The sequence below is a fragment of the Prenolepis imparis genome, unplaced genomic scaffold, assembly GCF_030444845.1.
Source record: "Prenolepis imparis isolate NDT839.2.m4 unplaced genomic scaffold, iyPreImpa1.0 SCAF_6, whole genome shotgun sequence".
NCBI classification, from domain to species: Eukaryota; Metazoa; Arthropoda; class Insecta; order Hymenoptera; family Formicidae; genus Prenolepis; species Prenolepis imparis.
In genome coordinates, this window is record NW_028141164.1 from 19,056,251 (window position 1) to 19,128,339 (window position 72,089).

Genomic DNA, 72,089 nt, shown 5'->3' on the forward strand with positions numbered 1-72,089 from the left:
TCCTTCCTTCTCTTTCCACACTCCAATTTTCCATCCGCCAGTGCACCTCCACCATTCCATCCTCCTCTTCCACTTCGCGGCCACTTACTCCTCTACTCCCAAGCCGTCTCCTCCTCTCATTTTTTCCACCTCACTCACTCTATTCCGCCTCCACTTCTCACATAAACTCGGAGCACCGACCGTCACCTGCCACTACTCCGACGGCCATCTTCCTTCCCAAATACCTTGTATATATATACATAAATACGTATTATTTATGCATATGTGTATGTAAATGTAAGAAATGTATATGACGCATACAAATACATATATAACTGAATATTATAATGTAACGATCTAGTAAATTACAATCTAACAGTTCGTTTCTTTCAAATCGATATAATCGACGGTTATATACTATAACAATGTATTATTTAGATAAACATTATAAGTATATATATTTTTGATTGTATAAATAAATATTTATATATAATAGAAATTTATAAACGCAATACGTTCACACATATGAATAATTGTGTTCAAACATGTGCGTATAATAAAGGCAGACACACATATATAATATACTGTTATCTATGCGCTTCGATATTCTTTGATACGCGTGCGAAACGATAGAACAGTAGAAATGTATATGTATATGTGAACAGTAGTAATGGCAGAAGTAAAATTATCGACAATTATCGACAATTTTAATTCCGCTCAGATGAGGGCGCAAACCCGTCGGAGTTCGGCCAACCGTTTAGAATCCTCTTAAATGACGATATACATATGTACTTCATTTTGATTTCCTGTAGTTAAATAAACACAAAGCAAAATGAATCGATTTTATTATGTATTTCCTTTATATTGTATACTTTTATAGAATGTTTTCAAACTTACGGAGGGTACTGTACATCTATAAATATATATGCATATGTATGTACAAATGCAATTGTTTTTACATTTTTATATTATATTGTTGTATCCCCATATTTGTCGACTGCCGGATATATTGTCTGGCGGAAAGTTCGACAAAGTTAGAAGATCGTCTCCAAGAGTGTTATGAAAAGGTTGTTGTTAAACCGACGTGAGTTTGTTTTCTCGGTGCCATTGGAGTCGATTGATAACTCTCGAGCGGTGCGATTGTGTTTCACATGCGGAACTATTCTTATTAAGTTAATCTGTTTCATTAATTTACGTATTGCTGTTACTAAAAGTTTTACAATACATACACGAAAATTATTATTTCGTGCGCGAGTGAACCGAAAGGAGCTTGATGCAACTTCGAGATATATTGAAGTCGACTGTGCGAACGCAACATTTTTGAGAGCTCGTCCGGGATCTGGAAAAGGACGAGGAATTAAAGAATTATTTAAATGACAATGTTGCAGTCTCTAAAGATATACGTTCTCAGTTTCGAGCAACTTCAAGCGGAGAGACATCGGCTGAGGCGGACACGCTGCAAACTGCGATTCAAAAATTCAACAGTTGCGAGAGGAGCGATTCCAACAACAGACGCAGTTTGAAACGTTATTGCACCAGCGAGATGAAGAACTGCGTCATTTAGAGGAGAAAATTACAGCGCGAGAGAACCAGTTAAATCTTAGCCATAACTGAAATGTAAAAAATAATATAATAGAAAATTTCGCAAGAAATTAACTCGGCTATATTTATTAAAACCGGATAACTTTGACGGGAGTGTCTCTTTGCGAAAATTTTTAATGCAATACAATCTGATAGCGTGAACGAATAATTAGAGCGTTAAAATGAAAATTGGTGCTAGCGTCTTGTTTGTGAGATAAAACATATTCTGTGCTAGATGGAATTGTAGAAATTGAAGAATTTAAATTCGTGGATTTAATGTCGAAGTTAGAATTACATTTTGGAGACGGACATCTGTTTCAAACTGTTGGAAAAATCTCTACACCCCTAAGCGAACTCTCACATTCATTCTTGTTCCCACTCACCCGCTATCACTCGATCTCTCTCTCGCTCTGAACGGTACTGCCTTCTCACGCATTCTTTCTCCCCTTTCCCACGGCCGTGACCCACAAATCACGAGCTATCTCCCTGAGGTAACTAGGCCAATCAAGGAGCAACACATCAATATTCATCGTGCGCACATGTTGCCTCGAAAAGGATCTCGTTATCATCGGGCAGTACATCGTTTCCGGTTACAACGAGCAGTTCTCTCTAGGCAAAACGTGAAATTAAGAAAGCGAACGGGCAACAGGTGTGAAATCAGAAACTCTCAAATGGACTGTGTGCAACTCTAGGACTCTCTCTATCTCCAAGCAACAGTGATCGGCTCTCTCATTACAACTACGGACTACGACAAGTGCATCTCGTGGACAGATCAAGTGCGGCGTGATAACCTGTGCGGCCATTACCGGTCCTGTTAGTCGGCACGTGTCTCAATATCCCTCGGGCTTCTCAAATACAATTTTCTCGTTATTAAGACCAAAGACATTTTCTTTTCTGTCATTTATTATTTTTGTTGTTAATTGGCAGAAGGCCATTTTTTGCATTATCTTATAGTTAAAATAAATTAGAGTTTTTTTTTGTGTAGATTAAAACATCGCCTTTTAATTTTGTTGTCTCTGTACATCTTTCCGCCTCACTTCAACCACCAGAATCTCACCGGATTCTTATTCAAACACAAACTTTCATACCAAATCACCAATCAAAAGCAAAAATTTTCAGACGATAGCCTCTTTAGGAATGGACATTGAACGTTTGTCGCGACTGGCTTATCCAAAGTGCAATCATAATATTCGAAACAATTGTGTTTGCGCACAATTTATTGCCGCGCTGTCAGACAGGTTTGTCAAACAAACTTTACAGTTAGAAGGTATTGTTTCCTTAAAATTAGCCGTAGAAAGGGCAATGGCAGTGAAATCAATTCAGGAAAATTGTTTTATAAGAAATAAAAATGAACATATAAACTTCTAAACTTTTTTAAACTTAATAAATTTAATAATAAAGAAGAAGGGGATGAACAATTTAAGAAAAATACGGAAAAGCAAAAATAAAAGAATTAAAAAAAAGAAAAGTGAAACAATTTTTCGTATATAATAAAAATCAAAGTAATGAATGTTGGAAATGCGGGACGCTGAGACACTTTTGTTATGAAAGCCCATTTGAAACAATGGGAAACGCGGTTCATTGTTAGTCGAGCTTACCAGGGCAGGTTTCACAAAAGAAAACCGGGCTCCAGTTAAGAAAGAAAATATGTTTGAAATGAATAGAATTAAGCATGTTATTAATTTTTGTTATTATGGCACTGTTGATAATAAATCATGTTTTTAAGTTAGACACGGGCTCCGATATATCGATTTCGAATTTTAGAATGGTAAATTTGTTGAAAAGGCAGATTCCAGTAAATAGTTGTATATTGCAATATCCTACAGGAAACGAATTTATTGTAAAATTTAAAGTATTTGTTTGGATAGAAACTGGAAAATTTTAATCTTTAGTATTTCTGATGTTAGTCGCATTGTTTAGAGAATTTCGAAACGCGTGATTAAACGGATAGTAAGAGGAAGCGCGTGTTTGAATTAATGAGACTCGTTGAAACAAATCGTATTTTATTTTAAAGTAAACCACAGAAAGGAAGCGATAACAATTAGATCGCTCGCGATGAATAGAGAGAGTAATTATACTCGAGAAAGCGACAGGCGTGTAAGCTTGAACGGTCTGTAGCGAACTGACTTATTTTACCGAATATATGTGTGTCAAGGACTCGTCGCGAAACTGTTATTATAATAGCTGATGCGACAGCTTCGAGGCCTGGCGAGACGCGCGGTAAGATGCGCGAGGCGCGAAAAAAAGTAAACAGAGTTCGTCGAGAAACTGAGCCGATGCATGGCTTTCTCGAGAAATCGATAATCTCGAAAGACAGACAATAACAGAAACGCAGACAATAGAACAGACTAATCGGGTTTTACATCGAATTCATAATTAAATGGAAAATGTTTTAACACGCATATATAAATCATGATTGTCTGTTAGGAGTGCATTTCTTTAAAGTGTTAAATTTATAAGGGTTTTTTTATTATATTCTAGGAATTCAAAGGAGGAAAAATTTCAGATTTTTACTTGCTTACGTTTAGAAAAAGTCCCGCAAATCCTTAGAAAACTTTTTAGAGAGAATTCTAAAAATTTGAACTCTTTTCAGAAGGAAATTTTTGTTGATTTTCTTTTAGAGTTGCAGGATATCTTATCTGAGGATGTAGCAACAAGTTGTGAGTTGGTAGAGCATGAGATTAAGGAGAGTATCCATCTCAGGCAGTTTGGGGAGCACGCAGGGATCGCTGAGTTTATCGTTTTTTTTTCACTCAGTTTCACTTGCTAAATCCAAAAATTATAGTCAAATTAATTTTAATATTCGGGAAAAATTTTGAGATATTTTAAACAGAAGAAAGCAACGGTAGATTTTACTTTATCACATACATTTAGTATTATATATTGCGTGCGCGCGCGTATACACGTACACATTCACTCATTTAATCTTTATCAACATCGTCTTCATATTCAATTTCTCCAATAGGTATACTTGATGGAAAGTGATGATTTAAAAATTGCACGGGCGTGTGTATTTGCATCTCATATCTTCCTGTACTTAAATACCAAATAAGTGCAAGGACATGTGCGCAACAAGCGACAGTTCTGGCACCTGTTTTATACTGACAGTAATAATGCTTGACAGTTTCAAGCCCCTCTTCTTCAAGGTCTAGTAGAATATAAATATAGAATATGAGATATTGTTTACGAGCAACGTGACGAGACCTCATTCTGGCTCTTATGAATAAGGGTTTCCGGACAAATATATTAAAAACTCTATTATCCGGAAATTCTTCATTTATCTCGAATTCGTATATATATATAGTCATCAAACAAATGATCTCCTATATAGGATTTTGCTAATAAAAGTTGGTACGATCCACTTGAATTCCGGAGTTCTTCGTTGGAAAATCGAAGAAAAAGAAGAATATTTTCTTTTTTCAACTTTTCAAACTGGCGTTTTTGTCGATTTAAACCACATTTTCCTATTAATAATTGCAGAACATAAATTGATTTTAAATACAAATATATAAGTGATAGGCCTTTTTTTTTTTAAGAGCCGAACGCGGATGTTGATGCGTATTCCAACGAAATTTAATTTTTCCTTGGAATTAAATTAATTGTGCACAGGGCACGAATTTTACTACTTGGTATACTGCCAAGTCTTGTATGGAATGATCTCTTACTTGAGATTTTTATTCCATACATCCCCTCTAACCCCCCTAAAGAATTAGATGCGAGAGAAAAATATATAAATTGATTTTAATAAGCATTGTTTCAGCTACTCTACAATCATCATTATCAGACTATAAACGTGAGCCATACGCATTATGTAAAGCTATCTTGGTATCAGTTAATAAATGCGGGACGCATTGAATAGGTAGTTCAAGCAAGATTGTTGAGTAGAAATCATTTTACCCATCTATGTTCATAATACCAGAGAGAAACATGAGAGCGGCCACCGCGATTCAGCGGACGCGTGTACTAATGCGCCCCCTGAGAAAGTGTATATAAACTACGTCGTTACGCTTGGTAAAAAGCGTGGTAAATGGTTCGTATCCGTGATATGGTTCATATTATTCATATCCGAACTACTCAGATAAGAACCAAGTTGAGAACCGAACAGATGAGTCAGACAAGGACCAACAATCCATCGCTATGGCTTTGTCTCACCAACGATGAGCGTCTCGCGGACTCGTGCGTCGGCACCGCGTAGCATTCCGCGGAATTCGGAAAATACTGAATTTTATGACGTTAATAAATAAATAAATTAATTAATTAACCTGATCTATATATATTATATATATTATATAACATGTAGCTATTTATTGAATCTGTTTTTTAATAAAATGTTTTATTATTATTATCCAATTTAAGTCATTTAATTATTTTTATTATAATTAATTTAATTTGTTCTAAAGTTATTTTTATACGAGAAATACTACCACGTAGACGTTTTATATACAATTAATTAATATGATTTGTGTGAAAGTTTATTTTACTTTTAATTTTAATATTTATTTTATTAAATATTAACGCACATACACTGAATTGCGAATTATATATGGATGAGAAAAAAAATCCGGATAAACTTCCGAAAACCTGACACCTCCGATTTTTCTAGGGCTTGGTATAGTACTGTTTTTGGGTGCGCTGATCAGAAATATCAACATGAAAATCACCGACAAGGTCATCTTCAAGGCCAAACATCGAAAAAATTGTATATTTCCTAAAAAAGGTTTCAAACACAACTTAAATTAGTTTAAATGAAATATCGTACCTAATGGGGGGCTGCGCCCCCCAAACCCCCCCCTGAAAACTAACCTAACCTAACTCACCCAACATTGTGCTTAGTCCATGTTGTGCAAAATACGAAAATGTGCAGCTTTTGACTTTCGGGTTGCGTTATCATCGTTCGCCGCCACGTGGCCGCCAAAGGAACCAATGCGCTACATTAGCACGGCCGCGGCGCGCCGCGGCGCGGGCACGTCAAATATATCAGGCGATACATTTATGACGTTTTACTCAGAAAATAATTGTTCTACAAAAAAAATGTATAGAACATAAAAGATGTATTTTTTTAAGGGCTACAAGTTTGGTTTGAAGCATTTTTCTGTAAAATTGAGATTAACTGAAATAATGCAGAAAAATATAATTTTTTCGATGTTTGACCTTGAAGATGACCTTGTCGGTGATTTTCATATTGATATTTGTGATCAGCGCACCCAACAACAGTAGTATACCAAGCCCCATAAAAATCAGAGGTGTCAGGTTTTCGGAAGTACAGCCAAAAATCCTCATTATATGTGTGTAAGAGAGATTTCGGAAAATTTATTGATATATAATAACTCATCTCGCTCGCTCTCCGTTCGGCATGTCACAAACGATTCGAAAAGATAAGCAAGCTCGCGAATCATTTCCGATAAAATTTCGGAACTCTTTGATGCTAGATTATGTTGCTCGTATGTTCTTGCTCTCGACAATCAGGGAAAAAGAACTCGTAAAATATATATATCATATAAAAGTGCGTATAGTATATGATATCTGACACTCCGCTTGGCAGTTTATTCGAGACTGTGAAACAGTTCGCATCAGCCAGCAGAAGAGATTTTTGGTTATAGAAGATCGATTAATTAGAAATTGAGTAAGTAGTAATTAATTAATATTATATATTTCTATTTACATATACGTGTGTGTGTGTGTGTGTGTGTGTGTGTGTGTGTGTGTGTGTGTGTGTGTGTGTGTGTGTGTGTGTGTGTGTGTGTGTGTGTGTGTGTGTGTGTGTGTGTGTGTGTGTGTGTGTGTGTGTGTGTGTGTGTGTGTGTGTGTGTGTGTGTGTGTGTGTGAGAGAGAGAGAGAGAGAGAGAGAGAGAGAGAGAGAGAGAGAGAGAGAGAGAGAGAGAGAGAGAGAGAGAGAGAGAGAGAGAAAGCTTATATTTATTGAGAGCGACTACATCCCCTGAGAGGGACTACATCCCCTCAAGCGCACAAAAAACAGATTACAAGCAAAGTAGTATATAAGATTTCATACACCATGTGTCGCGTTACATGATTCGCTCTCACAGATACTCCAATATATAGACGAATGAGACAATGAATAAATGTGTGGCGTGTATGTCTCGCAACCTCGCATATGTATCTCTGTTTGTAGTGAAATAGTATATGGTTGTGATGGAAAGGTAAATACAATAAAAAATAAAAATTTGGGTGAAGTGTGCATTTGAGAGATGAAAGATGAAAGATGAAATGGTGAATATAGTGAAAATATAATTATAGTATACTTCAAGACGAGGTGAGGAAGCAAAAGTTACAAAAAAGTCGTACTGAACAAGTATTCATAGAGTTTGCTCTTGAAGTCATTTATAGTTCGTGCCCCCCGTATTTCAGACGGCAAGTCGTTCCATAGCCTGGATGCGCTGGATCTAAAAGAGCGTTTGTAGATTTCAGTTCTGCACAAGGGCAGGGTGAGTAAGTGCCCTGAAGCTCGCGTGGTTCTCAGTGCTGTTGCAAATTTGAAGGCCAGTTCGTTATATATATGACGTGGCTCCTGTGTGTATATTATATTGAAGAGCTGACATCCAATGAAGTACTTTCTTCTGGCTTCACTCTTGAGCAGGCGAAGTTCTCTATAATGCGGTGTTATATGCTCATCCCATCTTGCGTTAGACACGAATCTAATGCAGGCATTCATTGCTCTATAAAGCTGCATGTTCTGCTGATCCGTTATGTCAGTTAGCGCCGCACAGCAGTAGTCCAGGTGCGGAAGAACCAGTGAGATGATTAGGTGCAATCTGAGCTCAGTAGGTAACAGGTGTTTAGACAATTTAAGCTGATATAATTTCGTACGTACTCTTTTGACGACATTTTGAACATGTAGATTCCATGACAATGTGTTGGTGATAGTTACTCCGAGATACCTGATGCTGGATGAGAGCTTGATAGCCTGTTCATTGATATTGAACGCAGGCAGTGAGTCATATTCGATTGAATGTACGTATCTGGTACCAAAGATGATAGCTTGTGTCTTAGTCGAGTTGAGCGTGAGTCCATAGTTAGTGGCCCATTGAACAATGGAACCGATATCATTGTTTACCTTCAGAAGTCCGTTAGGTAGATCAGCTGGCTCACAATGGTAATAGATTTGTAGGTCGTCCGCGTAGAAGTTGTGCTTGCAATGTTGTAAGACCTTGCTGATATCTGCCACGTATAGGGTGAATAAGAGCGGTCCAAGCACGGAACCCTGAGGAACTCCTGCAGTCAGGTGTACCGGAGATTTGATAGTGCCGTCAAACCCGTCTCTCACTGCTTGCGTTCTGTCACTCAAGTAAGAAGCAACTCAATCCAGAGGGATGCAAGAGAGACCTAATGCTTTCAGCTTTTTAAAAAGGACTCCATGTTGGACTCTATCAAAAGCCTTGGAGAAGTCAAAGAAGATAGAGATGGTGACTCTTCTTCGATCGGCAGCTAGGCGAATATCATCAAGCATCCTTATAATACAGGTTTGAGTGGAGGAATTCCGTCTGTAAGCAAACTGGCATGGATCTAAGAGATCATTTCCTCTCAGATAATCCGTTAGCTGATCAAAAACTACTCTCTCCAAAACCTTCGAGAGAAACAGTAGGATGGAAATAGGCCTATAGTGCTGCACCAAGTTCGGATGGCCAATCTTGGGAATGGGCGTTATGACTGCCGACTTCCAAACCGCAGGTACCACTCCATACATGAGAGAATAGTTGAATATATGCTCGATGATTGGCATTATGTAAGGCAACACCATTTGAATGAGCTTGGATGAGATTCCGTCCATTCCCGCTCCACCCGACCTGTTGCGGAGTGACCTCCGTATCTCGTCAGGCTTGACGTACTTGAAATAAAATTTGTTTTCGTCAAAGTCCACGCATCCAAGATTACCTCCATCCGCCGCATCCTCAACAAGATCCCGAAAACCCATCCCAGCGTCCGCAAAGTACGAGTTCAGTTCTTCAACCGTATGTGCTGGTCTTCCGTTTAGATCTTAGGTTTTGATGAGACCCAGGTGTCTAAGTTTGCTCCAGATTACGGCAGGTTTGTCCTTCTGACGGAAAAGGGTCAGATAATAATTCTTCTTGGCTGTCCTAATAAGATTCTGTACGTAATTTCTTTTAACTTTGAAACATTCATGATTTGTGATATTTTTCGTCCTCCTCCACACCCTTCTCGCGACATCTCTTGCAAGCATTGCGCTACGAATTTCACCCGTAAGCCATGGGAAATGCCGGGAGGTTCTTGAAGCAGATTTGTCTCAGCGGCGCATGTCTATTTAAGCAGTTCAATAGTCTATCGTTAAAAATTAGCACCTTGCTCTCTATGTTCTCCAGTGACATCAGATCTGACCAGTCAAGCTCGCTCACCTCAAAAAGGAAGTCCTCTTCATTGAAACCTCTGTAGTTCCGACATAGGACCAGTGATGCAAGATTTCACGCGCGACAGCCACTTCGCGACAGCCATCTTGCAGTGGAGGGGGTAGGTCGGCAGCGCAGAGCGCACCGAAAAGATGAGAACCCTTGTCCTTCGAACATAGAAGAGGACAGATATATATCTTTTGTCCTCTATTTTCTTTTGATAGATATAGAGTTACGAATTTCGAGCGAATCCGGAATACTGGCGATAGCGAATAGGCGATGCGACCCAATATGCAAAAAGAAAATATAAAATATAAAAAATATATTTAATATTATAAAATAATATTAATAAAATTAATATATTTTAAACATAAATTAAGTAACTTATATTTAAAATTTTAATTAAAAATAATTATTAATTAATAATAATTATAATTAATAATTATAAGTATAGTTTATATATAAAAATCCACTCTTGGCTAATATATACGCCTTTCTTTTAAAAAAGATTTTTTATCTTTAAAGAAATAATTGTAATAAAATAATATTTTAATTTATAAATATTGTTTTTTTTTTTTTTTTTTTAGATATGTCTTTATTGATTCCCCAAAGGGGTTACAATTCATTGCCTCTCTTAGCGTACATTTATCTCTTATCCTACCTTATTCTACTTACTTATTCTATTTACACTCTACTTATATTAACTTATTCTACTCTTTTCTTAACCTGCCTATACACACACACGCTATAACCCTTCTCTATCTTAGCCTAGTTTGGACCTCCGCTTCCGGTTTTCCTTGTGCCTTTCCGTTTCTCTCCTTTTCTCAGCTCTTCCCCTCCTCTCACTCTCTCTCTCTCTCTCTCTCTCTCTCTTTCTCCCTCTCCTCTATCCCTCCCCCCTTCTTTTCAACACTTCTTTCATCCATTCTTCCCCTTTCCCTTCCTCTCCTAATATTCTTTCTACTGCCTCTTGCCAACTTTCTTCCTTCCCTTCATCTCCTCTCCCACATTCTTCCCATACATGTTCCCATGTCTCTCTCTCTCTACCGCATATTCTGCATTCCTTTTTCTCTTCACTTTCCCAATACCTGCTTTCTCTTATTTCATTGCCTAACCTGAATCTTGTCATCCTTCCCCCATCTCATCTCCGACCATCCCTTTTTCAGGTACTCTGGTATTCCCTCACTCCTTATTCTCTTATACCATTTATTAAATTTCGATTCTTCTATTTTTTCCCTCCTTTCCTCCCTCTGTCCCTCCTTCTCTTTCCTTTCTACTATTTCATACCCTATCATTCCTTCCTCTCCTTCCCTTTTCCACGCTAATTCTTCTAAACCTTTTCTTTTGAAAAATTCCCCCCAATTTACCTCCTTTTCCTTCCTCTAATTTCTTCTCAAAGTTCCATGCCCTTCTCGCTGCTCTACCTCTAAGTTTATCTCTCTTTAGTTCTTCCCTTACCATATATCCGGGTGTCCTCCTATCTACTCCTAGTATCCATTTTAAAAATCTTTCTTCTACTCTTACCATTTTTTCCCTTTCCTTCCATCCCCAAATCTCGGCTCCGTAACTTAACACCGTCCAGACCAGCGCATCAAACAACCATATCCTTTTTCTTACGTCTTTCCCAAATTTCCTTTTCCCTATGCTCCACACTTGTCCCATAATTCCCATTGCCTTTCTTACTCTGTCTTTTATCTTGTCTGCCATTCGATTGAAAAACATATCCTAAGTATTTTATCTCTTTAACCTCCTCTATCTCCTTCCCTTTCCACATCCACCTTATTCTTTTTCTCCTACCCCCTCCCTTTCTAAATACCATTATCTTCGTTTTCATCGCATTCACCTCCAGTCTCTTTTTATCAATATATCTTTCCATTCTTGCTAACATTGCCTTCATCTCATCTTCCTCTTCCGCCAACAGTACCATATTGTCCGCATATGCCATCGAGTATATCTTCCCCTCTCCCAGTTTAACCCCTCCCCATCTCCCCCTAACCATATCCTCTTCCAAGTCTGCAATCACAATATTAAATAACAACGGACTTAACGGACATCCCTGTCTTACTCCTCTCCCCGTCCAAAATTCTCCACCTACCTCTTCTCCTATCCTCACTCTACTCTTTATCTCCCTTAATATCTCCTCTATTCTCTCTACTAACCCCTCTCTAACCCCTCTCTCCCTTAGAGTTCTTATCAGTATCTCCCTGTCTACCGAATCAAAGGCTGCTTTTAAGTCTATAAATATGCTTATCATCTTCTTTTTCTCCCTGTAAATCTGCCTTTGCGCTAAATAATTCAATACATATGCGTTGTCCATTACCCCCTTTCCCTTTCTAAAACCTGTCTGATTTTCCGGTATTATCCCCTTTTCTTCTACTTCTTCCCTTAACCTTTCCGTCAGAATCGATGTGTATATCTTATACAGCGTCGACATGAGTGTAACTCTCCTGTAGTCCGTAACCTTATCTCCTTCCCCTTTTTTCACTATCGGCGCTATTATCCCTTCCTTCCATCCCTCTGGCCACCCCTCTCCCCTCCATACTCTATTACAAATCTCCCAAGCCCATTTTCTTATTTCTTCTCCTCCATAACTCCAGACCTCATTTGGTGTTCCGTCTAAGCCTACTGCCTTATTTAACTTTAATTTATTTATAACTTTGTTAACTTCCTCCCATTTTATGTCACTTTCCTGTCCTCTTCTATTTCCTCTCTCTTTTCCTTTCACAACTCTCTCCTCCACCCCTCCTAACAGTTCCATAAAATGTTCCTTCCATTCACTCATCTGTATCCCTTCTTCTATTCCTTTCGTTTTCCTCCTCTCCCTATTTACTATCTCCCATACCTTGCTTTCTGTTCTCGCTTCTCCTGCCTCCCTTATTAATCTTTCTCCCTCCTCCTTCTTTTTCCTTTCACACATCTCCCTATACTTTCTCTTTTCTTCTCTATAACTTCCCCCCCTTCTTCCCCTTTCCTCTCTCTTCTCAACTTCTGTCTCACTTTTTTCTTCTCCTCCTCACATTCCTTATCCCACCATCCCTCTCTTTTTCTCTTTCTTCTATCCTCTCCTTTCCCACACTCTTCTAAAGCTTTCTTTATTCTTTCATTCATTTTCTCTATTTCTTCTTCCACCCCCCTTTTGTTCTCTCCTATGTCTATCCCTCCTATTTCCCTCCTTAATTTCTCTCTCCCCTCCTCATTCCATATCCCCCTTTTGCCCTCTTGCCTCTTGCTCTTTCCCTTTTCCCATTTACCTTCTTCCCTTATCCAACAAATTACTGGGTGATGATCCGAGTCAATATCCTCTCCTATTTCTATTCTTTCTATTCTTTCCCGTAGTCCTTCCTTACCTAATATATAATCTATCACCGTATATCCTCTACTTCCCGTATACGTGTATTCTCCCTCTTCATCCCCCTTTACATTCCCGTTTAAAATACTCCATCCCGTTTCTTCTAGCACCTCCACTAACCTCCTCCCTTCCCTATTGCTTTTCTTGTCTTTAGAATTCCTAGTCTTTATCGTTCCTTCTTCCTCCCCCATATTTACCTTTCCCCCCATTTCTCCAGTCCTCGCATTAAAATCTCCTCCTATTATTATTCTCTTACCTTCCTCCTCTCTTTCTTCCATCCATTTCATTAATCTCTCTATTTTTTTCTCTAAATCTTCATTAACATATACCCCCACTATTCTCCATTCCTCCTTTCTCACTTTCCACTTTCCCGTCATCATCCCCTCTTCTCTTATTTCGATTTCTCCCACTTCTATTTCCCCCTTCCTTTTTATCCCCATTATCATCCCCCCCCCCATTGCTCTCCCTTTTTTGTTCTTCCTACTCGCATATTGTATTCCCCTTTTACCAACTTTTACCGAACTTTTTAAATAACAACGAACTTTTAACTTTCTTCCACCCTTTCTCCTCCACCCATGTTTCCATAAGCACTATAATATCCCATTCACCAATCCTATTCCAAAATCCTTTATCTTTGTTTCTCATACCTGCTATATTCCAGAACGCTATCTTTCATCTCTCTCCCTGTCTACCTATCCCACCTCTCTTTTCCTTCCTTTTCCCCTCCCTCACCCCTCCTCTGTTTCTTCTTTCATCCTTTCCTGTCCCTATTGTTAGCTCCCTCTCCACTTCCTTCTCCTTTAATCCCCCTGTTTATCCTTTCTCATCCCTAAATTCTTCACTTCTCCTCCCTCATTCTTCAAAACTTCCTCCCCCTCGCTCCATTTCCGCCATTTACCGTCTATTTGTAGTCCCCCCAAGCCTATCCGTACTCTCCTGCCCTCTCCTTCCTCTCTCCTAGCCATCTCTCTTAACTTCCATCTAATCTTTCTTTCCTCCCATGTTAAATCCTCATCTATCCTCATATACCATTCCTCTCTCCCCCTCAGCTTTTTCTTATTCTCCATCACTTGTCTTTTCTGCTCAATGCTCTCCAATGTCACTACCGCCATTCCCCTCTCTCCCTCCCTTGTTATCTCTACCTTCCTAACATTCTCTATTTTTATATCTACTCCTAATTTTTCTATTACCTTTTCTACCCCCCTTCTTACACCCCCTTTTTCCATTTCCACTCTCCTAATTACTATATTTTTCTTTCTATCTTCTCTTTCCTTCCACTCTATCTTCCTCTCTATTATCTTTATTCTTGATTCTGCCCCTCCTTCTCTCCCCTTTCCCATTTCGTTATTCCCCTCCTCTATTTCCCTCTCTTCACCCTCCTTCGTCAACTTTTCTAACTTTCTTTCCAGGTTTTTGATTGTTTCTCTCATCTCCCTTCTCTCTTCCTCCCATTTTTTCTTCCTCTTTCTAAACTCGTCCCTTATCTTTTTCATTTCCCCTAACATTCCTTCCCCCTGTCTTGTTATATTATCTTTTATTCCTTTTATATCCTCTCTTATCTCTTCTCCTAAAATTTTTATCCCTGTCGCTATGTCTTTTCTCACTTCCTCTCTTAGTTTCCTCTCCCATTCCTCCCCCTTTCCCTTCTCCATCTGCGGCGATCTCAGTATCATTTTGCTAGATCTGAAAACACTCTCCTCCCCGTTCCCACTTTCCTCTCTATCCCTCTTTTTCTTCAGATATTCTGTTATATCTCCTGCACTACCTTTCCTTTCCTTTGGCTGCTTTATCCCTCCTGTATCCATCCTACCTATCTCTCTATTACTTATTTCCCTTCTCTGACTTTTTATTCTATGACTTTATTTTCCCTTCTATCTATTTTCTTTGCTCCGTGCCTGTCGCTGCTGGCGCTGCTGTCGCTCCGCCTCGCGCTACCGCTCTATCTATTCTATGCCCCGTGCTCTATCTCTCTCAGCTGTCCCAACCTCTTATTATCTTTTTCATCCCTTCACCGTCCCTCTCTCGCTCCACCCTCACTCTCTCATACACTCCCTCACCTCCACTCTCACCCACACACACCTCTCTTCTTCCACTTCTCTAGATCTCTCCTCTTTCACCTTTAATCACCTCTTCCACACACACACGTGTCACGCTTAACAAACCGGAAACGGAAGTCTATAAATATTGTTTAAGATTTTATTCTTTTTATTCCCTATTTATTTTGTACTAATGTACGACGTACATATTCTTGCTCAACGGAAATCGCGAGAAGGTGGTGGTTTCTTCCGTCAAAAAATTTAAAATATTGTATATTGGGAAATGTCATTATTAAAAAAATATTAAAATTATAAAATAATAAAAATAAATAAATAAGTAATTAAAATAAAAAAAATTAATAAAAAAATTAATAAAATAAATAAAAAAGAAATAAAAAGAAATAAATTTACACACATCGAATGTTTTTAATAATCACGACAAAGTATTAGTTTTGTGAGGCATGAACAGACCTCTGAAAACAACACGCTTACACAGAACTGTCAGAGTAACATATAAGTATCAGCGGCTGAAGATGACATAAGTGAATGTTCGAAACGTCCCGCACCATTGGATTGTATGACGATTCAATAATAAATTAACATCTTAAACCTTTGCTCGAAAAAAGGCTCATTTAATTTACCCATTTTAATTATATATATTTTATTATTCGAGCCGATCTTTCTTTGTGAGAAATAAAAAGTCAAATATATATAATTAATTAATAAAAAGTGAATTGCATCCCAATATACTTCGTCATATAAATATGTTATATGTATGTGTGTGTGTGTGTATATATATATATATATATATATATATATTATATATTATATACATATCTGCATATAATTGTATACATATATATATATATTTATATATACAATTTTCTTACATGCTTATAAGCATGACGTCTTTTAAATAAAATGTATTATTAATAAGACGAGGGACCAGGTATGTCGGCAACATCAGCGTCTGCAGCATGTGGCTTTAAAATATTTTTATTTTTTTTACAGCAGTAGCATATAATTTGTCCGCCGACATAAGAAACAAATGTTTTTCATTAACTTGCATGTTTATAGCTGTTTCTCCCCTCGTCTTTAATGCAGATTTAAATACACAAGTAGCATTAACAGAAGCCGACGAAAATTTATTACGTTTTTTTGTTTTTACATTATTTAAAAGAGAAAACATTCTCTCCGGATCGGCATTAGAATTTGGAAGCGATCTAATAGTATTTATAACATTTTTTAAATTAGGATATTTAGCATTATTATTGGTGTCTCGACGTTGTAAAATTTCTTTCCAAGCATTATCAAAATTTAATTTAGTGAGGCTTTTTTTTCTTCCATTGTAAAATCTTATGCTAATGCAATCCATTCTTTTTTTAAAGAATCTTCATCAAAACCGCTAATAGTTTTAATGACGAAAGAAACGTTATTGAATGGTGTTTCTCTATTATAAAATAAGCTTACAAATGGTTGAAAAACTATTAATTGTGATAAAAATGTGTCATTTATTGGTAATCTTTTACGAATTTCTTCTGCAGCAGTCACATAAAATGTTAAACAATTTTCTCGAATAATTTTAACAATGTCTACGTGACCTTCGAGTAGTAATTCGTTAAGATATTCCTCACATTCTGAACCCAAAGTAACTTCATTAAGATCTTTTTGATTCTCCTTTAGAGAGAATGCAATATTTTCAGAAAATGGTTGTAAATGCTCTCTTTTTAAAAAATTTTTGCAGATTTGGAAAATAAATTTTTTGGATTTTGGTTGTAATAAATGAATTCTGGTTTCTAATGCTTGAAAAAATGCATTAAATGCATTAAAGAAATTTAAAGTGTATTTTAAAAAAAGAAAATAAGCTTTTAGTTCTACGTTGTTCATCATAGACAGTAGATATTCTCCAGAATTTTTTTTTCGCTCAACCATTTCGGTAAGAAAATATTTAATTGTATCCCAAGATTCAAGAAGTCGTTCGACACATAAATAATGAGACAGCCAGCGTGTATCACATAATTTTAATATTTTGCGATTTGTGTGTGTGTGTGTTTCTTGGAAACATTCACAAAATTCTCTGAAAATTGCTGTACGTTTTGGGCTGCTGTTCAAATAATTAGAAATTTTTTTTATAAATTCATTGCAATACGCAGGTATTTTATTACATGCAGTATGCGCTGCTAATGCAGCGGAGTGGCAAGGGCATGTTAAAGTTAGTAAACGTAGACATAGATCTTCCAACTGTTTTTTGAACGATAAATATTTCCCTGTCATAACAGATGTGTTATCGCACTACAAGGCAACAATATTTAGAAATGGTATCTGCAGTTTCCACATTTCACATTTAAATGCCTTTTTTTTCTATCGCTGTGGAAACCTCATGGTACCACTCACCCCCCGGGTAGAGGATGAGGGTTATGTGGGTACACTCCTTGTTCCCCTTGGCCTTGGCATGTGGGCACACTCCTTGTTCTCCTTGGCCGATCCACTAATGGATCAATCAGGGGGCCCAAGACCTACTGCACTAAAACCACAGCGGGTGTCCTACTCGGGCGTTAGGTGGGGTACGGCGAGGATGCTGGTATCCCACGCCGACTCGCCGCCCCCCCCCCCCGCCTTTATCTTTCTCGGGGAGAGCGCCGCCCCTGAAGGGGACGACACTCTCCCTCCACGCATCGTGTGGATTGTTCGCGGTTGCGGCGCAGGGCGACACCGACCCCACGCCACGCCCTCTCAAAAGGTTTGGGAGGCGGGGTCACGGCTCGAGTATCCCGCTCGAGCCGCCACCCCCCGCCTCCGGAGTGGTGCTCCCTCCCCCTCCCTAAGGGATAGGGGATTCGGCGTCCAGCCCCGGAGGCCCTCTCCAGGGGACCCCTCTCAGAAGGAGAAGGACCCTCTCTACGGCGTTTGCGCCCTCCCACCGGTGCCTTTCGGCTTCCGGTGAGAGGACGCTCCCGCCGCATCTACGTCAAAGAGGGGGGCGAGGCTGCGTCCCATGCGGCCGGGCAGTGCGCGACCACCACAGGCGCGCGACCCCTCCCCCCGGCCACCCCGGTTGCGGCTCCCTCCGCTCCCTTGGTAGTTAGGATTCGGTCGCAACCAGGGAGGTTGCCCATTTAGGGGCGCGACCACGCCGGCCCCGCCTAAGCGAGACCGACGCACCCGCGCCCCCATTTCTCGTGAGGTCTTAGGGGGGGGGAGCGCCGGGACTTAAGCGTCCCCCCCCCCGAAGACCTCATCCCGCGTCCAAATTGGACACGGGTATATTGGGGACGCACCCCCCCCCCCGATCCCCGTCACATTTAAATGCCAGGAACAACTTTTCTGCGCTTGAATCTTTGTCATCAATATCGATTAATTTTACTAATTGCGAGCGAACATCTAATGTCTCCGAATCAACGTATCGGACAAAATAAAGTCATCCATTTATTATTAGATATGTCTGATGTTTTGTCAATAAAAACTGAAAACTTTGTATTTTGAATTTTATTGACGACACGATCCGTCTCAATCGGACACAAAACGTTTGTAATAATGCTTTTACATTTCGTTCGACTCATGCTCATGCTTTTCAATACGTCAGGATCTTCTCCTATTTGTTGAAAAAAGGTAAGAATCTCTGTTGCATTTTGATAAGAAATGTTTTTATCAGCAATTAATGCTGCATATCTGATTTCCGCGGATTTTTTACGCTCATTAAATAGCAAAACAGATTTATTTTGCATATTTAAATCTTCTAAATTTGATTGATTTTTTTCTAGATATTTTTTATATATATTTATATGTGTTTTGGATTCTGCATGACGATGGATTTGCGATAAACTACTAGCGATAGATTTATCGCAAATCAAACAAAAAAAATAAACTTTCGTCATGTGGCACTTCACGCAACCAAAGTTTAAATTCTTCAATATCTAACCATTCTTTTTTAAATATTGATTTATGCGATTTTTTTATTGGTATTTCAACATCATCATTACTATTATTATCAGATGATAATGTATTCTTTTTAATATTATTTTGATGATACGCGGAGTCAGCATGTCGTAATATGTACGTATGTTGAATTGCACGAAAAAGTTTTATTGCATATACTGCAATAGAAAAAATAAAGACTACTATCAGATGATACTTTACGTACCCAAGATTTGTATCGATCGTCTATAAGCCAAGCTTCTGCAAAACTTCGCTTACGAGCTTTTCGGGGCTTCGTCAATTCAACACACATTTTTCGTTATTTTATACTATTTGTGTGTTAAAGCGAAATATATATCGGGTGTTAAAAAAGTGGCGGATACGCTGTATAGGGGTGAATTCCTGAGGTTATTTGGAGACGATTTTTCCTCAACGAAAATGTCGAGAGAAGTCATCATTTTTTGCAAGTTCCCAATTTTTGCCATCATATATCTTGGTAACTAAGCCTTAAATTAAAATTCTATTAAATTAAAGTCGACTTGAAATTAATTGAAGAATGTAGTTTTGTTAATATTTTAATTCCACAATACTTAGTTTACGAAAAGCCCTTTATTTTCAATTACTTATAACTCGAAAATTATTGGTGCCTCGACATTTTCACTGAGGAAAAATCGTCTCCAAATAACCTCAGGAATTCACCCCTATACAGCGTATCCGCCACTTTTTTAACACCCTGTATACTGATCAAGAGCCAATTGCTCGAAAACGAGAGATGTTTATAGTAAAACGGTCCACAGCTGACTCGACGAATTTCGAAGACATAAATGTCAAAAACCTGTCGCTAGATTGTTATTGTGTCAAACAGCTGATTCGAGAGCTGCTTGACAAGACGAGACGCGCGGTAAAACGATCGACACGCGCAAAAAAGACGAGCGACGGCTCGTCGGAAAGCCGAATATAATGATTGATACATTTCCCAATATACAATATTTTAAATTTTTTGACGGAAGAAACCACCACTTTCTCGCGGTTTCCGTTGAGCAACAATATGTACGTCGTACATTAGTACAAAATAAATAGAGAATAAAAAGAATAAAATCTTAAACAATATTTACAAATTAAAATATTATTTTATTACAATTATTTCTTTAAAGATAAAAAATCTTTTTTAAAAGAAAGGCGTATATATTAGCCAAGAGTGGATTTTTATATATAAACTATATTTATAATTATTAATTATAACTATTATTAATTAATAATTATTTTTAATTAAAATTTTAAATATAAGTTACTTAATTTATGTTTAAAATATATTAATTTTATTAATATTATTTTATAATATTAAATATATTTTTTATATTTTATATTTTCTTTTTGCATATTGGGTCGCATCGCCTACTCGCTATCGCCAGTATTCCGGATTCGCTCGAAATTCGTAGCTCTATATCTATCAAAAGAAAATAAAGGACAAAAGATATATATTTGTCCTCTTCTATGTTCGAAGGACAAGGGTTCTCATCTTTTCGGTGCGCTCTGCGCTGCCGACCTACCCCCTCCACTGCAAGATGGCTGTCGCGAAGTGGCTGTCGCGCGTGAAATCTTGCATCACTGCATAGGACACGCCTCTCCCCTCGTCTCTCAACATTTATGCCATAGATGATCTCAATGAGATCGTGCGCCGACAGGAAAGGCACAGCTGCTTTATCATAGTTGATAAGCTTATCAACATCATCAACCATGCACAGATCAAGGAAGGTGCTGGAGTTCATTAGGTGGTGGGTGATACCGTATGGCACTAGATACATCCCGGACGTTGCAACAAAATTCTCAATCTGAGTGCTGTCAAACGTGCTGGTGTTCATGTCCGCGTTGAAATCGCCAAAAATCGCAGCGTGTTGGTACTTGGTCACTAGATCCTGAAAGATGTCCATGAATTCATTGAGGTACCCGCAGTTCGGTGGTCGATAAACAACCGCGAGGAGTAATTTACACGCATTGCTGAAAATGATCCCCGCTGCGAGAAACTCTGGCTTACGATATTGCGCGTCGGACGCAGATCTGCCAGGACAACAGCACCAATGGAGTCCCTGATGTAGAAGGCCACTCCACCACCCCTCCTACCAACGCGATCATTCCTTATAAAATTATAACCAGGAATCTTTACCATGCTATCAGGAACCTTTTTGATCTCAGCCACGTTTCCGATAGACAGATGATATGGTATTTAGAGTCTCCAAAGTAGTGACTAAATTCGTCAAAGTGCGCCACCAAAGATTGACAGTTCGCATGACAGATTGACAGCCCATCGCATGCCTGTGTCCGTCTATCCATAGTTGATCATTTTAATCCTGTCAATTATTTTATCGCGAAGTATCGGGCAATTATCCGCGTCCAAGGCCGAATGAGATCTGTCGCTTAGAGATCCCTTCGATGTCCTCTTACAGTTGCCATAGCAAGGTGTTCGTTTTTCTTTATCGCAGTTCTTCATCTCGTGAGCTTCCGAACAGTGCCCACAGACCGCCGCTGACTTGCAGTCCCTTGCAATGTGCCCGAAGGCCATGCACCTGAAGCACTGAAGGACCCTTATATGGTCTCCAAAATTGCATGCCGATAAACCCAGGTATATCCGACCATTCTCAAGCAGCCGTTTTCGTATTCCAGGCATCACTTCGATAATTCAGTTTGTGAAGCTCTTGTTTGTTTTACTCTGATATCTGTGTACTAATTTGAATCCGTCATCACAGCACTCCCCGCCGAGATTCTGCGAAATCAACCCTTTTTGAATGTCCTCAGTGGTCATATAAGAGGGCACTCCACGTACGATTAGCCTCGGATTAATTTTTTCTCGCTCGATTACTTTGAAACCAGCACTCGTGAGATCTGGATGCGCTTTGATTTTCTCTAGATCCGGAGAGACGGCCTCGATCCGAATTCCATTATTCCTCAGGTCACTAATTCGGATCACCTTTAGAGCACATTCGGAGGATTTGAGGATTCCACACACAGTTTCCCTAATGGCCTGCGATGATGTGCACCCCGTCGACTCGTTTTTATCAGGTACAATGTCGAAGGACATTGTCATTGGCACCTCATAAGCGGCGCCACGTGAAACACGTACCATGGGGGCCTCGCTTTTTGTTGCTGATGCATAGGTCCTCGCAGAATCAGCATTTAAATACGTCGGTTGACATTCGCCGCCCCTCTCGCTGAGAACCTCCCTGAGAGCGCCCTTGATCGCCTCGATCTTTTCGGGCGAGCCCTCCTCCAAAAGGTTAGTGAGTGCCGAAGCTGCCTCAAAGAACGACTCCTTGCAGAGACGGAGAGTGGACTCAATTTGATTCTTCCTATCTGCAATTTCCTTGCTAGATAGGAGAATTCTCATTACGTTGTCGTACTGTTCGTTAATCGACGATTTCAGGGCATTAATTTTAGTGAGATCTAAGCTACCTCTCGAAGATACGCTCCTGTCCGACTTGCCAGACAAGGATAGTTGCGAAGGCCTTTTTGGTAATGTTTTCCTCTCGCTTGTTTTGTCAACAATAGGGTCAATGCCCTGCCGCGCGCCGCTTTGTTTTGACATCGCGACATGCGTCTGACGGTGACTCCAACTGTCTAATCTACTGTCGCTTAATCCTCTTTCTATGATTTAAGGAAAGATATAAGAGAAACTCTCACCCGTTGGATGCAGTGTGCAGGCAGAATTGAAGCAGCTCCCAACGAGACTGCTAGTTAATAGTGATAGTTGTGATTGCTTGATGTGTAAATGTGGTATAATGTACTTGAAAAAGACAGAAATACGAGAGAGCGATACGTGCCACGACCAATCGACACCGTGCTCGCAAGAGGAGAGAGAGAGGGGGTGAGAGGGGGAGAGAGGGGGAGGGAGAGGGAGGGAGGGAGGGAGAGAGAGTGAGAGAGAGAGAGAGAAATATCCATTAATTATCATTTTTTATTATTTTTTTACTTACCGACATCGAGAAATTAAAAAAATTAATTAAAAATAAATGGAACATGAACGACGATTTTCCTTCTCAGAATCTTATTTAGAGACCAAAATAAACAAAATATAAAAGTTACAACAAAAACGGAGAAGTTGCCGTTATAATATATGTTTTAATGAATATATTGTATCATATTCGTCTAATACATCTTGTATTTTTTTACTGAATTCAAGAAATGCTGGTTGATAGTACGTTTCCTGTAATGATTAAAGAGACTTTTATAAATTAGGTAGTTGTCTCTAGTTATAATTATAATTCATTGCATGAATTTTTCAATATATTGAGAAAGGATAATGAACCTCATCCTCACCGGTCATCGGTGAACCGTCAGTCCATTCGGAATTCTCTGCTAACGATTTCACCGCCTCGATAGGCAACACAAACGCGTCGTGCTCCAAGTATTTTAATACATCGTCAGGAATGTCGAGAATCGTAGCCTCCAAGGCATCTTTCTTGAATGTTGGATACCAGCAGGAAATAGAGCACTCCGGTTTAAAATCACTCACAATCTTTCCTCGAAAGTTTTTACATACACTTGTATCTTTATATACAAATACTTCAATCTCCTACTTTATTTTAGAACGTTTTACAAAGAGTTCTCGTAAAATGAGACAAATATACTTTTATTTTACATCAAAACTGAACCTATGTGTCAAAATATCAAAATATGTCAAAACTGATAACCTAAATAAATGACATTCATGGAGCGACATCAACGCTGTCTTGTAATGAATGCTCGAACTGGACATTTTCTGGTACATGCGCATTGAGAAGGTCGATGATGATGACGACCAAAACTTGAATCAATTTTTTAGAAAATCAAACTTTACATTATAATATCTCCGTTTTACAAAGCACATAGAGTAAAAGTAAAGACACTTTTATTATATAATTTAAACTCAATCTATCGATTGAGCGTAGTAAGAACTCGATCGCTTCAGCCGTTATTGCGTATCAGAAATATATGATACTCTCAACTGTCCGACTCGCGTATAATAACACGGCATGCCTCGCAGTCGCTACGCAAAGCTACGCTCAGTAGACTTGGCGCGAGACACTACCGTGTCTCTTGATATAATAAGTAATAAGCTTTTTTGTAAAATATATATATTAAAATATAATAAATGATAACTTAAATAATATTATAACAAAAAACATTTTAATTATTTCATAAAAGTATTAAAATTTAATAAAAATCTATTTTATTTTATATTATAATATTATATTTAAAAGACTGATTATTTTATTTTATTTTATTATTTTATTGCACTTCATATTATTATTTTATTTTAAATATGTATTGTAAAATGTTTTTTTAACCATATATTTTTAAACAAATATATAAAAATATGATTTTTTAAATTAAACAATTTGTTTTATATATAAATACATAAAACAAATTGCTTATTTTCTAAAATAACATTTTTCTATTTGTAGAAATAACATTGTACAATACATATTAAAATAAAATAATAATATAAAGATTATAAAGTGCAATAAAATAATAAAATAAAATAACTAAAATATAATAATGTGCCCAGACAACATGTCTAAAATTGACTCATAAGACGTCTTATGGACGTCTTACAGACAAATGATAAAATAATGTCTAAAAGACATCTTAATGATCTTTAGTATGTCTTAGGGCCATCGCACAAGCTTTTCCGTAACGCGTTACGTTGTGTTAAGTACTGATCGATAATTTTAAACTTTAGTCAACGCACAAAGAATATCGTGTACGTTAAGTATACGTATCACTAAAAAAAATGGTTTTGCAATTGTAGCAAACATTTTTTAGGTGCAAAAAATTAACTGAGGTAGACAAATGATTAGCACATATTGCAATATCGTATATATTTTGCACGTAATCAATCTAAATGACAGAGATAGAATTTATATCTGAATTGTTTATGAAATTTAGAAAGAAAGATTTCTATGGCACCTATCCTGACCAAACTATGTTAAGGTCAAACATACTTGTTATAAAGTTTGACTGTGGTACACAGAAAAGATTAGCAGCAAAACACAAATAAATATATAATCCGGACACTTATATAGTTTGTATAACGCACCTAATATGTGTAACTCGATTTAACAGTTTAACTGTCTCGCGTTCAACTGTCACGCGTGCAAGTCTGTGCCGGTTCAATAGACGACACGCAGTGACGCAGTATAACAGTAACAGCGTTATGTGTTGACGACGCAATTGTGAAAGTTTTATTGTATTCTTGTGATTATTGTGTTTTGTGTCAAATTATAACTATGACAGATAATGACATAATTATTATAATGACAATAGAAGACATTAAAAACCTGGGATCTCGAGCAATACGGATCAGCGTTCCAAAGTAAGTAAAAAAGTAATTATCCATTAAGTTTCCAAGATTAGTATACTGTAACCATATTAAATAGATTCAATTACATAAAGTTTTCGCAATTTTGTTGAAATTAGTATTTTTTCACATACATTATTCGTTATATATTATACATATTTAACAGGTTATATTAATAAAAAATTTCCAAAAATTTTTTCTCTATTCTCTATTTCTCGTATATCGACAAATAATTATAAATCTTTATCAAATATAAAATCCATTTTTAAATATAAATTTAGAAAATATAGATTATTTAATAATATATCTATTGATAAAATATATTACATAGAAGTTAACTACGTACATATACTATATTTATATTTATGTTTATATATTGATCTCGAAAAAGTATTTTATCACATATTTAAATATTCACATTTTGTAGGTAATGGTATAGAGGTTGATCAATTTCAGACTCTATTAGAACCTGAATGGAAGGAAGTATTAGATTCTCTCATTCCAATCCCTGGCCATAGAATGAGATTTGTCAAAAATGTGAAAAAATTGGTAAAAGAAAAAAGTAAAGTGTCAATAGAGGTATTATATATCATTATTAGTTAATTATTAGTTAATATAGTATTGATAATTACAAGAAGAAATATTTGAGACACTAAAAATTTTTCAATTTTATGTTTTAATTACTCATTGCAAATATATTGAATGATGAAATATAAAAGCAAGAAATAATATAAATTTTTTTAATTTTGTCAAAATAAATTAGTTTTTACTGGTTATCTTTTTGCATTTAATAGAGTAAGAGATAAGCAAATTTGTTTGTTTTTCAACAATATATATATTTTATTTATTTTACATGTCTTATATTTTCAGTGAAAATAAAGCTTGAAAATAAAATTTGATAAAGATTTATAATTGCTTGTTAATGTAAAAATTGAAAATGAAATTTTCAATATGTTTTACTAACCTAGTTTATCAAATATGAATATGACATGCAAAAGAGTTAATTTATTTTGATGGAAAGTACAAAAGAAAACAATTTACGTGATTTCTAATAATCTATAATATATTTGTGGAGATAGCACATGAACTAATTCAACATGTTTGTAAAGAATTTTATAACAATTACTTTGTCTTTAATCAAATCTCAGAATTTATCTCTGAAATCTCGTAAAGTTTTCAAGTATGAAAGTTTCTTCTTCTTTCTATTAAAATTTACATTAATTTTTTTGTCAAAATATATTTTTTTTTATAAAATCTATAATTTAATATTCTTTAATTTATCTGTTTTTAATATTTTCTTTTTTCAGAATAGTAATAATGATCTAGACACAGTAATGTACAATAATGTTATAAATGAATGCAATAATGTTATAAATGAGTGCAATAATGATATAAATGAAACTACAACTTCTGTTTCACCGAAACCAGTAAGAAAATATTTTAATATTTAAACATTATTTTAATAAATCTGTGAAAAATTTATATTTTTAAATATTCAATTTGTGCAGAGTACTTCAGATTTATCATTAAAAGATATTGAGGAACCCTAAAAAAATATCTCTTCAAAAAAAAGAAGTCGAGAGAGTAATAATCCTAATGTGACACGAAGTGAGGTAAGTTATCAATAATTTAATGCCATAGAGAGTGTTCTTGCAATGTTTTTGTGTAGTTAAAAAAATTTAACATTTTTCAATAATTGAATCTTTCTTTGCAGCAACTTCGACTTCTTTTAAGTAAGTCAGCTACAGGTAGATGTATATTGCAACTGGCGAAGCAAGGCCCTTATTTGAAACAGGATAAAGATAGAAACAAATTAACAGAACTTATTATTGAGGACGAATTAAGCAAATCTGAAAAGTAAGCTTATTTTTTATCATTAATTTTATAATTTTAAATGAAACTTTCTACAATTATTTTTTCTTAAATTGCTTAACGTTGTCTCTTTTTTAGAATGTTTGTATTCTTTTTCTATATATATCTTTATTTTCAGGATTTCAAATGCAGATTTCATTGAACTTGTAGGAGCCATACAACATATATTTCCCGAAGAAGATAGTGTAAGATAGTATATATTATTACAGAATTTTTATTATCAATAATTATATTAATAAATTGTAGATTTTTTATATTTACATTAATATTATTTTGGCAGGAACTTTATTACATGCCATACAAATATTCAAATGGAAGAAAATTTTTAGCTAAAGGCAAATTAATTACAAAGTATTATTCTATTCGGAAGGAATTCAAAGTTCTTGGCATTATTACTCGAAACAAAGAGAATCAATCAGATTCAGATTCTCAAAATGATATAGAAAGTTAGTTGTGCTATTTTTTATTCGCATTTTTTTTTAGTCTAATAATGGAAAATGGATGTTTTTATAATGAATGGTGTTTATTTCTGATTTTTCTTATTGTTTATATATTGTAATTTATTTTACTTTATTTAAGTCGATGATGGTCTACAAGGAAAGCTTAACTTTCTTCGAGAGAACATAGAGCCTTGGGCAACAGTAGTAGAGTATTGGACGGATACTTCTAAACAAAGAATTGCAAAATTACATGCCCAATCTCGAATTATAAATATAAATACAGGCAAAAAGAATGCTAATGTTAAAAACAAGTTCAAAAATCAAATAATTTCAAAAAATACACAAATAGAACAAGAAAAAAAAGAGGTCTCAACCTATCTAAACAAATATCCAGCTCTCAAAAAAAAACTTGGATATACTTTGGTTAATATTTAATATTATTTATTACTCTACATTATAGCACATGATAAATTAGTTTTCAATGATATACTTTTTTGTGTTTCAGTTTGAAATAGATTTTGATTTATTATATCCTGAACAAAAACTTAAGGCTTATAATTGTTGTCAAAATTTTTGTGATCGTATTATGCAAACTCTTCAAAATGAAGAACGTAGATGTGAGGCCCTAAAAGATAATTTGCTACTTGTAACAAGTGATGAGATTTCAGAAGGTAATATTTAGGATATTTATTTTATTTTTATTAAAAAACACATTTAGAACTTAAGATTCGCTTTCATACTGTAAATAAAATTTTCCTTTTATTAACAGATACCAAGAATTTAGTGGCACTATTGTCACTCTGTTATTTAGACACTGTTGTGACTGTTGCCCGCCAGTCTGGTCGTACATGGAGACCACCTCATACAGAAATTCAGGAGGGAGTAATTTCACTAATTGAGGTACTTATTCTACAGAGATATTATAAACATATTTTTTTGTCTTAAATCTAAATATTATTGAAAAAAGTTAGTTTTATTTTAATTTAATTTGGATGTTCTAAAAGAAAGTATGTTTTATTTATAAAGTGTTGGAAAACTTCAAACATTTATGCAAGAAAGAAAGAAGAAGTTAACCAATTGGGGCATTACTGTACAGCCATATATTCTTGTCTGTAGTTCATCAGTAGATGATATAGATGCCTGTTATGTAATTCTTGATACGGAGACACCATTTCTCGCATAATCCCCAGTAGGAGCTATAGATCTATGTTTTAAGATTATTCATGCAGGTCATTTAGAATATTCTCCCGAGAGTTACCGTTTGTGGAGATTAATTCAGAAAGAATTGTATGACTTAACTACTGAATTTGATGAATGGAAGTCTGATGCTCAGCTTCCAAAATTATTTAAGAAATTTTGTCGTAAGTAGTATACAAGACATTTTGTGATTACACAGTTTTTAATATTTAATTTTTTTTATAAAACACAAGTATACTAATTTTTATTTACTTTTCATTTTTACTCTATGTGTTAAAACATTTTCCTTTTAATTATGTATTCGATTTAAAACCGATTAGTCTGTTATCTTGTCTGCGTGTCTGTTATTGTCTGTATTTCGAGATTATCGATTTCTCGAGAAAACCATGCATTGGCTCAATTTCTCGACGAACTCTGTTTACCTTTTTTCGCGCCTCGCGCGTCTTACCGCGTCTACCGCGCGTCTCGCCAGGCCTCGAAGCTGTCGAATCAGCTGTTATAATAACAGTTTCGCGACGAGTCCTTGACACACATATATTCGGTAAAATAAGTTCAGTTCGCTACAGACCGTTCAAGCTTACACGCCTGTCGCTTTCTCGAGTATAATTACTTTCTCTATTCGTCGCGAGCGATTTAATTGTGATCGCTTCCTTTCTGTGTTTTACTTTAAAATAAAATACGATTTGTTTCAACGAGTCTAATTAATTCAAACACGCGCTTCCTATTACTATCCGCTTTATCACTCGTTTCGAAATTCTCTAAACATTTTGGTCCTTCGAGCCGGATTATCTACAGACACTCGGTAACGTTCTCGCTCTCGTTTGTATTCGCAAACGTTCGCTCGTGCAATTATTGCCAGTACTCTCTCGCAGTGTCATAGTGAAACGCTGCCTCTCTCAACTGCATTTGCATCGCTCACACGCATCATCAATTTGTGACCGTTAAAAGTTAAGTGGTTCAAACGGTGCTCGTGACCTTTCTAGAAGATTCCTCAAGATGTCAACAATCGCCTCTGTCATCGAAAAGCAAAGTCATCTCTTCGGTGTCATCGCTCGAGCCTTCGATAACACTAAGAAGCTTGGATCGGATAAAATCAACCGATTTACCCTTGACACGGATTCAATCTCTCGATGCGAATTGGGACAAATTTCAAAGCAACCACGACAAACTCGTCGGAAGCCTCACGGATGAGTTGCGTAAGCATGATTATTTCGCGGATGATTTGTATGCTAAATGCGAAGAGGCTTATTACGATTCTAAATCCAGCCTCATGCAGATTCGTGAACCGCTTCTCGAGAAAATCGAAGATCCGAATGATTCTATTCAAAGTAAGAATTCGCACTCTGGATCGTGTCGCGCGCTTCCAAAAATCACTCTACCTAAATTCTCCGATGATTATCACGATTGGCCGTCGTTTCGCGATTTATTCCATTCGATGGTTGGCTCAAACCGGGATATTTCATGCGTCGAAAAACTTCACTACCTTAAGGCTCAAACATCCGGAGAAGCAGCTCGGTATCTCGCAACATTTCGGTGACAGCCGAGAATTTCTCGCGCGCTTGGCAAGCTCTGACTTCTCGATACGAAAATCGGCGCATCCTAGTATCAACGTATTTAGATCGCATCTTCGAGTTAAAGCCGCTCACTCAAAAATCAAGCTCAGATCTCAAGAAGCTACTTTCGACGGTTAAGGAATCGCTTGGTGCCTTGCAGTCTCTCGGTGCGCCTACCGATTATTGGGATATTCTTACTGTCTACATTGTCACTCGACGTCTCGACGCACATACGTTGGAAAGCTGGGAGCTCGAGCAAGGAAACTCCAATGAACTCGCCACCTTCGATCAACTCGAACTATTTCTTGAGGGACGTATTCGGGCACTAGAAACGGTCCAGTCTCGCATTTCAAAACCACAGCTCACAGCATCAAACTCGAACGCGAAAACAAAGTCAGCAGCTCGGTCTCATGCCATCGTGACGAGTGGATCAAAGTGCACCTTCTGCAGCGCCGCACATTACATCGCGTCGTGTTCGGAATTTGCTTCAAAGCCGCTCAACGAACGACAGGATTTCGTTCACCGTAAGAACTTGTGTTTCAATTGTCTGGGATCTCATCGTCTGGTCGAGTGTCGCACCGTCAAGAGATGTCGACATTGTAAAGGTCAGCATCACACGTTGCTTCATCGAGATGCCTCTTCGTCATCCATTGCAACCACTTCAACGAACTCCTCCAGGGCGTCCTGCGCTTCATCATCGGGTACATCCACCACCCCGGCTGTGCATTCGCATCACGCTGCCGTTTTATGCGAGCGTCCGCAAGTTCTCCTTGCAACCGCTTGCATGACGCTAGTTGCCGAGCATGGAGAGGACATCAAGATTCGAGCACTCCTTGATCAAGACTCAGAAGTCTCTCTTATTCAGGAATCGTTGGTTCAACTACTACGTCTTCCACGCGGTCGTGCATCCGTGCCCATCATAAGTGTCGGCTCCCAAAAAGTTGGATCAACTCGCGGGGTTGTAGCTCTTCGCCTTCGATCATGCATCAATCCACTTATCGAAGTCAACGTCTCGGCATTTGTTCTGCCTCGGGTCACTGGTCGCATTCCGATCCAAAAGGTAGTGACGACATCATGGACTCATCTTGCCAATTTACCATTGGCCGATCCAAATTTCGCTGTACCCGGTGGTATCGACATCATTTTGGGCGCTGATGTTTATGGATCACTGCTGTGCGGATCCATTAAGCGAGGACCATCGAACGCTCCCGTCGCTCAAGAAACATCTGTCGGATGGATCATTTCCGGACCTGTGGGGTCGTCAGCATCTGCATCTCACTCGACATCTTTCTCCATCCAAACCATCGACACCGTCAATCTTCATGATCAGTTGCAAAGATTCTGGCTTCAAGAAGAAGTCACTTCGTCAACATCTAAACATCTCACTCCAGACGAACTTGAATGCGAAGATCACTTCTCGAAGACTCACTCTCGCGACAGCACCGGACGATACATTGTACGCTTGCCATTTCGGTCAACGCACCAGCATCTAGGAGAGTCCCGAGCTTCTGCAGCTCGTCTCCTCATGACGGCTCAACATAAAATTCAACGCAATCCGTCATTCGGAAAGCTGTACATCGAATTCATGACGGAATACGAGACCTTGGGACACATGCGACGAGCATCGACGACCAGCAGGATTTCTCCAGTCTACCTTCCGCATCATGGAGTTCGCGACTCCAGTTCCACGACAAAATTGCGAGTTGTGTTTAACGGCTCCTCAAAGACCTCGTCCGGCGCTTCACTCAATGACTGTCTTCACGCCGGACCAAAGCTGCAACAAGATCTTGATGCCGTCCTTCTCCGCTGGCGCACTCACGCCTTTGTCTTCGCCACCGACATAATAAAAATGTATCGGCAGATCGTGATTCACGAGGAAGATCGAAATTTCCAACGCATCTTATGGACGGACGTCGGAGAGCCTCAAGAGTTCCAGCTCAATACGGTGACCTACGGCCTCACTTGCGCACCGTATCTCGCACTTCGCGTCATTCAACAGCTCGCCGACGACGAAGAACATACTCTTCCGCAAGCGGCTAAGATCTTACGGCAGGAAACGTATGTCGACGACATCCTTTCAGGTGCAGACACTCCGCAAGAAGCAACTAATAAAGCTCTTCAGTTAATTCAACTCCTCAGGGCGGGCGGCTTTCAGCTACAAAAGTGGACAGCCAACGAGGACTCTATCCTCTCAGGTATTTCGACGACTTCCAACCCGTCATCCGCTCGAGAACTTTCGACAGAAGCTCGAACTCTCGGCCTCACGTGGATTCCAGCGAACGACACCTTCACATTTCGCGTGAGCCTGTCAGAGTCTTCTCGTACGCTCACAAAACGATCTACGCTGTCTCGCATCGCTCAAATTTTTGACCCTCTCGGATGGCTCGCACCGGTCACCATCGTGGGAAAAATATTCATCCAACGACTCTGGACATCGCAAATCGGATGGGACGATCCACTACCTCAATCTCTCGCTCATGAATGGGTCATCTTCGACGAGAGCTTGAAGAGCGTTTCCGACTTCTCAATTCCGCGATGGATCGGCACTTCTCAATCTGCATCAGGCGTGGAAATCCACGGATTCTCCGATGCTTCTCAAGACGCACTCGGAGCTGTCATCTACGTCAGAACCTTCCACGAATACGCCGATGCCAAGATTGTGCTTCTCGCCGCTAAGAGCAAGGTCGCTCCAATCAAGCGACAAACAATTCCTCGACTGGAGCTCTCGGCTGCCGTCTTGCTGACTCGACTTCTCGCTCGAATTCGAGATAATCTCGAACTTCACCACGTGCCTATCCACCTGTGGACCGACTCAACCATCAGCCTTGCGTGGATCAAAGGACATCCGTCGAAGTGGAAGAAGTACGTATCCAATCGAGTGGCCGCTGTCCAGGAGCTAGTTCCCGATGCTCGCTGGCATCATGTCGCTGGAGTAGATAACCCGGCGGACTGTCTGTCTCATGGAGTCTCTCCTCATCAACTGCAGCATCATCATCTCTGGTGGCATGGTCCGTCGTGGCTTCAAGGTCCCTCTGTTGGATGGCCGTCAGGAGTGCCTCCCGTCGACCAATCAGCCGACCTTGAAGAGCGTCCGCAGAAATCTTTACACATTTCGCTGGTAAGCACACCACCTGATTGCTGGGATCTCATAGATCGATTTTCGCAGCTAAAATCGCTCCTCCGGACCACGGCATGGATTATGCGAGCAGCTGCCCACTTCAAGGGCATCGAGTGTCCTTCTTCTTCGACGCTCACCGCAGACGAGATCCTCCACGCCCGAACGTTCTGGGTGAAAGCAACGCAAGAGGCTTATTTCGGTCGGGAACTGGAACTCTGCTCTAAGAAGGCTGGTCTCCCTCGGTCACATCCACTTCTAAAGCTCTCACCATTCACCAATTCCGAGGGCATTCTTCGCGTCGGAGGACGCCTCAAAAATTCACTGTTGGATGCGGACAGTAAACATCCTGCTATCTTGCCTCGTGACTCTCCTCTATCACGTCTCATCATTTCAGATCTGCACCAACAGACGCTTCATGGAGGAGTGCAGGTCGTCCTGGCGACACTGCGGCAGCAGTTCTGGATCCTCGGCGGTCGCTCTCCAGTCAATGCCTTCATCCGTCGCTGCGTCCGATGCGTTAGACACCGAGCGGTCACCGCCAGCGAGATGATGGGCGCTCTTCCAACTCCGCGCATGACACCAACGCGCCCCTTCTTAAATTCCGGAGTGGATTATGCCGGTCCGTTTAATCTCCGCACTTGGCGTGGACGTGCTGGCCGCACCTACAAAGGCTACCTCGTAGTCTTCGTGTGCTTCGTCACATCAGCGGTCCACCTGGAACTCGCCACGGACTACTCCACGCAGGGATTCATCGCCGCATACCGACGATTTATCAGCCGACGCGGCCGATGCAGCACTCTCGCAAGCAATTGCGGCACAAATTTTATTGGCGCCGATGCGGAACTCCGTCGCATGTTCCATTCCGCGTCCGACGAAGTCGCAGAGCTCGCTAATCTCCTCGCCGCCGACGGCACTACGTGGAGGTTTAATCCTCCCTCCGCTCCACACTTCGGTGGTAAATGGGAGGCCGCCGTGAAATCAGCAAAATTTCATCTTCGACGCGTTCTCGGCGAGTCCGCACTCACCTACGAAGAGTTCAGTACTTTGCTCGCACAAATCGAGGCCGTGTTGAATTCGCGACCGCTTTGCGCTCTCTCCAATGATCCCACCGACGTCAACGCGTTAACACCCGCGCATGTTCTCGTCGGCGAGTCCTTAATCATCATTCCGGACGTCTCCTTAGCAGACACGCCGATTTCGCGATTGTCACGTTGGCAACTGCTTCGCAACATGCTCGAACGATTCTGGCATCGATGGTCAACCGAGTATCTACAGCGGTTGCAAACTCGTAATAAATGGCAACAATCGTCAAACTCGATTTCAATCGGTTCTCTCGTATTGATTTGCGACGAGCGATTTCCACCGTCAAAGTGGCCGTTTGCGCGAGTAACTGCGATCCATCCCGGTTCTGACGGTCGAATACGCGTCGTTACCGTACGAACCGCTACGTCAGAATTGAAAAGACCGATCGTCAAACTATGCCCGCTCCCAATTGAGGCATAAATCTTGCAAAACAATTTTTGTCAAATTGCGACTAAATTAGTTCGCGTCTTCTGCCATTTACGTCATTCGTTCTTCGCCCTTCCTTGTATTATGTCGAGGCATTACATTCATTCTCTCAGCTGTAAATACTGTATTCATTCGGTTACTGTCTATCTGCTCTGTATATAGTAATTACAAGAACATTATTTTCTATTTCAGCGGCGTTCGTCACGCCCCTGAGGCGGGCGGTAATGTTAAAACATTTTCCTTTTAATTATGTATTCGATTTAAAACCGATTAGTCTGTTATCTTGTCTGCGTGTCTGTTATTGTCTGTATTTCGAGATTATCGATTTCTCGAGAAAACCATGCATTGGCTCAATTTCTCGACGAACTCTGTTTACCTTTTTTCGCGCCTCGCGCGTCTTACCGCGCGTCTCGCCAGGCCTCGAAGCTGTCGAATCAGCTGTTATAATAACAGTTTCGCGACGAGTCCTTGACACACATATATTCGGTAAAATAAGTTCAGTTCGCTACAGACCGTTCAAGCTTACACGCCTGTCGCTTTCTCGAGTATAATTACTTTCTCTATTCGTCGCGAGCGATTTAATTGTGATCGCTTCCTTTCTGTGTTTTACTTTAAAATAAAATACGATTTGTTTCAACGAGTCTAATTAATTCAAACACGCGCTTCCTATTACTATCCGCTTTATCACTCGTTTCGAAATGCTCTAAACACTATGTTTACTTAATTTAAAAAAATACAAGTTTCCGCGATTTTTAATTTATAATTAATATTTAAGTAGTATGTGGGCCACTATAGTGAGTCAAAACAAACCCCCACCACTCGGCCACTGGCGCCAGAAGGGCGTGGCTAGACAGGGCTTTTCGATCCGTGATTGATCGATCCGCTAATAGGGGTCATTAGGCCCAGGGCTCTGATAGGCCTAACTATAGTGGCCCAGCACTCTGATTGGTTGGTTTTTGGGAAGAGAGTGGGAGAGTAGGCAGGGTTTTGAAAAAAGCCGACAAAATGGCGATAAAATATCGTGGTATAGCGTAGTAGGCGTGGGGATTATGGCACCCTACCCCGTCTATGATAGGCTTTAACTATAGTGGCTCAGCACTCTGATTGGTTGATTTTTTTATTTTTTGGAAGGATAGGGGTTGAGCAGACAGCATTTCTGAAAAAAGCCGAGAAAATGTCGATAAAAAAAACGCGGTATAACGAAGCCGTCATAGAGCGATTGGTCCCCGGTGATCGTGTATAGCGTTGAAAAAAGATAAATAAAAAACGCACTAATTTCGGCTGACTGTCGTTACTCAGCGTCGCATTGATGGGTAGCGTCGGCATCGTCGCTAATAAAGAAAACAAAAAGATATACAAAAAGTACATGCGGCTAGCCTCCGCTTTCAATTTAGGCTAATTATCGTCACCTCGGGTAACAAAAAGAGGCCTAATAGAAAACACGTGCATTCGAGTTCGCATTCTAGTGACGCTACGTAAAGGTTTTATTGCTGAAAAAAATTAAAAAAGTATAAGTGGCTAGTGCCCGCTTACAATTTCGGCTAATCGCTTCAGCGTCGCGTTGTCGGATATTATCGACACCTCGGGTAACAAAAGGAGGCCTAATAGAAAACACGCGCATTCGAGTTCGCATTCGAGTAAACGATACGTAGAAACAGATAGGAAGGGTAGCATTCGCTGACAATGGGCGGGTAATAAAACAAAATATGTTCGGGTATCGGAGACTGAGACGTAATATTTAGACAAATGTCGTTGCCGAGACCGTAAATTACGCTAAAGTTTTTAAAAAGATCGAGTTTCTATTTCGCTATGAGGTAACGGGTAGAAGATGTAGGAAAAATAAAAAAGAATTCAAGTAAAAAAGTTTCACACACATTTATTATAAATTTTTCATATATATTGATATTACAAATACATAAAGTTAAAAGCGATACATAAAGTATGTTATTAAAATTACTGAATTAAATACGATATCGGTTAGCAACTACGTTAACGCGTTTCTTATTTCAACGAAGAAAGATTTTGCGAAATAAATGTACGATTAATCGGTCGTGTGTTCACAATTTTCGGTAAATAGAGTAAGAAATTGATTAAGATCGTAACCGACAGACATATAATATAGAAATACACAGCTATATTGTCCGCAAGTTTGTGAGAAAAATCCTTGTAGTTGTCGGGTATTCCATCGATGGATGATGGAGTTTCGTCGAAGACGAAGGAGAAATCCGGGCTCCAGAGGCGGTATTCCGTAGCTGTCGAAGTAGGTGCCTGTTCCGTGTTCATCGAGGAAAAAGGCGACCCAATGTTCTCCAGGTCGTTTATGATCGTCTGTATTAGCAACGATAGCCGTCGACCTCGTCCACACCCTCGGAACTCTGTCGGCGGGATAGACCCACATGCTTGGCATCGATATGGCGCAATGCTCGTAGAATTTCGCAAGAGTTCATTTTTTCGACACAAAGACGAACGCGTCGATCCTAGTATTATTTGAATAACTTCGGTTTTTATTTCTGCCGCAAATCTTTCTTCTTTTTCTTCTTCTTTTTTAATTGTCTGCTCGACGCTTGACAAATTTTTTGTCTCTATTATATTATCCGTTTGAGTTTGAATATTACGAATTAGAACGGGATTAACATTTATGTTGCTAGCAGCGTAATCCTTGTCGCAGTCAGTTTTCACGCTTTCGTAGCCATCATCATCGTCGTCGTCGTCGTCGTCACTCAATTGATAATTTTCGGGAGAACTACAAGTAGTGGACTGACTAACGCTGAGAGTATCGCTGCTGCCGGTATTATTTTGATCGAGTAGCCAGCGTTTCAATTTGTAAGCGTTATGTAAGGCGCAATGAAATATCTGTCGAAATCCGTGATGAGCGCAATATTGTCCACACTCTTCCTCCAACAATAGATTTTTGAATGCTGGAGAGATACCTTCCAAATTATATATCTCTCTGGAAAGTAGATTTCGCAAGTAATGTGCTTTTTCACTGCCTCTAACGTAAATGTGACGCGTGTGTCTTATAATTTCACGTAAATGCCGCGTAAAATATTTTGGATTAGCCTCGCCATCGAACCATTCGATCCCATGATAATTTCGTGCGAGCCAGCAGTTTTGTCGTCTTACTTTTTCGGGTAATTCAGCGAACGGATAGGGCGGTATCATAATCCAATGGTCGACGATCGGTGTGTCAATCGCGACAACCGCGACTTCCTTAGGAAGAAACTTCTCGCTCGCATCGCGGAAGCCTTGAATGTCAATGACTATATCCATATTGCGAAGAAAAACTTATACGCTTTCGTTGGCGAGGTTTAAGTTTTTCACGAACCGTCGACGAACGCGTCTCGAAGGAAACTGATATTTCTTTTTGTTACATTATAAGTTTTTCTTCTCGTGAAACGCGTCGGCGACTGGAAGTGGAAGAGAGCGGGGATAAGAAAAATACAAAAAATTTTTAATCGTACGTTGCGACGAGAGACATGTAAATGCCGCGATAAAAAATTTAACCGGAAAAATCGACGATGACTTGACGAGACGAGTCTATTTCTATTACATTATCAAATTCGCCGTAAACAATACAGTTAATTGTCTCGGTGAGCGCTTTTTCGAATGGTACTTCTAATCGTAAACTGCCGTGTCTCACAAGATTCCAATACCCGGCGCAATTAGCGGGCAAATCGGGTGTGAGATCAAAAGCGAAAAGCGTGTATCCCTTGGAATAATCGTCTCTACTTATGGAATTTCCCTCGTTTAAGAAATGGATGCCCGTTCCCGAGAAGAGCGTTTGATAAGCATCGACGTAAAGCGGTTCTTCCGGCAAGAAAACCGGTTGTAATGGCCTACTAGGAATTTGCGTGCCGTCGACGTACAGAGAGAAGAAATTTATGCCGTAATTTTTAAAATTAAACGGATTTAATTTTCTATCTCCGTTAAATGCTTTATTATTAACAAATCCGACTATTCGTTTCGGTAGTTGTCCGAGTATTACGTTATCTAATGATTCGCCCACCGCTGTGAATCGTGAATGTTTTAACCTTGACTCTCGTAAGCGGATATTTAGCTGTAACTTTACTCAGCATTCGAGCATGCGAGAGTAACACTCCGGCGCTTATTTTCGCCCTTCTCGCTAGCAAGCTGGCATCGAGAATATGTATTTTTGACGCGCTGTTGCTTTCCATGAGGCAAAATGAATCTTTCAAGCGGACGAGTCTCAGTCGTACTTCCACTCCGTTAATTAAGAATTTGTCTTGATTGAAAACGTCGCAATGGAGATGTCCTATAAGATCTATCGCTCGCCCGTTGCGAATATAATGGGCGCGTCTCGCGAGAGCGGTATTACCTTTCGATTCCAGCGTTTCGTCCATGCGACCCTGTGTATCCGCGTCCCATAGACATGACGTTAGATGGGAAGTTTTTGCGGGTGAAGAATAATTTAACAATGCCTCGATGTACGCGCGGTACGCGTAAGCGTTGTTTGGAGGCGACACGAGCTTTTGATTGAAATACACGTCGACCTGATTGAAGATGGAATGAAGAAAATGATTTACGGGACCTACGGCGGTATCTGCTATTGTGCCGCTTGTTCCTGGAGCTCGAGCCGCTGATTCGTCGCTCGATTTCGCGCGTACGCGAAGACTCAGCAGAGTATGCGTGAGATCTAGATATTCTTCTCCGTGACCGGGGACGACGAATTCTATCGGTGAATCGTCCGAGAGAGAGGTCACGGGGTTGTCATGAATCCATTGTGAACTCTCGATACTAGTTTGTGTGGGCGGCAGGGAAAAGAGATCGAGTTCAGTCTTTAAACACTCGCTCGAATGTGTGTGAAGAAATGACATACTTATTCTCCGACAATTGTTTCGTCCTCGCTGTCTTCGTCGCGGTTAAATGCGTGTAAATTAAAATAGATTAAGAAAATATATCGGATACGGTACGTTTCTTGCCGATTTTACGTCGTTTCGTGGACGTCTTAAGTCTTTTTACCGTCGTACGGGCTTTTTTCCTCTTATTCTTCGATGATTTTGTATTCGTCTTCTTTTTCGTCTTGCTTTTCGATAAACTTTTCTTACTCGAGCGACGGCGTTTAACGATGCGCGTGTCAACCCCAACAAAGGGAAAATGAGCTACGTGCATTTTCGCATCCGATTTATATCCCGAACCTTTCATGAGGCTAGTTATTTTTTCTTTAGCTTGTCTTTTAAAATTGTTACACGATTCTTTAAAGCGATGTTTAGCCGCTACCTTAAACGGAATATTGTTTTCTACATCATCGATTATATTAACGCCCGCGCGTAAAGCTTCTTTACCCACAACCCGCGCAGCAGTACCTAAAAAAGGCAACACGCGTCTGAATAATCCTCCGAGAAAACTCCCGATACCGTGCCCTCGTTGATAGGGCGATCCGACGAAAACTCGTGGAATTCCACCACCGCGAGCTCCTCCGTTCTGTAATTCGTCGTAATACGTCGAGTAATAATCCATCAACAGAGAACGAACGAACAAATTTCTTTTTCTTTTCTTTTCTCTTTCTCGTTTTCTCTGTCATAGACACCGAGTATTCTTACGATATCTATTCGATACGTCTAAAGTGCAATGTCACCGTCAGCGTCCCGAATTCGAATGGTATACTTTGACCCAACTGATCTCTTATATCTATTTCGATCGTGCGGAAACACGTTTGACGCAGCGTGATGTATTGAGCGGGCGAGAAATGTCTTATCTGAGTTGACGCGAACGCGTAATCATTTCGCGAGTCAAGCGCGACTATTCGAAGAAGGGGAGATTGTACATCGCCGGTAATGTAAGGTGCGCAAATGTCGCAATAGACAAAGAGTTTGTCGGGAATACCTCGCAACAAACTACCCGGCTCGTCGGCTATTATCATACGAAAGTGCGTGAGTTCGTAAAATAGCAGAGAATGGATTTCTTCATCATAGACCCACGAAGGTAAAACGTCGGGTATAACGGAACTACTTTCGATTTTAACTAGCTTTTCGTTGTTATTGTACATTTCGATACCGATTTCATTATAAAACCACGTGGGTAACGGAGATGGTACAGTGGGTTCGTTATCGAACTGAACAAGATCTCTGCGCTTGATGTGTATATCAAAGCCGAGTATGCGGCGGAGTTTGTCGGAAAAATTTACATAATGCGTCATACTACATTTATTTTCTTCGCAGGCAAGTTTCATGAAAACTTTACCACCCATGAAGACGTTGAAATGCCAAACGATATGCGAATCGACAGATTTAGCGGCGTAATTCACACTCTCGATAATATCGCGCATACTTAAATAAATACCCGCGGGTACCTGAGATTTCACAGCCTTAACTGTCTTATCGCGCTCGTTAATATCGATGAATCTGATTAAACTTTCATTATTTCGTATATGTAAAAAACTACACGGAAACTGAATCTCCGTGAACGCTACTTCCCAACGTCCGTGTAATTCTATACGCTGGGGTAATTCAGTGGTGAAACATGTGGTTGTATTTTCCGGAAAGTAACGCATGCTACTGTTGCTCGGGAGAATCATGTAAAATTCTTCTTCCCTCATTTTAACTCAAAGATCTTAAACTCGAAGCGGGTATCCAAGAGTCGAATTTGGAGGGATATCCTTGCCAACTAACTAGTAATTGTTTATTGCTGCCACGTCCCCTGCTTTTTATTACCCGCTCGACGATAAATTCTTCCCCTTGCAAATCTTTATTGACCGGAGTTAATTCTTGTTCGTAAAAAATTCCGTCTATATCCTCACCCGCTAAATCGCTTAATTCATATACGCGTGGTTTTCTCCATTCGAGAACACGGCAAATTCGAAATATTTCTTCGCTCCACTTTGCCTCGTATCCTTTCTCAAAGACTACTTTTGCCCTACTGACACGCACGTGATCGCCCTCGTTATATTTAGCCTTTTGTTTATCGCCACGATTCTTTTTCTTCTCGTTGTCGTCCTTCCATCGGCGATTCATATTTTCACGCGCGATGCGTGCATTTTCCCGCGTAACGGCTGCGGGCTGCATTTTAATAGAAGTATGACGAGTAAGGTTGTAAGCGCGAACGATATCCTGTAAAACATCGATATAGCGTCGCGTATTTTTATGTGTAAAATAACGCCACATCCGTTCCTTGAGCGTCCTATTAAATCGCTCCACTACAGCTGCTTTAACATCGGGATTACGGGCTACGCGAAAACGAATGTCTTTTTCTTTTAAGAATTTCTGTACAGGCTGCGCTATAAATTTACCTTTATCCGTCTGCAGATAAACAGATTGGCGATCTTTGTTTTTCAAAAGTACACGCTGAAAGGCTTTTGTCACGCAGGTAGCTGTTTTGTCGCGTAAAGGTTCTACCCAAACGAATTTACTAAGGACATCTACTGTAATTATCAACAAATAATATCCGTCATTATAGCTCTTAAGATTATGAAGAACGATCAAATCTGCTTCCCATAAATCGTCGATATTTGTCACGTTGTAATGTAAATGAGGAAATTTTCGTCGTACTGGTCGATGTAGCGTATACGCATCTTGCGATTTAAGCCATTCGACGACATCGTTGCGCGTAAAATTTGGTTCAGCAGCTCGAGATAGATTCTCCGTCGCGGAATAGCCTGCGTAATGCGAAGGAACGTAATACAATTTTTCGAGTTCCATTATTCGAGTTTACTCCAGCGAAATAAACCCTTCTTTTTCTTAGGCGAAGAATTCGGCACTAATGTTTTATTATCGTCGCTGTCGTCAGTGGCGGATAAAAACACCGTGTCTCCTTCGGTCTCGTTTAACTCCCGACCGTATGACTTTGAACGCGACAGTAAAGTTTTCGGAGTGGAGCTTCCACGCGGTAACGTTTTCTCAGTACGCAGGGATCTACGTGCGGACGTAGTCAATAATTCGCGATTCCCTATAAGATTGGTGGGTGTACCTATGTCGCGCAGTAATTGCGCAAACTGAAATCTCCCGATTGCTTTTATCGTTTTTCTCGCGTATCGCGTCGTTTATAAGATCGCTAATATTCGATCCCGCTACAACGACGCCGTCTATAGTCACGAGTCCGCGTTTATCCCAACTAATTTTCGATGACGGGGTATCTAACAAATATTTCAATAAGGCGTTTGCTTTGGAACGATAAGTTTGCGGCACGCTGTTGAGTATTTTTTTGATTTTTTCCGCTGATTGTGCACGTTTCTTCCCGAAACTAATTTCGCTAACCGTATTATCACTGCTGATTGAAGTATTTCCATAAGATTGTATTTCCATAAGTTCGTCATCCAAGGGCATCTCGGTATCTTTATCCTGATCGTCTTCGCCCCAGTCATTGTCAACATTACTAGCGTCGTCGGCATTATTGCGCGTATCGTTGCGCGAATCATTGCGTAAGTGTCTTTTCGTTTCTCGAACAAAGTGAAGATAACGCTGAAGTACTTCTTTATACAATTTCCATCTTTCGCCTTCATCGAGGGGAGTCGCGAGGTTGAGAATACGCCACATTTCCGCGTCGAGTCGCGATAAGGAGGTTCCAGGAGTTCGTACGGTGTTATTATTATTAGCATTTTCCTCATTCGATATCATTGTATTTTCTTTCTTCGGCGAGTTATCCAGCATTGTTGTAGTCTTCGCTATTTCCGGTTGTTGTTGATAATGTTGCGTTTGTCGCATTCTTTCAAGATTTTCCGTAGAAATCAGTACCATTTTTTTTGCTCTGTCCATTATTCCATATGGCGAACGAGAACGCTTCAAATCTTTTTATTACTTCTTTTCTAGTCACGGAAAAACCAAATATTTGCAGAGTTGTATTTTTTTTACTCGCCGATAATCCGGGATAATACAACGCTGAGCAAAGGAGCAATAAGATAGGGTAAAAAACCTCCGCGCTGAACCAACAGATTTCTCTTGGTTTTCCAATTGCCTCGTTTTGCAGCGACGCGTCGAAGGATAGATTTATGCTTGACTAAACGTATTTTTTCGTGATTATTGAGCGGCACGTTACCTTTAAGAGTATTATAAATACACTCTTGAATACACTTTATGAGATTATTGTCGGCGGTACGTAAGAACGACGCTCTTTGATTTTTCTTCAGATAATACAGATTTTCAAAAGGCAGCCGTTTCTCTCACCGATGGAACGTCTGGCGATTTTTATCGCATCGTCGGAATTTTTTGACGTCGTCGACGTCTCTTTTTGCTGTCTTTTTCCGCGTGTTACCATTACGCTAAAGTTGCGCAACTGACAAGTCTCGCATGTAAATGCTGACCTTTTATACGTCCTCCGTTACTGCTCGACTAATCGATCTACGAGGAATGTAGACGTAATGCAACGTATCGCTGGGAAAAATGCACGTGCGAAATCGATATTCGTCTGCAGTCGATTGTTTCAGATCGAATAAATACCCGTGAGATCGCGAGGTAGCGTCGTAGTATGCTTCTTCCAGAAATTTCAGATCGTCGGGATATACTTGCGCGAGATGACGAATTTGAGCACGATCACGCGGATTTTTGAAAACTACTATATAATTAGCGTTGAGAGATATATCGCGTTGTCCGCGACCTTGGTGGAAGAGATTTTGCGAGATGAGTATAACGCTAAGATTCTTATGATGGCTTCCTTTGGTAAATAGATCTACGATAGCGTCGCACGATGAACATTCCTTCATAAGATCCTCAATTATCACTAATTTTGGAGATAGCGGATCGTTTGAATAATCTTCCGGACGCGGTAACCCCTCGCGAAATTCGATTATATTTTTCTTTATTTTTAGCAAAGTATCACCGTATCCGTTATTATGTACATCGTTTGTTTCTTCTTCTTTATTTTTACTCGTGTCGCACTGCAGGCGCTGATACGCATCTTGCCATTCGGCGTAATAAAATAAAATTCTCTCGAATCGAACATCGGACATGCCGGATAAATGACGAAGAAAAGTTTTCACGAAAATTGTTTTTCCGCATCCCGTAAGTCCGCAGACGATCGACGTCCACGGATGTTTCCATCGTACGTCCATTTCGCGAAATGATTAATTTAGGTTCTATTCACGAGTTCATAAATGAAAAAGTTAACGCATGCGATTTAGTAACTATTGTGTATGTGCGTGTATGTGTGTGTGTGTGTGTGTGTGTGCGTGCGTGTGTGTGTGCGTGCGTGTGTGTGTGTGCGCGAGTGTGTGTGCGTGTTAAAAACGTACGCGCGTGTCGCATATATTTTTAAAATATTGAAGAGGCGGTTTTGTCCGTGTCATAAGCTTATCCTCGCGTTTCGGGGGCCACATCCGCGGCGGCCGCAAACTCGCGCTAGCGTTTTCTTACACGCGTACGGGCGAAGAGCACCGCGGCCCATTTAGCCGATACGTTGCCGCAGGAGCGACGCGAGTAAGCGTTTCCGCGGAGATGCGCTCGCGCCAGCGTTTTTCTCCGAGCACCGCTACTTATGAGCTTATGTACGCGGTGCTCTCCATGCCGCTCACTCGTGACGGAAATGATAAGCTCATTTAACGTTCAAGGATCAAACTATAATTTACGTCGCAATGTTCTACGCTCGCAGTAGGCACAAGGAGGCAATATTATAGGGAGGATAAAAGAAAATGTTCTGATTGAAGATAGAAACAATTTCATTTATTATTAATAATAATTTTTGTTTTTTATAAAATTAAGATTCGCGTTTTAGCAAAATAATACGAACAATTTCATTAAATCGAAGCGAAAGTAATTCTACAAATACAATGTCAAAGTAAACGTCTAAAAATGTTAAGTTATTTATTTGCGTTTGTACATTACGTGCAATTTCCTGATAATTGCCTTTGACAGTAAGTTTTATAATTTCGCGATCAATGTAAGACAAGGGAAGTTTTAATTCTATTTCGTTAATTAAATATCTTGCAGTTACATTAACAGTATCGACTATAGAAACTAACTGCGTCAAATGCGCATCCACACATTTTCTAATATTTTCCAAGCCGAGGAAAGTAGTTTTCTGCATCACTATCGCAACGGCGTAAGTTTTTCGTTTCTTCAACGGCGGCTGCGATTCTTCTTCCACCTTATCATTCGCAACATAATCCTTGTTTTCCTTGTATGTCACCAGTACAGCCCTCGCTCCGTAAGCAGTAGTGAAGTTCGAAATAATGGGATCAGGTTTAATCTTTTGAGTCTCATTCAAGTATAGATTCATATGCTCCATATTGGCTTGAAACTTCTGCCACGTGTCGACGTCGAAGCAAATTCCATCGGCATAATTGCCTGATAATTTAACAATCGGCACGAAGCCACCGCCGTCGTTCCTCGATTGCAAACCAATGTGTATCTTCTTAGTGTGCGAAGAATTAAGTCCATACGTTGTAGATAACAATAAATAACGTTGCTCGTTTCTTCCGACGTTATCGATGTCGATGTTGTCGTTGTTATCCGTCTTGCGAATATTGCGATCGCGTTCAGATTTCTCAAAATTAGTTACTTCCTTACGTGTGGCCATTGTTTTCACTTGTAAAACGACACGAATAGTCACGACACGCAGCAAAATGGCGAAATCACGTGGAATTATTTCTTCGTAGCACAAACTTATGTTTTCGTACGCTCGAATTCGAATGAATACGGAAGAGCGATTTGTCGACGTGCTTATATTGCCAATCTCCCTCTCTCGCAAAAATTTAAAAAATCAAAGTGGAGAAGACAATTTATGTGAAAAATCAGGATTTTTCATGTTCAGTCCTGTGTAAATATAAAACTTCTAGAAACATTTAGAAATTTCTGGAGATGAGATTTGAGATCGTGTAACACGAGAGAAGAGGACAACAAAATTTGTGTATGTAAGTGAATAAACGGAAAATTATTTTTTTATGTAAACTAGAACACTACAAAGCGCGCGCTTCGCGCGCGCCATTTATTTCCTTCAACTATACAATATAAGCTGCGGTCGAGAATGTGCTACTAATATGGAACAAAGATAGAATGATGTTTCGAATTATTCGCATTCTCGATCCACAGCTTGTACGTTAATTAAATATTAAACAACAATTATAATATTTATCTTTTGGGGACACTTAATCACACACATCAAATATATAAATAGAAATATAGGCTCGAGAATGTCCTGCAAATAATTCGAAACATTATTTTATCTTTGTTCTTTTGTAATGTAGAGCAAATATAGAATCATGTTTCGAATTATTCGTAGCATTCGTAGCATTCTCGACCGCAGCCTATATATTATATATACTATTTAGATATTTGATATGTGCGATTAAGACACCCTGTACATACGTATAGAAAAAAACATACAAAGTCAAATGTCATACATATTCATATATGTATATTCACGTAAGATATTCTTTCTGTTTTTAAATAATTTTCATTTGTTTTATGTCAATTCAAATATCATTTGGAGCTTGGAGCTTGGATAAAAATATTTATTTTGCTGTAATATATCATATTGCAGGTAAGTGTAAATTTATTATTTTTATATCTGTTATTTAGGTCCAATTGCATCAATGTCTTTTTGATTTTGAGCGAGATAAAGATAAATATATATTTAAATCTCGCTTAAAACCAAAATGACATTGATGTAATCAGGCCTAATTCATTTCGTTATTCTTTCAATATTATTATTTCATTTCTTTTAAACAAATGTCCTTTTTTCTTTTAAATCTAACTATTAGTTTATAACTTTTGACATTTTCTCCCTTTCTATCATTTTTTCTATTAATCTATTATATTCTATCTACTCTTTTTAGCTTTTTTCTTTTCTTCGATAAAATATAGATTATAATTAATTTATTATATTTTATAATTAATCGATGTCCTTAACAGCTTGATTATTTCAATTTAACACGCGTTTTGCAATTTTTTGAATTGTTCATTATTTCTAATGCATTTTTAATTAAACAAGTTTGATTTTGTTAGAAAATCATAGTAACATGATGTTGGCGACATCTCCCTTTCTTCTTTTACTACCAAAAGAACGCGCGCACATCTAACCTAACCCGCTTACTTACTCTATGAATACCGGCCTTAGTAAGACACATCTCACGTTGTAATAATACTAAAATATATTCTTTTATATTATCCTAATCTCTGTGTGCTAGTTATTCGAGTGCTTTGCCCCTCGCTTCCATAATTAAAATCCCAACAGGTTATGGGCCCAGCACGCTTGTAATAAGGAAGCGAGATACGAATTAACGTTTTGTTGGTTAGAATATAGAAAAAGAATGTCGTTGGATTTCAAGGCAGAAGTTCAGAGGCTGGAAGGAGCTGCAAACTGGACGAGATAGAAAAGAGAGGTAACTCTATTACTTCGACATAACGACGTTCTTGATATTGTGACAGGTCAAGCGACAGTACCTGTGGAACCAGCGGATGCAAGAGAAAGAGATCAATACTTAATAAGATTAAGAACACATCAAAAAAAGGATGATCTCGCGCAGCTGATTATTATCAATAGTTTAAATGATGAACATGTTGACATGACTTCAATGTGTGATACCGCCAAAGCAACGTGGGATAAATTGATATCTATTTATGAACAAAGCTCTGGACAAAGAATTGATAGACTAATGGAATTATTTTTCACCAGCGAGAAGATGGTTGAGGAAACGATTGCCACTCACGTCGGTCGTCTTCAGAGGAACTTCAGGGAGCTGAATGACGAATTGAAGAAACTGGGAAATGCTGAACTGCCTGAGATTTTATTAACTAGTCGCATCATGTCAACGCTTCCCTCTCAATATTTTGAGTTCAAGAGTGTCTGGGAATCTGTTCCTGTGGAGACGCGTACAGTAAATTTGCTGCTTGAAAGGCTAAGACTCATTGAGCAGAGATTACCAGTTAACAAAGGTGAGACGGAAGCACTATTAGTAAAATCAGGAAATAAAAGGTAAACAGCATAGAACAAAAGAAAACATTCACAAGAAGGAAAGAAAGTGCTTTATATGTCATGAAACCGGACATCAGGCTAAACATTGTCCAGAAAAATCAAAGAAAAAGAAATAGACGGATTCTAAGAAGAATTTGAAAACAGAAGGCAGCGCGTTTGTAGCTATTACAGATAGAAATGACGATAAAGGAGCTTTTTATATCTTTGAAGATAGTATCGTAGAACAGGATGCTTGGTTGGCAGATTCAGGAGCTTCAACTCATATGACAAGCTGCGAGAAGCACTTTGTGATGTATGAAGCATTCCCCACACCGAAGGCAGTACAAGTAGGTAACAAAGATGTCATATTAGCCTATGGAAAAGGTGCAATAAATGTAGAGATGAAAATAAAAGGTATCTGGTATCGTAATCATCTCTTGGACGTCTGGTACGTACTTAAAATTGGAAGGAACCTTTTTTCAATTAGTCAGAATATTAATAGAGGCTTCAGTTTCAAGGCCGATAGAAGAGGATGTATATTCATTAAGAATGGAAAGGTTCGACTTGTTGGAAGAAAAACATCAAATAACTTGTATGCTTTGCAGATGCGAGTTATAGTTCCAGAGGAAGCTGTTGAAGTCCACGTAGCCTCAACTGAGAGCACATTGCAACTGTGGCACGAACGATTAGGTCATCAAGCAAAGAGTCACGTCAGAAAAATTCTACGAAGTAAAGGTATCGAGGTAACTGTTGACAGTGAATTCTGTGAAGGATGTGTTTTAGGCAAGCACGCAAGAGCCAGTTTTAGAGAAAGACTGGAACGATCAACACAACCGGGTGGAATAATTCATGCTGACGTTTGTGGTCCGATGCAGGAGCAGTCTATAGGAGGATCCCGATATTTCGTATGTTTCAAGGATGATTTCTCAAAATACAGAAGAGTATTTTTCTTGAAAGAGAAGTCTGAAGTAGCTAGTTGTCTCTCGACCTTCCTGAATGAAGCAAATGTGGCTGGACATGTTATCAAGGAGCTGTTGTGCGATGGAGGAAAGGAGTTTGACAATAAAGAAGTCAAGAAAATTCTTGAGTCAAGAGGAATAAACTTCCGTAAATCGATGCCATATACTGTGACGTGATGTTTTTACGCCCGTCACAGGGCCGGCACGGCCCGGCCGAGGAAGGGTCGAGAGAGGGCGGATTTTGGTCGGCGAGCGACGAACTTTTCTTCATCGACTCGCCTTTAGTTATTTAAGTCCAATAGATTTACCGAGTGGAAGTGAGTGGTCAGAGAAGGCCCTGATGTATCGAAGGGAGCAGCCATCGTGGGATGGCGGAATTTGCAGCAAGAGTGGACGACCTGGGTGGAAGCGGTGCGCTCGGGGACGCCGGGTAACACGGATAAGGTATTTATTGTAAAATAAATAGAATAAATACGCAAGGGCCCGTTACTGCCGGATACGTCTTACAGCCTCGGATAGCGGACGGAACTAAGCGGAGGAGCACATAAGAAGGTACCGGCATCTCGAGACAGGGATGGCTACTCCAGTGGGGCCGCCGGCATCGTCCCGAAGAAAGCGGAACCGTCGGAGACTGATCACCTCTCGGCGGGTTCCTCAGCAAGTCGACAGCCATTAGAGAAGGAGAGAAGCAGTTATTCGGAACATGCAGCGAGCAGCCACATTATCCGCACCAACATTCCGAAAAGTATCGAGAGCAGTTTCGAAAATACCGGGGCAACGAGGCCCACAAGGATCGACTATCGTCGACAGAGGATCAAGGATCGATTATAGGCGGCGCGCGCAGCGTCACCGACGCCGGCTACCGGCGTGCCGTGAGCCCAGAGTCGTACACTGTTCGACGAGACTGCGGCGTGCGAACCACGTGAGACACCGACGGACAATAGAATATTGTAAGGCCACCACTTCAAAGTCTCGGTAAGAGCGAACTCGGCGGGGACTCGCGTCTCTAGTAACACGGCTAAAATTGTTATCGATATTATTATTAATTACTTTCGTTACCGCACTCGGGAGTGTGCGAAACGCGAGGCCCGTACAGAGATTCGCCATTAATGTAAGAATTGTGCCACCTCTCTCTCTCTCCGTGGAGAGCCGTACCGAGTCGACAGTCCAGAATTTTGTGTATAAATGTTAGTTTAATTATTTATCGAGTTTCGTCTCTCTGATTGTCTTGTGTCGAGTATTTGAATCTTGTAATTTGGGAAATGTCTTCCTCCCCCGCCTCCTCGATTGAAATATAATCCGGGATATGTTCCCCTCGGTAGCGATAAATCTCGAACCATAATTGTTTTGTATTACCTCGAGTGTCGAGGATCTACCGAGTCACGAGGCCGGAAATAAGTAATGTGAAACTGCAATCAATTTTCTAATATGAAATATATTTATTTAACTTTTATTTAAGTATGTCAATGTGCTGATTTAATGACTCTCCTTCTCTCCGAAGCCCCAAGTACGATTCCCCGCATTAAGAATCCCGCCCCTCTGCCAATTAAGAAACTGAGTTACCGAGCTTCAGCCGTCACTGTCGTAGAATTAATTATCGTGTTATTTTGAGTGGTGCGGCCTGACCGTACCTGGCGCCCAAGCAATCTGTCGAATTTTTTGTGTGTAGAGATACCGAGAAAAGTGACGAAGTTGCGCGGCACTAGAAGGAAAAGTCCGTTGCAATACTCCTGAGCAAAACGGGGCTGCGGAGAGAGAAAACAGGATCCTGGTCGAAAGCAGTCGCACAATGATACACACAAAAAGTTTATCTGTCAAATTAGGCAGTTAATACAGCGGCATATATTTTGAACCGTACAGGACCAACTCCAGTGAAACAGAAGAGTCCTATTGAACTATGGAATAAGAAACCTGTGAAAATTGATCATCTGAAAATATTTGGAACAGAATGCTTTGTGCATCTTCCGAAACAGAAGCGTCAAAAATTTGATCAAAAAAGCATTAAAGGTTTTCTCGTCGGATATTGTGGTGAGAAAGATGGTTTCAGAGTCTGGTTGCCAAAGATGAACAAGATAGAATGCAGTCGGAATGTCATTTTCAAACCAGAAAGTATAATTCAAAAAAGACTCGATTTGGTTATAAATTCAAATACCGATACTGGAAGCAATAATAATGACTCAGGTGACAATAAGAGAACAACTGCTAAAGACATTATCAAAGATAAACGTCGACAGGAAGATGATGACATCAACAAGGAAGAACTAGAAGAAGATGACATTAATGAAGAAGGAGTAGAAGAGAATGACATCAACGTGGAAGAAAAAGAGAACAACCATGAAGATAATTCGGATCTACCCATAGCATTACGTCGAAGCAGGCGTGAAAAAAAAGGCCTGACAAACTTTCATTAATGGCTGAAGCATATGCATATGTGACAGAAGATTTATACCCACAATCTTATGACGCTGCAATGAAATCGAATGAGGCTCAAGAATGGAAAAAAGCCATGGATGAAGAAATGTCTTCGTTGGCTGAAAACAATACTTGGGAGCTAGTCAATCCACCAAAAGGGAAGAGGATCGTGCAGAATCGATGGGTGCTGAGAATAAAATCAACAACTGATGACACGCAAGGAAAATTCAAGATCACAATCGGATCATTTGATAGTTTCCTAGGAATACAGGTGAAACAGCAAGAGGACGAATCCATTTTTATAACTCAGCGATTATATTCTGAGAAAATTCTTGAAAAATTTGGTATGGCACAATCAAAAACGGTTTCAACGCCCATTGAAGGACAGATCGAGGAGTCAGAGGAAGTTTTGAAGGATCAAATACCATATCGACAAGCAGTTGGTAGCCTGATGTATCTCATGATTGCAACACGTCCGGATCTGGCATATGCTCTTAGCATAGTTTCAACAAAATTGGATTCTCCAACTCAAGCATATTGGATGGTTGTAAAACATATATATAGATATTTGAAAGGCACTGTTAATTATGGTTTGCTGTTTCAGAGAAACTGTAAAGAAAAAGAGTTACGAGTATTTAGTGATTCAGACTTTGCCGGAGATCCTATCACTAGACATTCAAGGACTGGAATGGTCAGCATTTATGGCGGAGCAGCTTTATCCTGGTTGAGTCAAAGACAACGTTGCGTTACATTATCCTCAACCGAAGCAGAATATGTTGCTGCCAGCGAAGGAACTAAGGAACTGATTTGACTAAGATGTCTATTAGATGAGCTAACAAAAATCAGTTATACTCCTACACTTATGGTTGATAATGCTGGAGCAATCAAGTTGGCGAAAAACCCGGAGTTCCACAAGCGAACCAAACATGTGGAAGTAAAATACCACTTCGTGAGAGAAAAATATCAAGAAAACGCAATCCGCATCGAGCATGAAAACACTGAGAACATGATCGCGGACATCATGACCAAGCCCTTGGGACGTCAAAAATTCGAAAAATTCCGACATCAGCTTGGTCTAGTGGATGAGGCACACACATACATCAGTTACTTTGAGAGGAAGTGTTAGAAAATCATAGTAACATGATGTTGGCGACACTACCTTTCTTCTTTTACTACCAAAAGAACGTGCGCACATCTAACCTAACCCGCTTACTTACTCTATGAATACCGGCCTTAGTAAGACACATCTCACGTTGTAATAATACTAAAATATATTCTTTTATATTATCCTAATCTCTGTGTGCTAGTTATTCGAGTGCTTTGCCCCTCGCTTCCATAATTAAAATCCCAATAGATTTTATTAGTTGTATTTATTTTTTCTAAGAAAAATCATAATTTTTATAATTGTACAACATTATATAATAATATACAAAAATATGGTATTTACAAAACAATATATATTATATAATTATATAATATAATTTTAAAAATATATATCAAACATAAATAATATTAAATTATAATAATAGTATTAACAATAATATAAAAATTATAATAGATATAATAAATATAACAATAATGTAAAAATGATAAATGTAATAATAAATATAACAATAATAACAATAACAAAAATTAATTAAAATTTAATAAAAATTAATAATAATAAATTAATACTAATTATAATTTTCTATCTGCAGAATACATATTTCCAAAGAAATGGCTGGAAAAAATATTGAAGTTAAGAAAGTTAATGAAGATTTGAATGAGAAAATGATTGCAGATAGTGAAGATTTAAATGAACAAGAAGAGGATGTAGATCCGATAAGCTTGTTTTCCACGAATGAAGCTATAGATACCATTCAAGTTTTTGACTCAACTGTGTAAGTCTAATATAAATTAATTTTCAACCATTCTCAGTTATAAAGATTTTTATTCTTTAAAAATAATAATAACTTAACACACTGGCAAATTTTTATTCTTATTTTCTGAAATTAAATTTTTGACTTAATTGTGTATGTTTATTATAAATTAATTTTCAATCATTCTCAGTTATAAAAATTTTTATTCTTATTTTTTAAAATTAAAATATATTTTTTAATATTACTAAAAAATTTTTTGTTTTTGCATTTTTCTAAATTTAATTTTTAAAAATTATGATTAATTTAAAATCGTTAATACTTAATAGTGAAATTATTGGTTATATCGACGGAATCGAGTCATCACGATACGTAGGAGACAATAATCAATACAAAATTTTCAAATTTTTTATTAATAACGGAAACGGACGTCGTATACAAATCATCGCTTGGAATGATGATATAGATAATATTGAATCGGCAGTACAAACTAATTGTGTGAGTGTCATTATTCAACTGTTTCCAGACTTGGGACACCTTGTATATATCATAAAATTATTTTTAAATTATAAAATATATTTATAGGTAATTCATCTGGACGGTGTGCAAGCACGTACACCAAAAGTTACAAAATTTAATAACGGCAATGTGCCGTTCGAATTACACATCACAAAGCAATACAATCGTTACAAATTTAGGAAGATATGAACCAACAAATATATCAAATTCTAAAACGGATTTTGTGGAATTAAAAGATGTTTTAAATACTTCGCGGCGTATAAGTGAGTTTATATAAACAGTTTAATATATAATATAATTCCAATTATGTATATTATTATTGAAATAAATAAATAAATAATAATAAATAATAATAAATAAAATAAATGAAATAAATAAAATAAATAATAATAATAAAATAATAATATTTATAACAACAATAAAAATAATAACAAAATAAATCACAATAATATCAAAATAATAACATAATTAAATATAATTATAATATATAATTACATAGTAATAGTTATATATAATTAAGTTTTTATAGATAGATAGATAGATAGATAGATAGATAGATATTTATTCCGCTGCCCCTAAAGGATTGCGGGGCGTTTTCAGGGGACCGCCAAACCCCTCACAGCCACCCATCTATCCTCGTCCACTATTTACAAACTTCCATAATACATATAATATAATACAATATACGTCAGATCTTCCTCCTTTTCTCTCTTCTCCTTTCGTACCATCCTTCCTTCCTTCCTTCCTTCCTGTCTCCCCAACCTCTGTTTCCTCTTCCTTCTCCCATCCTCCTTTCCTCTCTCCCTCAACCTTTTACACAATTTTCTCATCCCTCTAACCTGGCCATTTGGAGACCTCACAAAAATCTAACCTAACCTCCCTCACCCTTTCCCCATCTCTCTTTCTCATCTGTTCCACTTACTCTTTATCCTCACTCCCCCCTTCTACCTAGATCTACCATCCTCCATTCCTCTCTCCCTCGCCCCTTTTACACATTTTCTTATCCCTCTAACCTGGCCATTTGGAGACCTCACAATAATCTAACCTAACCTCCCTCACCCTTTCCCCATCTCCCTTCCTCATCTGTTCCACTTACTCTTTATCCTCACTCCCCCCTTCTACCTAGATCTACCCCTCCATCTTCCTCTGCCTCTCCCCCTACCAGCTCCCTACCTTTATCTTTTGACCTACCCTTCCCCCTCGCCACCCCACCCCCATTCCACCCCGTCTATTTCTATCTTCCTATTCCATACCTTTACCGCCTTCCCTTTCCTTTCCTCCTCTCTCGCCCATTCTAACATTTTCCACCATATTCTCCTTTCCTCCAACGTCAAATCCTCATCCATTCCTCCCCGTTTCTTTCTATCTTCCTATTCCATACCCTTAACCGCTTCCCTCCGCATCCCCCTTCGCCCCTCTTTCTACACTTACTTCTCTTCCTTTCCCTTCCCTTACTCTTTCCTCCTCCCTACTTTCCCCTTCTGTCTCACTTTCGCCCGATGTTCTCTCTCCTCCTTTCTCCTCGTCCTCTTCTCTCTTCTTTTCTCCCTTCTTCCCGTCTGCGCCTCCTTTCTTCTCTCTTCCACCGCTCCCCCCTTTCACCGTCTCTTCTCTTCCACTCTGCCTTTTGCTCTCTCTCCTCTCTCCTCTCTCCATCCTCCATCTCTTCCCTCCGCTGCACTGCTTCATCCCTGTCATCTTCCGTCCACTCTCTTCCAACTCTTCCTCTGTCCTCTTCTTCTCTCACCCTCCTTCCTTCCATCCTTTTCTACCGCTCTCCTCTTTTATCCGCTCTCCTTTTACCACTTCACTCCACCTCCTGTCCTCTCCGCTCTCCGCCTCCTTCTTTTTACACTCCTTCCTCTCTTTTTCCTTTCCTCTTCCATTCGCTCACCTCCTTCCATGCACTTCCTCCGTAACCTCTCCATCGCCTCTATTCTCTCTAACCTTTTCTCACTCTTCTTATCCTTTCCTCCTCCACATTCTCCCTCTCCGTCTTCCTCTCCATCACCATCAGCATCTTTTCCATTATCATCCTCATCTCCTTTATTTCTCTCACTCCCTCTTTCATCCACTCCATCTTCCGTTTTTCTCTCTATCCAACCCGACTCAGTAACGCTGTCACAGAACTGCACCACACTCTCTCTTCTGCGTACCTTTCTCCTCTCCCTCTCCGTCTTCCTCTCCATCACCATCAGCATCTTTTCCATTATCATCCTCATCTCCTTTATCTCTCTCACACCCTCTTTCATCCACTCCAACTTCCGTTTCTCTCTCTATCCAACCCGACTCAGTAAAGCTGCCACAGAACCGCACCACACTCTCTCTTCTGCGTACCTTTCTCCACTTCTACTCCCGTGTGTACACCTTCCCGTACCTCCTGTTTTCGCTTTCTCTGCCGTTACCACAGCGCCCTCGATCCTGCACGTGTCTCTCCCCGCTAATACCAGCGCCCTCTCTGACATCGCCCTTTCTCCGTACTGCCGCTCTCTACCTTATCCTCCTTTTACCGACGCTTCTCCTTTTCCGCCACGTCATCCTTCCTCATCCCGTGCTTATCCTTCCTTCTTTTCCACACTCCAATTTTCTTTCCGCCAGTGCACCTCCACCGTTCCATCCCCTTCTTTCCCTTCGCGGCCACTTACTCCTCTGCTCCCATGCCGTCTCCTCCTCTTCTTTTTTCCACCTCACTCACTCTATTCCGCCTCCACTTCTCACATAAACTCGGAGCACCGACCGTCACCTGTTACTACTCCGACGGCCATCTTCGATCCCCAATATTAATTATATAATTAATATAATAATTAAATAAATATATATACAAATTATATAATTAATATAATAATTAAGTAACTAAATAAAATATAAATTATATTTTTTAATCGTATTTATAGTATTACGTTTTTTTGTACAGCCATTTGAGCAGAATATTTCTTGTTCAATGCTCGCGCAGTCGATCATTGTTTTACTCGCAATGTAGCCAACGCTACAACAATAATTAATTTTATTTATTTTGCCTTGAACATTTGGGGTAAATAAATTGGACAAAATCTCAGCTCGCATTTTATGTTGTTTTTTTGTGATTTTTCTAACATAAAATATTTTTCTTTTCCATTTATCTGCCATAAAAGTTCGAATATGTTTCGTGTCATAATACGCAATCAAAAGAGATTGACATGAACTATCAAATGCGCATGTATTTATTACTTTTACTGATTTGTCTTCTAATTTTGTTTTTTGAAGGTTGCCATTTTTTAAGATGGGTACATTTTGTTTTGGTTTTATAATTTTATTTTTTATTTATATTTCACATTTGTATTTTATTTTTCAGACTCATCTAAATTTATATTGTTGAAATCAGTTGTGTGCCTTTTTCTTTTTTGGTCGTTTATTCGAAGTTTTGCTTCTTCAATTCTGAAATGCCCTGACTTGTGTGATAGGATATATTTTAATATAATGTGGTCCTTTATAATTGATTACTGTTGTAAGTACATATGTGTTCTCTTGATTATCAATTAATATTCGGAATGCACACGAAAGGCGATATAAATAATTATTGCCTGTTGTGTGCCTCGGGTAAGGCACAGGGGTCGCGTCGAATTTGAGATTGAGATCTCTGGATATCAGGGTTGTCCGGTCCGGGATCTTATATATTATGAATAAACTGTAGATCTTCGTAGAAATATATTTGATTTTTATTTAAACTGTTTACACTTTTATTTAACTTTTATCTCAGTTAGAGTACTCGCGCTCGCGTCGTATCCTTGAATGGTTTAGGATTACGGTCGTTCGGCGACGTTCGTATAACTTAGAACGTTTGGCGGGTCGCGTATGTTATTATCTTAGCGACGGCGTTACACTTAATTCGGTTCTTAATTTGCGACTGCCGCGAGCGCGTCTATTGTTCGGTTTTAGAGCCGGATTTTGGAGTCTTTTGATCGGAAAAGGTGCCTGGTAACAGGCCCTCTTAGTCAAAGTCCCGGGTGCAAGCGAAGAAAATTTTAAGTCTCCTTCGCTTCGCTTGCATTTTGCAGGGTTGGCATGTTTTAAACAATTTGTTTAAAACTGTTTGATTAAAACATGTTTAAAACAGTGAACACTATTTTAAACATTTTTGTTTTAAACAGTTTTAAACTACTGTTTAAAACTGTTTAAAACATTGCAATTAAAACATATGATTATTTGAAAAAAAAACTGTAAAGAAAAACAAAAACAAACAAAAACTAATAGACGTGCAAAACTAATGTTGCAAAAAGGTTTTTGTTTTAATTTTTTTAGTTTTTTATCTATATTTATATGTAACATATAGATATAAAAATATAAATATAAATAATGAAATAAAAATAATAAGATAAGTATTATTTTAACAGAATATTTTTTTTGGATATTAAATATATTAAGTAACAATTAATATATAATTGAATATATTAACGACTACTTATAAATTATAAAGCTATCTGCACAAACTATTAAAGTCTAAATTATAACACATTGCATTTTACTTTTACATTTTATCTATTGCAAATAATTAAATAATGTTATTCCTTTAACTAAAAAAATAATAAACATTTAAGTACAAAAAAATGAATGGTAACAATAACATATTGGAATTGGGAATTGCATTGCAGTCATTGCATATTGGGTATTATTTTAATACCTACTTTTATAAATTTAATTAAAATTAAATAAATTTTAAAATTAATAATTCAAAATAAAATAAAGAATATAATTTTATATATTAATAAAGAATTATTACTCAACTAAGAAAAATTTGTTTAAAAGATTATATTATATAGACTCAGTTTCAATCTCAGTTTGATCAACCTTTTTATTGAGTGCTTTCAAAATTATCACTAATTTTGAAGCTTTTTCTACGCCTAATCTGTTTCTCAGTTTTGTGTGCACTAAACCAAAAGCTGAAAACAGTCTTTCTATGCCAGCAGAAGAAGCAATTGCTGTATGAATTTGTGTTACTAACAAGGGGAGGTCGCGGTTGACTCTTCACCGATTTTGATCTCCTTTGGTATGGTGAATCTACATCGAAAAAAAGTTGCTCCGTGTTCGAGCTTTTCGTCCAATGCGCCTTGTAAAAAAAATTTTTTTTTTCCCGAAGTTTAGAGTAATTGTCAGGTTCGTTACAAGGCCTAAAGAAAGACACACTTTCGATCGGTGCCGCTAGTGCAGCGGCAGAGCACAAGAATAGTAATCTGGGATCCCCAGGTTCAGAACTTTGGGCTGTCATAATTTTTTTTTTTTTTTTTAATAACGTATTATTTATTATGATAAATAAATATTCGGCATATTTTTATCGTTAGTTATGCATATATCTCTTTATATATTTAAAATTAATAAAATGATCGTAATATAAATAAAATATTTTTATAGAAAAATATTTTTAGAAATATTTTTACTTTTTAAAGATTTATACATTTTTTCAAATTTTCTTTAATCTAATAATGTTAGAATACACACTTTTCATAGCTTTACAAAATTTAATTACTCATTATTATTTTCTGCTTCAATATGTAAATATGTCATAAATATATAAGATATTTTCTAACCAACCTTCTAGAACCCTTATTAGTAGACAGGATCAGACGACCCTCTCTTCTCCCTCCAACGTTCCTTACACTTTCACAACCAGCGGTTTCATCCAGCGGTTCACAGCAGATAGAAAATCCGAATTTTGTAAAGCTATGAAAAGTGTGTATTCTAACATTATTAGATTAAAGAAAATTTGAAAAAATGTATAAATCTTTAAAAAGTAAAAATATTTCTAAAAATATTTCTCTATAAAAATATTTTATTTATATTACGATCATTTTATTAATTTTAAATATATAAAGAGATATATGCATAACTAACGATAAAAATATGCCGAATATTTATTTATCATAATAAATAATACGTTATTAAAAAAAAAAAAAAATTATGACAGCCCAAAGTTCTGAACCTGGGATCCCGGGATTACTATTCTTGTGCTCTGCCGCTGCACTAGCGGCACCGATCGAAAGTGTGTCTTTCTTTAGGCCTCGTAACGAACCTGACAATTTCTCTAAACTTCGGGAAAAAAAAATTTTTTTTTACAAGACGCATTGGACGAAAAGCTCGAACACGGAGCAACTTTTTTTCGATGTAGATTCACCATACCAAAGGAGATCAAAATCGGTGAAGAGTCAACCGCGACCTCCCCTTGTAAGTCAAACGTTACAGTATTAACATTTTCTTTTAACGCAAGCCACCTAGTATGTACTCTATGTAGATAATTATTATAATTAATAAATTCAAAACCAAAAAAACCGATATGGTAAACTCCAAACTTTGAACCAACTAAAAAACAATCCAGTTGTCCACATTTTGCACGCTCAGCGGTAAAAAGCCGGTAGTCCATGCGTCGAATCAAGCGACGCGAGTGGTCGAACATTACATTACGATTACATTACATTACGATTACACAGATCAAAGCTATCAAGTGTTTTTTTTTGCTTGTTTAAAACATGTTTTTTTTGTTTAAAACATGTTTTTTTCTTACTTTACTTAAAAACACGTATAAAATAAAAAAACATTGTTTTAAACAAAAAAATCAATGTTTTTTGTCGATGCGCCAAGCACATCGGCGACAGTTAGGTGGAGCTCCGCCACCTTTGCCGAGATTTCTCGGCCGCCGTTGCGTTCCCGCCTCGCGCGTTCACAAGCGCATAAGTGGACGACCGTGGAACGCCGTCCATACGATAGCCGCGAACCGCCGCGGATCCCCGCACCACGGAACACACCGCGCGACGCCCGCCTCGCATTTTAAACGTGCCGGTCTACCGCGCTCTCTTCGATATATCGAAGAGAGCGGCCGCTCTCGCCCGACGCGGTTCTCTGTACGCGCTGACGCACGCACCGGCAAAAACTTCGGCCGCCCCTCGCGTCGCGCCGACACCCGCGCCTAGCGGTAGTGTAAACACAACCGCGTCGCGAGCCGACACCGATACACACCACCGTACGAATCAATACAAACCGATACACACACACACACACACACCACAGCGATTTAAAGCACGAGATACAGCTGTCAGCTGATCGCCAAATATCTACCGACGCATGCGACGTATACATATGCATTCACACCACCCATACACGCACACTTGTACTTAATTACACATACATGAAATAAAGTTCGTTCGTTTAATTATAATTACCGCGTTCGTTGTCTCACCCTTCACGAGCCCTGATCCCGACTGCGTTATCCCGAGCTCGCGAAAGGCTCCGTTACAAGGGCTATAACATACCAAGCATTCTGTATAATAATACACTTACCATCAATATTACCGTAATCAGCATTTTTTGATAAATAATGGCTCTTAAAATTGATTCCGTATTGAATTTCTGTTTCATTGTAAATTTTTTGAGCTATTATATCTCCCCATTCTTTGCTTTTAAATCGGATGCGGACTCGCCTACGATATACTTTTGTAATTAATAAATCCTGATATTCTTTGTGCGTTAATGTAATTGTAAATGTTTTTTCGTTATTTATATTAATAACATCATTTGAAGCATTGATAAATTGATTACTCTCATTTTTATTTTTATTACACGAAAGTGTTATTATTTTAATATTGTTCGGCTGCGGGCCGCTAATTCCGCGGTTACGTCGCTGGCGATCAAGACGGGACGAGATAAATAATTTCTTTTGCGAATTCCGGGATTCTCCTCTCGCCCCTGAGTAATCAAAGGCTCAGGGCGAAGGGCGAAACCTAGCGAATTCCTGTGCGCGGCTTCGGCCAGTCTTGTCTGGATCGTACTAGCGAGTGCCACGTGCGTTCAGCTTATCTAATATAAATTATAGAAAGTGCGAAAGAGAGAGACGGCGAATTACGAGTGCGAACGCGAGTGACCGTGTGAAGGGAGCATACGAAAATCAACTGTGAGGCGATCGAGAACTTTCCAAAATCCCGTCTCCACCCGGCTAACCGTTGTACGGAGAGACGTGAACAAATATTATTTATTATTCTAATTTAGTATTTATAATTCTAACTATTTATAATATGAATTATAGTTTCTAAACATTTTAGTCTTAATTTTAATTTATTTGATATAACATTATTGTTGTTTTACATTAGGAGTCAAAAAAGCAGAAGTCATAATATAAGTCGTAAAAAAATTAGCACTTGTCTGATAATACATTTAATCGAAATAACTGTTAATTTATGTGTGTGTGTATTAAAAGCGTCTTCAATAATTGCAAAAAGTAAAAAGAAGTCGAAATCAAAAATATATTATTAAATTAGAGAATAAATAGTAATGTGAGTTTCCAAGATGATTAAAGTAAAAATTTAATTTCACAATTTAAAAAGGCCGCGCCGTATAAGGTCCGCGGCGATAATTTCATGATACCTAATATTTTAACGAGCCAAAAATTTTTTAATAACATATTTTCATAGTATATTATCTGCAGATTACTACTGTATCAAAAATATAACATTGTACACACTTTTTAATTAATGGTTTGATCTGAATATTAATCTAATTTAAAAATAATATTTTATGACAAAAATTAGCTGATTTTAATTGTATTGTTATTGTTCACAGAATACTATGGATAGAAATGTTCATAGTTGGAAAAATGGCTGTACTATAAGGCTATAAATAACTCAGATGTTATGTGTACAATGTGTAATGAAATTTTCACATTAAAAAAGGATTATACTCACGTCCGTGAACATTTAATAAATACGATAACGAAATTTCTCTAAAAGAAAAAAAAATGGTTGGGATGCTTTGAAAAATTAGAGAATTCGTCTAAATTAAAATGCATACTTTGTGATACTAAAAAAGTGTCCCTAATTTACAAATTTACAAATCAAACAATTAGCCACTTTTACAACTATTAGCAACTATTAAACACAAATTGAACCAACAGAGGAAGTGCAAAATTTCAAATTAGTTGTTTCAAATTTAAATTCAAATTAATTGATAAGTTTCAATGTGTTCTATGTCACAAAGTATATAAGAATTACAATTTCATAATTATAAAACAACATTTACGTACACATGACATGCATGTAAATAATAATAGGAAATGGTAAGGAAAAAATAGGAATACTTACTTTTGGACTATTTTGGCATATTTATTTATTTATAAAAATCTCCTCCGAAAGAATTGTCTTTAAATAAGGAAAACAAATATCAAAGGACCAAAAAAAGTCCCAAAGTAAGTTTCCCTATTTTTTTCTCCCAAGGAACGACAATTAGCAGATTTCTCGGGCGTCAGAAACTTTTGTTTAGGTATGCTGAAAACACTGGTAAAGTTTTGTGACACGCTAAAAAAATCGATCCAAGGAGCATACTAACAATTGCGATGTCGTGCTTCGGCAAAAAATTTTACCAATGTTTTCAGCATATCTAAACAAGAGTATCTCACGCCCGAGATGCTAATTGTCGTTTCTTGGGAGAAAAGAATTAGGGAAACTTAGTTTTGGACTAACCATCATATTAAAACCAACAGGAAAACAGCAATCAAGAAGAAGCTGCGGCAGTTTTTTCGGATGAGAAAGAGGAAGAGGAGGAGACGTACTACAAATCGAAACTGCGTTCTGTTAAACCTCAAAATTCAGTATGTACTTATTAAGTTTTATATTGAAAAATATATTTAATATTTTCCTTTGATTTTTACGTTTTTAAGTATTTCTTACAAATTAAAATGAGAGTAGTCAATCTATCAATGCTTCAAATAATGTTACTAATATAAATAACGAAAAAACATTTACAATTACATTAACGCACAAAGAATATCAGGATTTATTAATTACAAAAGTGTATGGTAGACGAGTCTGCATCCGATTTAAAAGCAAAGAATGGGGAGATATAATAGCTCAAAAAATTTACTGTCTGAAAAATAAAATACAAATGTAAAATACAAATAAAAAATAAAATTATAAAACCGAAACAAAATGTACCCATCTTTAAAAATGGCAATTGCCTTCGAGAAATAAAATTAGAAGACAAATTAGTAAAAGTAATTAATACATACGCATTCGATAATTTATGTCAATCTCTTCTGAATGCATATTATAATATGGAACATATTCGAACTTTTATGGAAGATAAATGGAAGAAAACCAAGTGTTTTTCATGACGTTTTTGTAAATACTATTTTAAAATATAAAAATGATATATTAATAAATAATAAGGTAATCTCAAAAACAGCTCCTATTTGGCAAGAAATTAAAGAAAAATTATCAAATCATGGACATATTAAAGCGTAAACGTTATATTCATATGTTGTTTGTGACATTTACAATTTGCACGAATTATTAGGTAGGAAATTCTTTGAAAAAGATTCGTGTAATAAAAATAAAAATGAGAGTAGTCAATCTATTAATGCTTTAAATGATGTTACTAATATAAATAAGGAAAAAACATTTAGAATTATATTAACGCACAAAGAATATCAGGATTTATTAATTACAAAAGTGTATAGTAGACGAGTCCGCATCCGATTTAAAAGCAAAGAATGGGGAGATATAATATCTCAAAAAATTTACAATGAAACAGAAATTCAATGCGGAATCAATTTTAAGAGCCATTATTTATCAAAAAATGCTGATTATGGTAATATTGATGGTAAGCATATTATTATATAGAATGCTTGGTAATAATTATTTATATCGCCTTTCGTATGCATTCCGAATATCAATTGATAATCAAGAAAATACATATGTACTTGCAACAGTAATCAATTATAAAGGACCACATTATTAAAATATATCCTATCACAAGTCAGGACATTTCAGAATTAAAGCAAAACTTCGAATAACTAACCAAAAAAGAAAAAGGCACACAACTGATTTCAACAATATAAATTTAGATGAGTCTGAAAAATAAAATACAAATGAAATACAAATAAAAAATAAAATTCTAAAACCAAAACAAAATATACTCATTAAAAAAATGGCAATTGCCTTCGAGAAATAAAATTAGAAAACAAATTAGTAAAAGTAATTAATACATACGCATTCAATAGTTTATGTCAATCTCTTCTGAATGCATATTATAATATGGAACATATTCGAACTTTTATAGAAGAAAGAGCAATATTGTTCCAGTATTTAAAATAATAATTGATATTTTCAAAACAGGTTTGATTCAAATATATTTAATTTTTCTTTTTACTGAATAGTAATCAATATATTTATTCATATTAAATCTTATTTTCAAAAAAGTACCTGTTACAAAATTGAGTGTTATATATATTTATGTTTTAATATTAATATGTTGCTCTATCAATTTGTGACGTAATCGCGATTAAGAGAGTCTCTATTTAACGTTAAGCAAGTTTATATTAACTAAAAATTTGCGCTAAACGATTGAATAAAATTGGAAATAAGTTATTCATAAATATGGCATTCAATTTTGCGATAGAACTTTTTGACAGTAATAGGTGGCTTTTTCTGATATACTTATTTTTGATGAGTAATCTCTTTTATGCACAGGTATTACATCGGTAGCATATAAAATGCGAGCTGAAATTTTGTCCAATATATTTACCCACACCAAGATATTTCTAAAATCTAAAAGATTAGTTTGGTTTCAATATTCAGTTAAAACATAATCAAGTTTTCAAATCCAAATTTTTACTTTAACGCGAATAGAAACGATATTACATCCAGTGGTATCGAAGATAAAAGTGTTGTTAACATTCTTGAAAAGCCTTGAACATCAAAGAATCAGTTAAGTAGTTTTATCGCCTTATATACTTTCTACGCTAACTTCTTACTACGGAAAGACTTTCGCCACGGAGCCATCTCGCGGTACAATAGCGGTACTAACTATACCAGCGTAAAGCACTTGCGAGAAACTCACTGTAAATACTTGAGAAATAATTGCCATGCGTTCAGACAGATTTACTTAAACAGTAAGCTTTTCAACAATTTTTAAGAAAGACCTAAAATATTAAACATAAATTAAAATGCAAAATAAATCTAATATTGAATTTCTAAACAAAATAATGAAGATTGACATAAAAAAATATTTATTAAATATCAATATTGAAAATAATTATTTATACCCTAAATGAGTTTATTAAAGTTATGACATTTTATAATAAAAATAAGGAAAACACGAATGTAAAAGATTCAAATGTATTAAATAGAGATAGTTTTAAATTCATTAGATATTTAATTCCAAAATTTGTTGAATGCTTTCTGTAACATATTTTATAAAGACACATTTTTAACATGCTTCAAAATGACATTAAAATTATTATGTCTATAAAATTATTATGTCTATATTAAAAATAAACAGAAATAATATAAAAATAGAATGTTAAAATTGTTAAAATATTAGAAATATTAATTGCAATATAGCCTAAGGCTATTATTTTTGATAACTTCGAAGATTTGAAATCTTTAACAAGTTTGAAATGTCTTCAAAATTTCGAAAAATATATTTGTGTGAATGCCAAATTCATTCAGAGAAAACTAAAAATATTGCAAATAAAAAGAATTAACTGATATATGTATGCCTAAAAAATGTACAATTATTCCTGAAGTACAATTTTGAAGTATATTATGACGTGAAATATTACATATTTAATATAAAAAAATTTTTAATAAAAAGTCAAACAGTCCTTATTGACACATAAAATGAGTTTTTGGAAATATTTCCCGTGTTCTAAAATAACGCCTATTTATATTTGTCTTCAATATGCTATGATTGTTTCAAATATATATTCTTTTATATAAAAAGTTAGTATTATAATTAATATTGCTGTTATTTATATTACTTATGTTTTTTACAAAAAATATTTTTTAAACAGAAAAGAAGATTCAACGATAAAAAATTTATGTCTTATAAAAAGATGTGGAATAATAATCAAAATATATGAGATATTGTACAAAATATATTACAATCTCGATCCAACGTTACAATAAATACGAAGAAGATGCAATCTTCATTTAATCAAGATAATAATAAAAATAATGGTTTGCAAAAAATTGTAAGCCCTTTGTCTTTAATACATAAAGATGTAATATAAAATATTCAAATGACAAATTATATGATATATATGATAATGTATTTCCGATACGCCACAACGATATATATTACGATCAAAACGTATTTTACATTTAATAATAACGATCTTGATAATGTTTCAACTATTATTAAGAAAAATAAAAATGTAATAGATTCTGCAACTGATAGTAATTACACAACTAGCATGAGCGATAGTAGTGACAATTAAACGTAATCAGCAAAATTCAAAATCATCAATTAAAAAAAAAATTTAGTGTTTTACAAGGATGATTTTACATTCATCGAAATGTTATTTTTGATGAATATGAAATTGTAGATAAAAATAAAATACGAGAAGAAATACAGCATCAAATGATTAATACATTAAGTTTTCCGTGTCCATTAAAATTTTATGGCGGAATACGACACAATATAAATTGTTTAGTGACATATGCAAAATGCAGATATAACAGCCATGTACAACGATTCTTTGATATTTCAAATATAAAAGTGCTATTATTGATATATTTATTTCGAGTACAAGATGCAATAAAATAATATATGAAGGTCGGCCTATATTTTGCACTTTAAGAGGTAAAGCGCGAGACGAAGCTAACAAGGGGAGGTCGCGGTTGACTCTTCACCGATTTTGATCTCCTTTGGTATGGTGAATCTACATCGAAAAAAAGTTGCTCCGTGTTCGAGCTTTTCGTCCAATGCGCCTTGTAAAAAAAAATTTTTTTTTCCCGAAGTTTAGAGAAATTGTCAGGTTCGTTACAAAATTTAATTTATTACTCATTATTATTTTCTGCTTCAATATGTAAATATGTCATAAATATATAAGATATTTTCTAACCAACCTTCTAGAACCCTTATTAGTAGACAGGATCAGACGACCCTCTCCTCTCCCTCCAACGTTCCTTACACTTTCACAACCAGCGGTTTCATCCAGCGGTTCACAGCAGATAGAAAATCCGAATTTTGTAAAGCTATGAAAAGTGTGTATTCTAACATTATTAGATTAAAGAAAATTTGAAAAAATGTATAAATCTTTAAAAAGTAAAAATATTTCTAAAAATATTTCTCTATAAAAATATTTTATTTATATTACGATCATTTTATTAATTTTAAATATATAAAGAGATATATGCATAACTAACGATAAAAATATGCCGAATATTTATTTATCATAATAAATAATACGTTATTAAAAAAAAAAAAAAAAATTATGACAGCCCAAAGTTCTGAACCTGGGGATCTCAGATTACTATTCTTGTGCTCTGCCGCTGCACTAGCGGCACCGATCGAAAGTGTGTCTTTCTTTAGGCCTTGTAACGAACCTGACAATTACTCTAAACTTCGGGAAAAAAAAAATTTTTTTTACAAGGCGCATTGGACGAAAAGCTCGAACACGGAGCAACTTTTTTTCGATGTAGATTCACCATACCAAAGGAGATCAAAATCGGTGAAGAGTCAACCGCGACCTCCCTTTGTAAGTTAAAAATGCGTTGTATGTCCCATCGGATATTACAATTAAATACATTGGAAAACATAGATCAAGAACTTCCTCAGGAAGGATACTTTCAAGAATTACGTAAGCTTAGTACATATCAGAAAGCAAAATCTAAAGAAAATAATAAAAATGATTTGAATCTTCGTTCGTACGACTTATCCGATTTATTTTAACAACATATAATAGATCAACAGTCTAACGATCCTTACATACAAAATACAGGTTTCATGTATGTATATATAAACTGGCCCACCGAAAACGTAACAGACATATTTTTTGGCATTTAACTATTTGTTCAAAAAACGCTCGGACAGATCAACTTTGTTTTCAAGAGGGACATATTAATTGGCTATTTTCGTTCACCTAACTTCAACCCCAAAAAAGGGGTTAATTTCACCCTAAAAATTTCATCCTAAAAACATGTCTGTTTCGTTTTCGGTGGGCCACTCTGTACGTATAAGGAAGAAAACATTAATATGTTGGATAAAATTGATATTATTGTTCATTTTGATGCTACTGGCTCTGTAGTTCGAAAACCGAAACATATAAAGTGCAAACGCATTTTATATTATACTATTGTAGTTAATAGAAATGGTACAACATTTCTAATAGCTGAGATGATTAGTGCAGTACATGATACTATTGCTATAGGTATATTTTTGAAAACATTTCGTCATTTTTTACGAACTAAACGATTTGCTTGGCAACTATGCTCAGTTATAAATGTTGATTGGAGTTAGGCACTAATAAATGCAATAATGAGTGAATGAAATGCAACATCAGTATCAAAATATTTAGAAAAAGTTTACATTGTTCTAAATAAAAAAGAAAACATACGTTCTGACTTAATTATTGTACATAGCTAATAATCACTAGCGTTCACGGGCGCGCGAGTTATAAAAATAAAAATGCGTCAATAAAAATAATTATCTTATAGTAAACTTCTCATATATGTATGTAATATTGTTTGCATATCACATATTTTATATAATGAGAGAGAGAGAGAGATATATATATATATATATATATATATATATATATATATATTTAGTAACTTCCTTGTTACGTTACCATATTTCACTATTTCTTTTATAATAATGATATTTGTAACTTTGTTATTATGCAGCAGCCTAGTAGTTTTTTCACTAATATATAATGGTTGTATAAAATGTTGATGCAAAATGAAAATTTTGTTATTTCTTTCATAATATAATAATATTTGTAACTTTCTTGTTACGCTACTATTTTATTATTTTTTTTATAATAATAATTACTTTTTTGTTATGCTATCATCCTACTATTTCTTTCATAAATATATAATTGTTGATATAAAATAAAAAAATGAATAATTGTTGATATAATTGTTGATATAAAATAAAAAAATGAATAAAAGTTAATAAATAACGTAAAGGAACAAGTTATAAAAAATGAACATTTTTATATATTTTGATAGAGCTCATAGCCCTCTTATCAGTGCTATAAACTATCAAAAATACACATTTTTATGTTCTTCTCTTTACTTTATTTACTACGTATTTACATTATTTGCTTCCTTATTTTATATCTACGAGTACAATACTACAATTATATACTTATAAAAGAAATAGTAAAATGGTAACGTAACAAGAAAGTAATTATTATTATGAAAGAAAAATAGTATATCATACTACAAAGAAGAATAACATAATCCTTACAAACTTATCTTTAAAAAAAGGCGTCACGCGCGCCAATGAAAAATTAAAGTTGCAAACCTATAATTATATAAAGTCATATAATTATAGACATCGCTTCCTATTGCAAACCCATGTAAAATTGTATTAACTAAAAAAATTATTTTAAACAAAAAGTTGTACAAAATTATTGTTTTAATTTTCTAGATATATCCTAAATTAATCAATATGCTAAAAGTAATCCTGAAAAGCAACATCAAGTTTTTTAACTTTAAAAATTTTTTTTATTTGTATTAATTTTTAATTTTTGCACAATTTTAAATTAAAATTTATTTTATTAATTTTTAATTTTTTGTGTGTTTTGTATTATCGTTTTTTATTATTACGATTCTACATAGGTTTATAACTTTTAGCGCAAATCGAAATCTGTAATTATGTACATAATTTCTTACAGTATTTTCTATATCATTATTTTTATAAGATACATAGAAAATTAAAACAACTATATTTTGATTAAAATAATATAGTATAATTATAAAGATCTGCTCAATCCACTTAATAATCTGCACAGAATAGAAAATGAAAATTAATTAGTCATTATTATAAAGTCTTGCTTGAATCATATACAGTATATAATTTATTAAGTACACACTTAATACACATTTTATACAAACATTTGTTGCTGAAAATTTGAATTTAATATTTTCGCGGTATGCAAAAATACTATTCAAATAAAAAAATGTTTGCTAATTGTTTAATTTTTACACTTATTCAGAATTCACACTTATATCACAGTATAACCACAGTATACTTATATACAGTAGGGACACACAGCGTCGGAACCTTTGATCTTTTTCAGCTGACCTTTCAGCAGTCCGCCATGTCTTTAGGTTGCAGCACCGTATCAATATTTTTGTTGTACCCATTACTATTAAAACAATTTTGCGCGAAATATTTTCGATATATTATTTTATAGTCATTTTTTCTGAATAAAAATTAAATATTGCATAAAACGCGAAATCAAAATGATAGTATTGTAGTTTTACAGATTATATTTTACTATAAATGTAATC

At 37.2% G+C, this 72,089-nt stretch overlaps 2 protein-coding genes across 2 annotated transcripts; one reads left to right on the forward strand and one right to left on the reverse strand.

The window, feature by feature from the left end:
* The first annotated feature begins 25,483 nt into the window (after window positions 1–25,483).
* LOC145937917 (uncharacterized) lies at window positions 25,484–35,237 on the forward strand. The gene is given in 14 exon segments (XM_083041269.1): window positions 25,484–25,524; window positions 25,526–25,569; window positions 25,982–26,133; window positions 26,862–26,885; window positions 27,108–27,167; window positions 27,269–27,411; window positions 27,545–27,611; window positions 27,707–27,872; window positions 28,006–28,289; window positions 28,372–28,537; window positions 28,636–28,766; window positions 29,146–29,227; window positions 30,047–30,391; window positions 30,667–35,237. Coding segments are annotated over 14 exon segments (6,276 nt in total).
* Window positions 35,238–39,229: 3,992 nt separating this feature from the next.
* LOC145937918 (uncharacterized) lies at window positions 39,230–40,078 on the reverse strand. The gene has a single exon (XM_083041270.1). The coding sequence runs from the start codon at window positions 40,076–40,078 to the stop codon at window positions 39,230–39,232; it is 849 nt and encodes a 282-aa protein (XP_082897396.1).
* Window positions 40,079–72,089: the final 32,011 nt, after the last annotated feature.

Excerpts from the sequence above, each read along its gene's own strand:
- LOC145937918 (XM_083041270.1), bottom strand. The coding sequence starts at position 40,078 with ATGTCATTTCTTCACACACATTCGAGCGAGTGTTTAAAGACTGAACTC.